The following is a 72,089-nucleotide window of genomic DNA, read 5'->3' on the forward strand; positions in this document are numbered from 1 at the left end:
TGGTGTTGGTATAAAATGCTGTAGAAATAGGTCTGACGTTTCCCAGTGGTTGGCCTATTCCATTGTTGCCCAAAGTTTTGGTTCAGCGTCCCCAATATTTTCCAGGAGTTTGGGGGTAATAGTCACTACCTTCTTGTGGTGCCTCCTGTGAGTAGCCATAAAGTAAAACTAAAAGTCACTACCAAACCAATTGGATTTTCAGTTTTTCCAATGAAGGGCTAATGTATGATATGCCTCTTGAAGTTGAATTCTACTTTGCTCGAAGAAACTACACAGCTCTTCCATGCATTTATGGGAAACACATAGATGCCTCCAAAGATGTATCCTTACTTATGCAGGAAGCATGAGGCCTTCCATTAATTCATATGGGGAATTGTAAATTCTGCTTAGATACTTCTATCCTTTCAAAATCCTACTTCCCCTTCACCACAGAAAGCATACTTATTTAGTAGGACGCCTGAGCTGAAAAACTAGACATCCTCAGGGACTGCAGCATATATAATCCCTCTTTCTCCAACATAAATAGCCTTTTTTACCCCATGGGAGACCTGAATTCTAGGTCTAGATCAGCTTCAGGTGAGTTGAATGTCTCAGAAGGGTACCCTGATTACCAAGCTTTCAGGCAGATATGGTTGTAAGTGTCTTCTATCACCCTGGAGTTGTGTTGGTCCCCTGGGCAGCAAACAAGGAAAGAGTCACGAAGCTAAAAAGATCTAAAGTCAGAAGGCAGCTAGCACTGTGGCTCAGGGAGGAAGGCCCTGCCGTGAAGGAGGGGGAACCTTGGGGTATGATTCCTGCTCCCAAAGCTGTTTGGCCATTAGACCAATACATCACGCACCCTGGGTGTGTCTACACATGCGCCCGATTATGCAGTTGTTGCTCTGCAGTCATTTAGTACTTGCTAAATGACTTGCTAAAGCAAGTACTAAATGACTGTGCAGTAACAGCTGTTACTGTGCAGTCCCAGAGGCACATGGGTTGTTTCTACCCCCACTGTGCAGTAGTGTCGGCGTCATGGTTGTGCCCACCAATGCTATGCTGATGTAGCGTCTTGTGTAGATGTGCCCCCTGTATATAACTGGGGTCACGCCATTATAAGTCTTGGTGCTGTTCTCTCTCTCTCTCTCTTTTATACAAACACACCCACACATGCACACACACCCGCGTGTGTGTGTGTATATCTATATCTGTGTCTATATTCCAGTCTCAGAGGGTAGGATTTTACCCAATAGAGTTGCATCAATGTAAGTGGGATGCAGGCTCTGGCCCATAGTACACAGGTGATGTGAAAACAGGTGGATGAGACATCCTCCATATGCTTCCTCCACCCACTGAAAATGTGGTGAGGGAAGATTTCCAAAGCAAGTTGACAGTGGAGAGACTTGGCCAGTATCCAATAAAGTAGGGCTGGCTATAACCCATGGAATTTATCTGAGAACAGTGTCTGTAAAACAGTTTTCATATACCTCAAGTAGTCACAGGGAATTTAAAACGCTGTCTGAAAGATCAAACAGACCCATTTATTTCCTGGATTATACACTTTATGCACAATTTTGAGAGATTATATTAATTTCACATAAATTTGTCAACTGAATTAGAAATGTAACAAGCTGTGTCAGTTTGAAGTGTACTGGAATGATCTGTTATAACCCAATGATGGCAGAGAAGAGATCAGCTGTTACCTTAGATCCAGTGATTTTAAGGTCACCAAGGACTATTATAATCACCTAGTCTGACCTTCATTATACAACACAGGAGCTACATTATCTGACCACCACTAATCTGGGCAGGCTACCTTAATTGGCACTAGAGCTATAGTCTTAGTATAAGCTTCAGCCTGGGAGTGTTTTGACCCTCCTGGTATGAGCAATTTTGTTAGGACCTACATGTATCACTTGGCACAGAGATTAATAATACTCTATTACTTTTGGGATTGGTATCTAAACAAGCCTGCTCCCTTCCCAAATAATTACATAGAGCTTAAAGGCATTGTTGGTTTATATATGATAGTATCAACCTGATAATTAGAGTAATTTGATATTAATCCACCTTCTTATAATTTGAGTTCTGATTTTGCTTATTTATATAGTTTAATTAATAAAATATATAAAGGTGGAAGCTTGTGGCCTGGCTGTCTCCTCCTGAGGATTCTCTGGAATAATGAAGGGAAAATGTTATACCCTTTTTATTTGTCATTCATAGAGCTGCCTTAGCCATCTCTCCATAATGGCTCTCTGAACTGAAACTCAGATAGTCTTTTACAGAAAGCTGATTTATGTATTGAGCAGGTTCCATTTAATCATTTAACCCACAATGGGGTTTCATTGGATAAAATAGAAAGTGGTGGGTACCTTCTGCCCATTGGCAAGGGATCTAGAACCTGGATTTCCCATTCCCTGGACACTCCCTTTTCTAGCCTCTCAGGCTGCTGGATTAAAAATTTGGATTGCATCAAATTATTTTTGTTCATGGGGTTTTTTTTTTCTTTTTACTGTTTCAGGGATTTATGATGGGCATGGTTTTTATGAGCCTTTGTGGGCGGAATAGGATTGCAGCGTAAGTGGGCAAAGCAGAATGCTACGAAACATGGTCAGATGTGTTGCATAAGGTGTAAAGGACCTACAGTTCATGTAAGTGGTTTTCAATGTCACTTATGCAGCCATGTTTAGCCCTGAGAGTAGTACTTACCTATCTAGAGGATAAACAGGGTCATTGTTTGGGCAACTGTATCCTCCTGTCCCTGATGCCTTGATCTGTACTTCAGTATTCTCATTTCTGTTTGCTTTTTGCTTTTTCCTGTCTGCATGATACCAATTGTGAATCTTGCTCTGCTTTGTTATTCAGCTTTTTAAATTCTGCTCTGTCGTCTTAGTGATTCTGCTCTATATATTATGATGGGATTATTATGATAATATTTTAGTACTTACACTTTGTCTTTGTCCTCTTATTTGCTTCCTTGGGTTTTTTTTTTCCTTTTGTGCATATTTTGCCTTTCTGTATCTCTCTTCTTTATAGTTTTCTACTATAATTATTCAGTACTATTATTTGGCATTTTAATGACCTCTATGGTGAGTTTTTACAGTTATAGACTCATTCATGTTATGACTATAATGTATCAAACTTCCAAGATAATCCAATTATTGTATGTATTACATTTGTATATACTTAGGCACTGTGTTATGACTGGTATTTTACTACTATCAAAGGCTTTTTTTTTTAAAGATCTTTATAATGCTGTTCACTACTAGCATTTTAGCTTCTATTCTTCTATTTGACTCATTTTCCTGGTTCATATTAGCATATGACAGTTTGTCCAAGTAGACACACACTACTCATTAAGGGATTCTGTTGCTTTACTACATAGTCTGATCTCTTACTTTTCTACTTTGCATTAAACATGACTTTGGTCATCTGCATATTCATCCTGATCCCACTTCCCTCAGCTTTGTATTCAGCTCTCTGATCATTATTTCAATAGTTCCATAACGATAACAATAGTGAAACTGGCAAGGAAAAAAAATCTCATTATCTCCACAAATTACAAATGTTCTACAAACCGTATGAAAACTTCTTTGCCAGATCCACCATTTTCTACATTTTATCTCCTGCAAAAAATCCATTTTGAGCAGGAACCCCGCATTTCTTTGTATTACCTGGGCAGCCCTAGTCATGGACCAACAGAGAACCAAAAGATGGTCCCTGTCCCAAGGATCTCATAATTTAACTATAGAGCAGATGGATAGGGGCAGACAAATGGGAGAGGTCTAGGAAACGATGAATATTGTTTAACATTATAACAGCTCACTGTCTATAGTTGTAGGTAGTCTGTAAGCGGACGTAATGTAAGCATCATGTCACAGGAAAATCTTAGAGGAGGAAATGAGTTGTCTTTATGGAACTGTATGATGAATCCCCCTCAAGCATGAGGGACAGCACCAGAGAAAGCCTAATTCCTGTTTAAAATCAAGAAGTGCCTGATCAAGGTTGACATGATAGGCTGATTGGGGACAGGAGTCAATAGCTGTGTAGGGAATGAAAGATGATGGGTAAAAAAAGTAATGAGCTGTCAATAGCCTTGAGATCAAAGATCAGATGGTTGATGTGATAGAGAAGGAGGAGCCAGTGCCGGGATGCAAAGACAAATCCAAAATGATGTGCTAGGAAAACAATCCTTGCAGCAGCACCCTGGATGGATAGTAGTGGAAGAAGACTGCATTTATCAAAGTCAGAGAGAAGGATGCTGCAGTAATCAAGAGAGCCCGATGGAGTATTTGCGCTGTAGACACTTACTAGATTCTCCAGTTAGCTATCTGAGTTACAGATGAATATGTAAAATCATCTCTACAGCAGGCAGACATTCATCTACTGAATACACTCTGAGGATGTGTGTGTGTGTGTCTTTTTCAACAAGTATTGAAGCTGAGTGAAATCTTATGATCTGCTTATGCAGCGGTCAAGTTAAAAGAATAGCATTTTCCCTATTGGCAATAAAATCCACTAAACACAAAAATATATAGGTGTATTTTTCATATATATAATACATTTTGTCTTAACCCTCTGCATACAACTACCTTGTGAAACCCCCACATCTACAGCTTAGTTCTGGTTAGACCAAGGAATCTGATGGTCTCAGGTAGCCTCAACTTTATCTTTAAATGACTTACTTCTGAACATATTGCCTATAGGTTGTTCAGCAAAGCAAGGAAGCATGCCAGGCCTCACCATGCCTGTCACCAAGTATGGTATGGCATTGACCTACGCGAGACTTTTCCTGGCACCACACGTTTTTTCTTAAGTAGCATCCATGTTGCAATTACTAGGTGGAAAATGCAAGGTAGAGAATATGTTCTTAGGAGAAATGTTACAGGTAAGCAACCACTGCTCTTATCAAGTGTTGTTACAAGTGGGTGTCAAGTGCATTCATGTTAGTGGTGTGTTCAGATAGCACCAAGACCAGACCTAGGATTTTGAAAAAGGGGCTGAGGCGGGAAGTTCACTGGTGTGACCAGGTGAGACCGGAGTTCTTGGTGACGGAGAGCTCACTGCATGTGCTCTACACAGTCAAAGAGGAGTGTATCCACACCCCGGCACTCTCCCCACAAGCCAGATCCTCTCCTAGACAACACATAGGTATCTTAACAGCAATTATTATGTAATGATAACAATTATTAGCATTATCATATGATTTTTGACCTTTAATCCAAGCAAATGGATTAAAATATATATAATATATAATATATAATATATACATATATATTATATACATACATAAATACATATACATATTTATTTATTTATTTATTTATTTTCTCCTAGAGATGCAGCATGGGTAATAGTCAGAATTTAACAGCTATTCAAAGTATACATCAATTCATTTTGTTCATTTTGTAAGGTGAGTTAAAAACATTTTTGACTGCCTTAGTATACTATGCAAAAATAATTGAATTAAAATTGCTTCTAAAATAACTGAGGAGGCATGCAGCATTCTCTAATATGAACCTGCCTTAGTGAAGTGAAAGGCATGTCATAGCTATAAAGCTAGATTTTGATGTGTCACTGACAGATATGCTACATGATACTGAAACCTCTTTTTCTACATATATATTTGTTAGAAAAAGAGATTTTTTAAAAAAAAATTCACTTAACTGCTTCTTTTGGCACTATTTCTTATTTACATTGGTTCAGGCTATTCTTGTGCTATATCCAATTGTGTTTGTAATAGTTTATATAAAGTTGAGTGAATAAATTAGTACCTATATTTTGCTGCTTTTGAATTGTTTTCATGCACCATTACAAAGCTATTTAGCAAATAGTTTCTACAAAATAGTTTGCGCTAAAGATTATTTCCACGCAGTTTGTCACGAATGCCCTGTATATGAGATATAATAAGGGTTTTAATTAGGCACATATGGTATTGTTTCTGATCTTTGATGGGATGAAGCTTAGTCTTCAAAGATTTCTGATGAAAAGTGCCCAGTGGAAAGTAAGTTTCATCAAATATTCTTCATTGGCAACTGTTTCCATGAACATTTCTGACACTAGACTTGTGGCTTATCTACATTGATAAAAGAGAGTTTAAACAGGATTGAGGCCTCCAAGTTACATATGATGATTCAGATCACCCCCAGTCCAGCCTCCACAAAACTCATTAGGCATTTGGTGCTGATATAGGCTCTCATGCATTCACAGATCTCCTTACTACTGATATGAATGGGCAAACTGTCACCAGATTCTCTTATGAGCTGAACAAGGGGCAAATCAGTAACTAAATCCTGCCTAGGTCACCAGAAGGACCCAGTCTGCAGGTAGAGTCTGAGCACATCTTCATATCTAGATATCTAGCTTATCTAGACATAGACTCTAGGCTCACGTCCTCCCCAAAGATTGGTCCCTAGCCTATTACAACAGCTACTTAATCCTGTGGCCACGTACTGGCCAAAACTAAAAGTACCTTCCTTTGCAGCCTAGGCCACAGGGCAGCCGAGAAGGAAAGCAGCCTAGTAATAGAAAGAGAGCAAAGAAGAGGGAGCCTAGCCCAGGAAGGAAATGAGCCCTTGCATGTGCTGTTCTGTAATGCAAAATACACAAGTAGTTATAGGTACAACTGCCTAAACAGAGCTAGGGGCAGAGACCGGAATTCCTCACAGGGTGCTCCACCACCAAGCAACTCTCTCAAGTAGGGCTAGAGTAGATGCCCATGCTGCACTGTTTGAAAAGCTTCTAGTGGCAGTCCTCGTTGCAACACTTCCTTTGGCAGGAAAGGCCTGTTAGAAGATGTGACCCAGAATCCCTAACAGCAAGGAGGGTGTTTGCAGAGTGTGTTTGCAGAGAGTAAAAGAAAGCCTAGTGGTTTTACAGGAGTAAGCTTCAAAGTCTTTGGCATTCCTTTAAAAAATAAAAGAAAGCCCTTGTATGCACAGTCGTCTGTCACTAGCCTACACCACCTTGCAGGGCACTTGCCCACTCTCTCCACTATCAAATCTCTCTTGAAATCAGACTTCTCTCACCACCCTTTCAGCAGACAGAGGGGTGGAGAGGGGGTGAAGGGCTGGTAACCCATTTGTTTCCAGATCACCTGAGCACTCATGCCTTTGTGCTGGGCAGATCCCACCCCCTGCTGCTAAAATTCAAGCTAGAACAAAGCTATGCCTTATAAGGAAATAACTCCTTCAGTTATATGGCAGTGAAAGTTATGCATTGGTCATGGAAAATTCATTGGTTAAAATGAACAAAGAATAGTGGGAGCAGCAGCCAGGACCCAGAGAAGCCTCCTTTGTCTGGTTAGTGGAATAGGATCTGATTCAAGATTTATATAATTTTTTCCACTTATACAATGGAAGGAGTACAGTGTTGATTGTCTCCATTTCCCACATCGCATTCCTGATGAGTTGTGCATCTTGAGCAGAAATTCTAAGTTGCACCCACATTTCAAGAAGCTTTATGTTAACTCTATTGTTCCACAATAGAAAGGCAAAAGTGGCAAAAATCATAACATTTAAAAATGCTTTTGAACTCAGTGGTAAGCATATTGATTTAATTCATCTCACTGGGGTACTACCATAACAGAACAAAAAGTGTTGGAAAGTTCAGAGGCATTAATCTTCTTATCTGTGCACTGAAACTCACTTTGAAAAGATAGATGGAGGAGGTCTGATGAATGCTGCTTCATTAGAAGAATTTTAAAATGCAATTTGTCTTCATGAGAACGAGGGATTGCACATATCCAGCTTTCTTTGGGACTTGTGGAAAATATTTTTGAAGCAATAACCTTTGATGCAGGCATAGCCTTCACAGAGGCACAATAAGTTATAATAGCAAAAAAAGGCATGGTTTCAGCCAGCCTATTTCTGAGAATAAGAGCAGTGGGAAAACTTATGACTGCAGTTTCAAGTATTCTAGATATGATTATGTGATATTAAAAGAAAAGATTTCCCTTAACCAGCTTGGTTCCACGCTCTATACACTGTTGGAAAGATGTTCCTAGCTCTCGAAGCTAATGGTGCTAAGAATTGCAGGTGATTAACTTAAACTTGATTGATCCTGTGCAAAACTTGAATATCCTTTTCCAGGCAGATTCCCTAGATATTATTATTATTCCCCACATCCTATCCATTGCCTGTCCTGTACTTTCCAAGAATGATATATGAGGACTGCTGTACTCACTGAACTACATTAAATAAGGTTGCGGGTTGCTGGAGATGGTAGAAGGGTGAAGATACGATATTTGGACATGAAAGACCAAACCCTGTTTCACCTTTCACTTGCATAGCATGGTGCAGTTTGGGGCATTTTTGTAGGGCTCGGAGGCTATTTCTACCTGCACACTTACCCTCACCCTGTTTTTCTCTTCTGAGCATACTCAGATGGCTCCACTGGTTGTGTAGGCTCCGGGGCAGAATACAAACTCCATGGCACATGTGTAACCTTGTGTAATTGCCTAAAAATTTAGTCAGAGAAAACCCATGATGAGCTAGTGTTTGGAGTCAGAAGAGGAAGTCCACCCCTCCCACCTCTTATCCTGAAAGCCTAATGTTTAGGGCATTTACAAAGGGAACGGGAAACCAAGTTTCTAGATCTCCTCCACCCAGGAGAGTTATGAACCTGCATCTTTGACACTAATGCTCTAATGATTATGCCACAGGCTGGGCATTACCCAGAATATGCTTTAGCCCTTGTCTTGAAGCTGGCTCTTGGGGCAGCCACGGGAGGAAGAAATGTGGGAGTGTGGCTCAGCAAGATCTATGCTGCCTTGGAAAGGGCAGTGCCCTGGCTGGCTCCTGGCCCAAGTGGGGCAAAAACTATTCCACTGTTGTTTATTCAGTGAATATTAAACCCCACTGGGAGCAATTCTGTGGGCAAGTGCCTTAACCACTAGGTTAGTGGGCTAAAGTTAAAGGCAGGCCCTCACCCCCTCCTCCATTTCACTTTTGGGCATTTATGCATGTGCCTGGGTGACCCCATTCCATCACAGATTAAAATAATGCTTGAAAGGCACATAACCGCCTAAAATTGCACTTATGGCACTACATAAATGCCTCTCAGTTTGTAATGGTGAAATCAGTTTTGGTTCAGGGGGTGAAAGCCCGACTGAAAACCCCGTTGTTCTGGGAAATGGAATTTTCTGAACATACCACTTCCAGGGTGCTCTGTCGCTGCCTGAGAACGTGCCATCCACACACATTCAGAGCCATATCCAAAGCCCAGTGAAATCAATGGAGCTCCCATTAAATCAAGTGGATGCTACATCAAACTCCCAAGGCTTAGTGCAAAGTTTCAGAGCAAGAGCACTCCCTACAGTTGACACTAAAAATGTCCCCCTTTAAGAGGAGTACCCCAAATCTACTCTGCCTACCCAAGAAAGAACCTTTCAGGATTCCTTTCACCAGCCCCGTTGGGCCTTTATGCTTCTGTCCTAGAAGGGAGGTGATATAAAGTTGTATAACCCCAACACCAGCTGAGTGAGGTACTGGGTTTTTGGTAGATATAGTGCTTCCAAGGGCCCAGTAGGGTTTGGCTTGAGTGCTGCCTTTCAGCAAAATGTAGTGTGTACTTACTCCACGGAGTGCAGCCAAATCTTCTTGGCAACATAACAATGAAGGTACCTGCACATATTCTTCACCTCATATTGAAAAATCAAAAGTGCTACCTTCCTGCCTACAGCCCAACCTTGGGTGTTACTAGTGTACATTGTACATATAGAATACTGATGCAGCATACCCAGAGTCTGATCCAAAGCCTAAAGATATCAGCTGGAATGGGATGCCAAAAGGTGCTAGTAGGTCATGAAGGGTCAGCGATATATCAGCACCTAGACCCTTCAGCAAGGACAGGCCTGAGCACACCCCAGTACCCATAGGGATATTCCCAAATCTGAGCACACCCCAGTACCCATAGGTATATTCCCAACTCAGAAGTCAGATATGACCCTTTGAGGTTACTCAGGAACCCGGAGTCTCCACCATTCTTGAAAGCGGTTGCTGCTGACAAGTCTACTATATATCTGTAGTGAGCACAGGTGAGCAGGGTATGGGCAGGGTCTGCTTAGGCCCATCCCAACCAGGGCCTGTATGTTTAGGCAAGCATACAGAGAGCAGAAACATATATTCCTGAGGACAGGGCAGCTATCCCTCATCTGAAGTTTCTGCAAAAGAGAACAGTTTGTTACCATTTTTGTTTCAAGACACAGGATTTGTGCATATTTTGTGAACAAACAGGAATTGAGAAAGTTCCTCAACTTGTACTCCAAATGGGCTCAAAATGTGCTATGTCTTGAAAAAGGGCAACAGAGGGTTTTTTTTCCCATTTAACTTCAGGGGGGTTTTGGGTCAAACTATTAAAAAAGACTGCTAATGATATTGGAGAAATGACTCTGGTGTCGTGTTCAGTGTCTTACACAGCTCTTCCTCTTTGGTAGTTCCCTCTCTCCCTACTCCGCCCCTTGCAACACTTAAACATAGGCAGGTTGAGAGGTAGGTGGAAAAATATTGAGAAAATGAATTTAAAATGTTATATATGGGAAATGGAGTGTAGTATTGAATTGAGAAAAGTGATTCTGGGCATAGGCAGAAAGAATCTGAGAACAAGACATAAGCAGCCATGCATAAAATGTCTGAAACCACAGAGGAAATAGCCGACAAGATGAGTGGTAACAAGGTGAGCAACATATCAAAGAGGAAAAAAAAATCCCTCTAGAGAAGACAAGATGGATGAAGGAAGCAAGTTACTGTATGTGTGAGAGTGTGTTTAATATACTCAGCTGTGTAAGACCCTCGGGGAAAAGATCACAGAAGCTATCAGAAAATACACTGTCATTATGGACTAATGCTACTATCAGACAAAGGAGACCAGTGGAATTACGGGTGTATCTGCTCCCTATCTGCACAGTCCATAAAGTTTCCCTGTGATACTCATCAGTTGAATCCCTGTGGTGCTGGAGTTCATCCAGTGCTTTAATGATAATTTTGAAAGTGCGGGAGCTTGAGACCCACCTACTGAAATATTTTAAATAGTAGCTGGAACTGATTGGTGGCCACCTGGGTTTCCACTGGCATGGAGGTAGAGGATAGGCAGGCAATGGCTGCTGATTCAGAACAGAATAGAGCAGGTGGGAGAAGAGAGAGGCAAGAGGCTCTGGGAAAGTGTTCCCAAATAGCTTTTATTCCGTGGGTCAGTCCTGGATTTTAAGGCAGGTATAGTAGTGAATCAGTGGGTGCGCCTACACGTGCAAACGCTCTGGGGCGGGTTTACTCTCTAGAGGATTTCAGAGTAGATTCACCCAGTGATTCTTTTCAGGATGCTGTATAATACTAGTATGTTTAGGTGTGAAAATACCAAGATGTGATTCATAAGAGATTTCAAATAGAAATCCACAGAGTAAAAAACATGCTGACCTGTTGTGGTCTTTACAACAGAAGAATTATTCTGTCATTTTTTTGTAGTTAAAAAACAAGTGAAAGCTAAGAGCTGACATTTTCTGAGTACCTTGAGACTAAAAAAGGTTGAAGACCACTGTAGTAAAGTAAAGACTCTTGTGGAGATTGTCTAAAGTGGCAACTACTCATTGTACCTCTGTACTGCCTGCATCCAGAGAACGTCTTTCCATCAGGATGGTTTGTTTCATCAAGTGAAACCAATGTCGAAGGTACCAACCTTGGCAGGGACATAGAGTGTAAAACATCATGCAGGGTTTCTTTTTTTAAAAAAACTGAATTCTTTAAAATTGATCTAGAGAAGCAAGTCTGCATCCAAAGCTGGAATTTTTCTGGAGTCTGTGTCTTTTTTCATCTCGGGCTTTGAACTGGGTTGGCCTCATCAGACCAAACATGCATCTTGCTTTTTCTCTCTCTCATAGCGATATCTGCTTAGTGCAGGTTTGAGGTTACACTCGTACATCAAGAAATACCATAGTTAGGCTTGAACACACATTGATGGCCCTCAGTGTTTATGTTTACAGATTATTTTTTCACTAATATGGAAATCTAGAGTATGATATTTTTCTATGACTTTTCATGTAGATATGTCTAGTATTGTTGATATGCCATGAAAGTCATTATTGAATGCTTAACATCCCAGCCTCAATTTCCTTATCTATATAATGGGAATCCTATTGATGGCTGTACCTTCCCAAGGGGGTATAGCAAGCTTTAATTAGTTAATTATTGCTGACAAATGATAAAACAGTAAGTTTAGAACTCATTTTAGCTATAGACATAAAGTGGATGTGAAAAGCCTCTTAGTGGGGATATTATGATAGGACAAAATTAGGGGAGTAGGTAGATCGCAGAGCAGATATAACCACAATTTAATATAGACAAATATATGAATATGAATATAATTGAATTGAAAAGTAATGTAGCTATCATAAACCTGGAGAAAGCACATCTGGAGGTTTTTAAAAATGATTTGGAAGCAAAATTCTCTCATTGAATTAGAGAGTAAAAATTCAGTTAGGGACCTTGCAGCATAGCAAAGCCTGGTAGAGCTGCTACAGTTAAGGGCCTGTCAGCATTTCTATTACAAACCAGTATTTTCTGGGGATTACATCTCATCTAGAGAAGTTTGCTTTTGGATGAAACTTGGCCTAAAAAGTCTCAAATACTGAATGATCTCATTTTAACACTTTTTATAATACAAATACGTTTGCATTTGGTTTCTATCTTGTGAGTATAAGAAACCATGTTTTATAAGAAGACAGAAAATTGGTCAGGAAAGATCCTCCAAGGTCAGTGACAGACTTGTGCTATGTCAGTCCACCCCATCCTTCCACAAACTTACCAAGCTCCATTTTGAAATCAAGAAACTTTGTCCCCAGTACTCCCTGCTGAAAACTTTTACAAAGCTTTGTTTCTCTGATGGTTAGAAACCTCTTACTAATATATAGCCTAAATTTATTTGTCTCTAGTCTATATATAATCCATTTGTTTTTTGTCCCAACATTGTCTTTCAGCTTAAATAGCTCTTCTCCCTATTTGGTATTTACCCGCATCATATTGGCGGTATTGATAAGAGAGTATTTCTGTCCCCTGAGTCATCAAATTGTTAGGCTATACAAGCCAAGTTCTTTCACGCTCCTCTGCTAATATAGGCTTTCCATGACCTGAATAGCTTTGTAGCTGTGCTTGGTCCCTGTTTTTCAGATTGTTTGGATTTAATGAATATATTATGAGAAATATCGAAAAGTGAATATTGTGTCACACTGCAAGCCCCAGCCTCATATTGTTGATGAGGCAGTTCACAAGTTGTGTCATAGTGGTGTCTAAAGATTAACCTCTGAAGCTGGATTTTCTGGAAACTCAAGGAGGACTCAGTTTTAATGCAGTGCTGCTATAGCACAGTCAGGGTTCCTTTGGAAAGACTCAAGCTTCCCGCTTTCTCCTTTGAAGCACAGTCTGAAGTTACAGGGTATGTGACCCTGGCTTTCAGAGTTACTGGTTACAATAAAGGCATTTAATTTATTAGCATGTGTTTTCTGTCCAGAAACACACAACTGATAGCTGTTACACCAGAGCAGCAACCAGCCCCTTAGAGATTTTAGCTTCAGTGGCTGAGTGACTTGGCCACTCACATGAAAAGCAGGAGACCCACCTTCAACTCCCTTCCCCACAACTCAAAACAGGCATACTTGAACCTGTGCCTATCTGATGCCCCAGTATAGTTTGGTAACCCTCATGTCACAGGTCAGGCATTACCCAGAGCCCTCTCCAGCTCTCCTTTTGAAGCTATGTCATGTCCTTTGCATTTAATAGTCATCGGATAAAATGGATGGGAAGAAGTAGGGTAGTTTCTGCTCTCTCAGGTTCAAGGCGTCAAGCTAGAACCCAGGGCCCCAAACCCTTCTAGAAATACAGTCAGCTCATTGAACTACGCGTCCTCTTTCTAATGGGTTTTCTCCTGGTTTCACATAGCTCCCTCCCTTGGCTGTCTAGTGGAGCAGCTTTAAAAGGGGTATTGAAGGTGATCACTTGAGTACTGAAGGATAACACAAGTAGTCTAACCACCGAGCACAGGTATACCACAACATAGCTGTGTTTGTCATGCAGTAGGGTGTAGCCTGCTGCTCATGCTCAATTTACACGTGTGCTGATACTTCTGTGGTACAGAGGACAGGCCAAAAATGGCCAGGTATGTAACTAGAAACCTGCCATTTAGGAGCAGTATATAGTGCTTTTGCAATGTGACCACCTCTGTGGTGGAAGGTGGCAATTTGCTGGCCCGCATGATAGTGAACAGAAGGCGATCTTTGCTATTTAAAGTTTTTCTTGCAGGTATGCTACAAACCTATGCATAGTGAACTGCATGGGATTTCATTCAAGATAATGCTTTCAGTGTGTCCAGGTTTCCCGCTGTGGAGTTCAATTCATTTACCTCAGGTGAAATACCAGACCTTAAAAAATGGATGAAAAGAGGTGGGGAAGTGGGGAACCACTAATCCATTCTTGGCTGGGTTAGCCATATTAATTGTCCCTGCGTGTTTTCCTTCAGCAAAGTCTTCACTTCGGAACCATGCATAAATATTGCTGGCTAATCAAATATACATTTTGAGTTTTCCCATCTAGAAAACAGCTGGTAATCAAGGTCAGTGCAATTTTTTACAGTGAACTGCATAAAAAAGGGAACAACATTCAATTTCACATGAAATAATAGAATCAATAACCTAGAGACGACAGTCTCTGGAGCCCTCGTAGCTTCTCTGAGGTTGACAAAGTAGCAGTAATCCAGAGTACATCACCCATGAGATAGTCTCATCTCTGACTTCACTTCTCATCAGCCTCACATCCCTGGTTCTTAACAAATTCTTCATCCATGATTGATGTCATCAAGCTCTTGGCTTGCATAGGATCTCTGGAAATATACAGCTTTCCCTGCTAACAAATCTGCAATTTTTCCTAGCCAGATAACAATACCAGTGCCCCTCCCACCCTCCAACCCCTGGAGGTCTTGCTCAGGATTTTTGCTTTCAAGAACACTGTGTTAGGGACCTGCATGTGGCCTGGGAAAGAGGGTTTGAATCAAGAAAAGTCAATATTCTTTTTATTGTAAAGAACCCCTTGCTATTTACAGGTTGCTGACTAAAATGGCTTGAATCGGGGGGGGGGGGGGGGAGGGGGGGAAGGTGTTGGGTCCCTCAGTGGCAACTTGCAACAGCCTTTCAACACAAACAGAATAATAGTTCAGATTTAAAGACAAGGCCCCAGCCAAAGAGTTCTGCCGGTTGTCTATCCATGTTTCAAATGCTTTGCTCCCCACTTTCGTCATTCCAATTTGGATGTTTGCCTTTAAAAATAAACACAGGATTTAACAGCCAGACCCTGATCGGTCCTATTTGCACCTTAATGGGACTTTGGCAGAATTTAGGCACCTCTGTCACAAAAGGAGATTGGGGTCAACAGATTTTCAGCAGCCACAACATCCCTTAGTCACCTACATTCATGAGACTTCTCCCTTTTGGACTAAAATGCTCCCTGGGTTCCTGGAGTTAGGCTTCATTGTTCATGTACGCGCAGATCTGATCCTGTTTGAGCCGTTCGGTGACCAATTCCCACACAAGCTCCATTGAGATCCAGATCAAAACGGGGAGATGCTTACTGTTTGGCCAAGTCGCTGATTTATTAGGTGTTCACAGCAGAAGCTCAACTCAGACTGGTAGCACTAAGTTCAGTTCAAAGCACAGCGACCACAGTGACTCTTGCTTGACAATGATGAAAGTGTTGGTGACTGCCACTTTTTTACCACTTTTTAATGGTATGAGTATTTGTCAAGGAATGGGAGGCCTTGGTTTTAGGCCATCCTCATCCTAAAGGATGTTTTTCACTTACCAGGCCAGTGCCTAATCCTCAGAATACCATAGGTTGGAAGGCCCATTGAGATTGTGCAGACACAAACGGTGTGTCCAGACAAGCACACACATGCAGGGTCATGTGTTTGCCATGACAAAAATAGCAGTGGCACATATTTTCGCTGCTGCGTTTTGCTGCTGCAAAAAGTCCTGCTTCAGGGAAAGGCTGTTTCCCTGCTCCTTCTGGCTCCTGGCATGCTGGAGGAGCATGGGGACAACTAAAGGAGAGAGAGGCTGTGGCCAACATGCAGAGCATCTCCCTGGAGGACAGAGCCTTCATGCCTGCCAGTGCATGCTCCAGGAACGTGCACCACACCTCATCTTTTTGCAATGGTTTTTTTTTTACATCAGGATCTCCCTGGTGTCAAATTTTGGCATTGCATTGCTAATTAACAGAGTCACAAACTTTTGCTCATGCACCATGTGCAGTTTGTGGCACCTCCAACAGCTTTGAGGCACTACAGACTGCTGATACACGCTCATCCAGATGCACCCAAACAGAGCAAGACAGAGGGAGACTGCCTCTGGTGCCCAGGAATGAGAGCATTCCTGTGGAGAGGGAGAATACCAGAGCCCAGCCCCTGCTGAAAGAGTGACTTCTGTTGTCATGTGATGTCTAATTTTAAGTGCACATGTTTCTGAGAAAAGAAAGTAATGTCCAGGTCTCTACCTCTCCTAGCTGAGAAGCCTACTCCCTAAGCAACTTCCCTCCTGCTTTTTTTCCTTCCTTTCCCAAAAACAGAAGAGAACAGAACTGTAAAATGTGCCGCTTGAGTCAGGTGTTCAAGTTCTGAGTGGGGAAAGGAGTTTGGGCACATTTCTGGGCCTAATTGCTGTGTTGGCTAGCTCTCAGTGCCTCTGTAGAACAAGCAAGGTACTTGCCTTCATAACTTCACAGAAGAGTCTCAATTGACTGGACAGATTTTTGGTACAATGATCCTAGACACCTGAATCACTCTTCTGAGTCCAAGATGAACATGAGTCGTCAGTGTGATGAAATCATCAGCAAAGCTAACCGCACTTTATCGTGCATCAGCAGATGCATGACAATTAGATCCAAGGAGGTGATACTTCCCGTCTATGTGGCACTGGTCAGATCGCAGTTGGAGTACTGCGTCCAGTTTTGGGTGCCATACTTTAAGAAGGATGTGGATAACCTCGAGAGGGTCCAGAGGAGGGCCACTCCTATGGTTAGGGGTTTACAGGACAAGCCCTATGAGAGAAGGCTGAGAAGTGATCTTGCGGCCACCTGCAAATTCATCAGGGGGGCGCAGCAAGGTATTGGAGATGCTCTGTTCACCAGGGCACCTCTTGGGGTAACAAGGAACAATGATCACAAACTGACAGAGAGCAGATTTAGGCTGGACATCAGGAAAAACTTCTTCATGGTGAGGGTGGCCAAAATTTGGAATGGGCTTCCAAGGGAGGTGGTGCTCTCCCCTACCTTGGGGGTCTTTAAGAGAAGGCTGGATAGGCATCTGGCTGGGGTCATCTGACCCCAGCACTCTCCTTCCCAGGCAGGGGATCGAGCTCGATGATCTCTTGAGGTCCCTTCCGACCCTAGCATCTATGAATCTATGATGCAAGGCAGTAAAATTATAGGCACTGCAACACTTAAGTGGAGGTGCCTATGAAAATCATTTGGCTTTGGCTCTAAATACCTATGTGGTGAATAAAAACGTGATAGTAGAGAGAACTTTGGTTTAGCAGAGTTATTACAAGAGCTACTAAATGAAGGTAGAAAATTCAAATGAGAAATAAGATGCATATTATCTGCAGTGAAGTTAATCAACCATTAGAACAATTTACTAAGTTGTGGTGGACTTTTCGTCTGTGGCATTTTCTGCCTTTAGTTGAATGTTTTTCTAAAAAGGATTCTCCAGTTCAAACATGAATTCAATCAAGGAAGTTATATGGGTTGTGTTATATTGGAAGCTGGGTTAGATGATAATTGAATTATAGAAACATAGGAAGTTAGAGTTGGAAGGGACCTCAGGAGGTCATCTAGTCCACACCCTACTCAAAGCAAGACCATCCCCAACTAGATCATCCCAGCCAAGTCTTTGTCTAGCTGGGTGTTAAAAACCTCCAAGGATTGAGAGTCCACAACCTCCGTTGATAAGCTGTTCCAGTATCTTACCAACATCCTAGTGAGAAAATGCTTCCTAATATCTAACCTAAACTTCCCTAGCTGCAATTTGGGACCATTGCTTCTTGTTCCATCATCTGTCACCATCCTCCATCCTCTTTTCAAACCCCCTTCAGGTAGTTGAAGGCTGCTATTAAATACCCTCTCAGTCTTCTCTTCCCTAGACTAAATAAGCCCATTTCCCTCATCTCCTCAGAAGTCATGGTCCCTTCACCATTTTCATTGCTCTCTGCTGGACTCTTTCCAATTTGTCCACATCCTTTCTGTAGTGTGGGGCCTAAAAATGGACACAGTACACCAGATGTAGTGTCACCAGTATCAAATAGAGGGGAATATTCACTTCCTTTGCCGTGCTGGCAATGCTCTTACTGGTGAAGTCCAGTATGCTATTAGCCTTCCTGGCAAAAGGGCACACTGCTGGCTCATATTCAGCTTGTTGTCCACTGTAACCCCCAGGTCCTTTTCTGCAGAGCTGCTGCCCAGCCAGTCAGCCCCCAGCCTGTACTGATGCATGGGATTGTTCTGTTCTAAGTGCAGGACTTCGAGCTTGTCCTTGTTGAACTGCATGAAATTTCTTTTGGTCCAATCCTACAATTTGTCTAGGTCACTCTGAATCCTAACCCTACTCTCCAGCATATCTATTGCTCCCCCCAGCTTGGTACCATCTGCAAACTTGCTGAGGGTGTACTCCATCTCATCCTCCAGGTTGCTGATGAAGATATTGAATAAAACTGGCCCTGTGACTGACCCCTGGGGGACTCCACTTGATACCAGCTGCAACTAGACATGAAACCATTGACTACTACCCTCTGAGCCCATTGGTCTACCCGCCTTACATATTTCTACCCACCTTACAGTCTATTCACCCAACCTGTGCTTCCTTAGTTTACTCATGAGAATGGTGTGGAAGACCATATCAAAAGCCTTCCTAAAATCAAGGTACACCACATCTACTGGTCTCCTTGCATCCACAGAGCCAGCCATTTCATAATAGAAGGCAATTAGGTTGGTCAGGCATGACTTGCCCTTGATGAATCCATGCTGACTGTTCCTAATCACCTTCTTCTCCTCCAAGTGCTTAGAAATTGATTCCTTGAGGACCTGCTTCATGATTTTTTCAGGGATTGAGGAAAGGCTGACTGGTCCCTGGATCCTTCTTTTTCCCTTTCTTAAATATGGGCACTATGGTTGCCATTTTCCAATCATCCAGGACCTCTCCTGATCACCATGAGTTTTCAAAGATGATGGCCAATGGCTCTGCAATCATTTCAGCCAACTCCCTTAGCACCTTCAGATGCATCACATCTGGCCCAATGGACTTGTACACATCCAGTTTTTCTAAACAGTCCCTAACCTGTTCTTTTGCCACTATTGGCTGCTCAGCTTCTCCACAAACTATGCTGCCAGGTGCAGTAGTCTGGGAGCTGACTTTGCCTTGGAAGACTGAGGTGAAAAAGGCATTGAGTACTTCAGCCTTTTCTTCATCCTCTGTCACTATGCTGCCTCCCCCATTCAGTAAGGGACCCACACTTTCTCCGATCTTCCTCTTGTTACTGGCATATTTGTAGAAGCCTTTCATATTACCTTTCACATTCCTTGCTAGCTGCAACTCCAGGTGTTCTTTGGCCTTCCTGTCTTCATCCCTGCATGCCCCAGCAATACTCTTATACTCCTCTTTAGTTGTTTATGCAAGTTTCCACTTCATCCTTTTTGTGATTTAGTTTACTGAAGAGTTCCCCTGATAAGCCAAGCTGTTCTTCTTCCATACTTGCTAGTCTTCTTGCACATTGGGATGGCTTGTTCCTGCAGGCTTCTTTGAAGTACAGCCAGCTCTCCTGGACTTCTCTCCCCCACAGACTGGCTTCCAAGGGGATCCTGCCCATGAGTTCACTGAGTAAGTTGAAGTCTGCTTTTCTAATGTCCAGGGTCCTTACTCTGCTTCTTTTCATCCTTCCTTTCCTCAGTATCTTGCACTCCATCATCTCATGGTTGCTGCTGCCCGTGATGACATCTCCTACTACATTCCCCACTGATTCTTCCTTGTTTGTGAGCAGTAGGTTAAGAAGAGCACAACCCCTAGTTGGCCATTCTAGTACTTGCCCCCAGAAGTTGTCCCCAAAACCCCACCAAAACCTCCTGTATTGGTATTGCCTGTGCACTGCTGTATCGGTCTCCCAGCAGATGTCAGGGTGATTGAAGTCCCCCATAAGAATCAGGGCCTGTGACTGGGAAACTTCTTCTAGCTGTACGAAGAAAGCCTCATTTACCACTTCCTCCTGGCCTGGTGGTCTATATGATCACAATGTATCATTTTGGCCTTATAGCCTATGAAGCTATGAAAAAGACTTTTTCCAGAAACAGAAGAGGGGCCTCTTCCAACAATCCTGGTGATGCATTAAAAAGCGAAGGTTAAAGTGAGGAAGGTCAGTGAAAGCACATCTGTCTCTTCGCTGCCAAAACCAAGAGAAAGAATCCCACTTCTGCCTGTGATGTGGGTAAGAAGTCTGCCTGTAATCCATTCTATGTGGTCCTCATCCCTTTGCTCTGCTGCCCTGCATCTCCCCACCCTTTGACAGTGGCACACCCACACCAGCCGTTATCTGTAGACCATCTACTGCTAGCAGTAAAACAGATCACCACAGTAAGTGCGTTTGGATTACACATCCCACACCACCTCTTTGATTACATGAGAGTTCTCCATTTTGTTCAGACCTAATTATGGCATACAGAGGTGGTCAGAGGATCTGTTAGGGAGTAGTGAGAGGATAATTTGTTTTACAGCATCAGTGGTCACATCTACACGTGCTTTTAATGCTATTTAGGCTTACTGTGCAGAAAGCCATCCCTGAGACCATGTCTACATGTGCACCAAGTTGGGAGCAGATTTGCTAATTATAGGTATAGGCAGATACAGGTCTGCTCCTGCTCTTCTCTGTCCCCCTACAGCAGCCAGTGCAGCTGCAGGCTCAAACTGCAGTTATCTGGGTGCCATGGGGCTCTTGGCAGGGGGCAAATTTAGTCTGGCAGGGGACTCCAGGTTCAGCCTGGCAGGAGTTTCTAGGAGGAGCAGTGTCAGCCTGGTAGGGGTCTCCAGAGGGGCAGTCTTGGGTTAGCAGGGGTCTTTAGGTGGACAGTCTCAACCTGGCAGGAGATACTGTCCCAGAGACTCGTGGCTAGATGCTAGTGTGCCATGGATGCTCCCCGCCCTCCCACCCAGAAGTTGTGGACATGGCACCATGTCTCCAAGGTACTCACAGACCATCTCCTCCCCCACTTCTTGCAGTAGGGTGCCTGGGTGGTTGCCCACAGACCCTAGGCCCATAGCACACCCCCAAAACCACTGTGGACAGTTCCCACTCAGAAATCTTTATTTCCCTCCAGCACAACACACTTCCTCCTACCCTTCCTTCCCAACAGCACTCCCCCTCCCCCCCCCCAACATCCACCACCAATAAAACACCTTCTTCCCCACTTCTGGAGCTGCCTACAGAGCAGAGCATAGGGAGAGGTGCTTGGCATCCCAGCCTCTGGTGGCAACATCACAGGTGTGGATGCTGCAACAAAGCCAACAGACTGGGGATTGGCCAGGGGCATGGGAAGACACTGTCCTTCTCCAGGGGTTTAGGGCTGTGAGTGGAGCTGCCTCAGCAGCTGGCATCTCCTGCTCAGGGTGGGCAGGTGAGCAATTAGTGGCAGCATGGTGGGTAGCCAGGCTGCTGGGGGTCCTATATCAGAAGCAGGGGCAAAGGGCACTGGCTTCCCCTTCCACGGCCCACTGTGGGGCTTGGTGTGGGGCCATGAGTGGCTGCCAGGGAGCAGGTTCCTGCCAAAGCTGGCCTGAGGGGCCCTTCTTTGGAGAGTCCTCATCAGGGCTGGCCCATGGCATGTGCTCCAGCTTACCACTTGTGATGAAGCACACATATTACCTGTGACGTGGGTCCCTGGGAGCCAGGATGCTGTCCAGCTCCCACATGAAGGACATGGTTCTGTGGGTAACCCCGGACTGGTGGTTATGGTCCATGATGCAGACCCACTGAGCCTACAGGGCTTTCATCTTCATGTGGCACTGCTACCTGGACTGATTGTGGCAGTGCTCCTGCATGTCAGCCACCATTTGCTCAAAAATATGGATGTTTGTCTGGGTGGCCTGGCCAAACTGTCTCTGGACTTCAGCCTCAGCCCAGATGGTTATAAGGCTGGTAGTCTCATCTGCTGCACAGTTTGGGCCCTGGGCAGCTCTCCCTGGAGTCAGGGATGCTTCCATCACAGGTGCTGGATCTGGCAGGGACTCTAGGGGCCTTCAGATCCTGGCATGTGCCCACAGCAGAGGGGCATGGTGGATGGAGGCCACAGCTGCAGGCACAGGCCCTGGGCATCAGGCCAAGGGTTAGGAGGCCAGCCAGAGACTGCTGAAGAGCCATCCCTGCCACGTGGCTGGAGTGAGTCCCAGCCACGTTGCTCTGCCCCAGGCAGGAGGCTGCTTCCTGTTAGCATTTTCCAAATCCGCTGCCGGTCAGCATCTACATGACTACTGAAAAGTATCTAATGCACTGTAAACCTACTACTTGTATTTGCAGGTAGTAGAAACAACATTAGTCTGTTTTCCCGTGCAGTACCTGCTGCACATGGCTACACAGTGATGCTTTACTGTGCATTACATTAGTCTACGATGCAGTAAAGCATCTTCTGTAGATGCAACCAGTATGTAGTAAGCAGAGGAGAAAAAGAAAAGGAACTAGAAACAGATGGGGTGTGTGAAAAACCTATATTCACTGTCAAAATAATGAAAAAAATTGCTGATCTACTGAGGCCCCCAGCAAACTATACAGTGGTGGAATGAGTAAGGAATTCACATATACCCACCAACATCTCTGTGAAAAAGTCAATAGAGCCACTTTTAGCCTCCCAAATACAGAAGCAGCAAGCACCCAGAGCAGTAGTTAAAATAAAACACCCCTTGACACAACAGAGACTTGATCTTGAAGGTGTTGCTAGGATTTCTGCTTCCTTTTATAAAACTCTGTATAGTGATATCTTAGATTACAATTATCTAGAGAGATATTCAGAACTTTATAGATGGTAAAGCCAATATAGTTTTATTCACTGCATAGCAGAAGCAAATATTTAAAGAAGCCATTTCCCAGGAAGAAATAGAAGATATGATTATATCTCCTAAAAGGCAATAAAGTGCCAGGCCTGGTTTAGTGTATCATGGACGGTTATGAGGGCATTAGCGAAGAATTACTACCCCCTGTGGATAACACTATTGGGTGTATATTAACTAGAAAGAAGCTAACTAAAGACAATCACGTTTTGCCTAATTTAAAACCCACCTGTATATTCCATATCTAAATAGAGCTGTTGGAAGTTTTCTTTTTAAACTATTTTCGACAGAAAATTAGGTTTTTGATAAAACAAAATATTTTCCCCCAAAGTGTGGCTAATTCAAACACAAATTAAATAAGCAATATCTGAGTCCTGAAGAAGACTGGATCCTTTCCTAATCTCCTGAGCATTGTCACATCCTTCCACATTGATATGCATGGAATGGTGCAGTTTGATGGATCACGTTCAGAAGAATTTGAAATCAAGAGTGGTGTCAAACAGGGTTGAGTCCTAGCTCATGCTTTTTGGGATTTTCTTTGCTGTCCTATTCAAATATGCATTTGGTGACCCTTCAGAAGGAGTATACCCTTGGACCAGATCCACTGGGAAACTCTTTAACTTCGTCCATCTGAAAGCAAAAACGAAAACACGAAAAGTTCTTGTCCGTGAAATGCTCTTCGCTGATGACACAGCAATTGTTAGTCATTCAGAACCAGGACTGCAAAGTCTCATGGATCACATTTCTCATGCTTGTGATGATTTCGGTCTGACCATTAGTTTAAAGAAGACAGTAGTTATGGGTCAACAAGTTGACCACCCTCCTGAAGTTAGAATAAATGATGACAGCCTGGAAGTGGTTCAAAAATTCACTTACTTGGGCTCTACCATCTCTCAAAATCATGGCTTGAAAGCTGAAATTAATGCTCACATTAGAAAGGCAAGCAACGTCATGGCTAAACTTCAAAAGAGAGTTAGGAAAAACAGCTCATACTCTGTCTGTCTGCAATACATATGTACTTAGCTCTATCATACACCAGAAAAACATGAACTCCTTATGCCAAGGAAGAAAGAAAACTGAACAGTTTCCATCTTCGATGTCTCTGCCATATTCTGGGCATAATATGGAATGGTAAAATATCCAACTTTGCTGCTCTGGAATGGGCCAAGACACCAGTATGTTTGTGCTCCTGAGACAGAGACAATTCCATTGGTTAGGACATGTGAATCGTATGAGTGATATCTGAATCCCCAAGGACATACTCTACGGTGAACTTCCCATTGGGAAGTGTCAAGTCAGACAGTCCAAACTCTGTTTTGTTGATGTCTGCAAAAAAACCTTCAAAAGCTGGACATAGATGGCCAATACTGAGACTCAGTTGCTTTGGATTGCTGTGAGTGGAAAGCTGCCATGAAGCAGGGCCTACGTCACATTAAGATGGAGACGGTCAATGACGAGATAGAGAAGAGGTTTCAGAGGCAGGCAAGACAAGATGGTATTTGGCATGCCAGTATAAGCTCCACTGAGTTTGCATGTGTAACTTGCTGGAGGACCTGCTTGTTGCGCATCAGACTCCTCAGCTACTCAAGAAGCTGTGGTGGCTCCAAGTAACCCACCAAAGGCACAATCTCCATGGTCTCCCAAGACTGATGGCTGCCAATGATACTATTATCACCTGCGTTATAAAGCTGGATCATTATAAGGACCTCATCTGGCTTAATAATCTGTGAATTTATTAGGTTTTATCTGAAAAAAAATGTATATTGATAAAACTAGTTTGCAGGAAAATATTTCTTCCCCTGTCAAATACAATTTTTTATGTATAAACTTCAAAATATTTCAGGTGTTGTAAAACGTGGCCATTTTTTCAATATTTGATTTTACAAGAAATTAAAATTTCCACAGGAAAACAGATTTTTGTTCCCCATCATCGTTCTCAATGGGAAAATGATTCTTTTTTCAGCTAGCTCTAGTCCCAAATTTTGATGTGAATGCATAGAGTAGAAGACATATAAAAAAATGTGGATGTCATAAAAAGGTGTGAAATTTGGAGGAGAGAGAGAATGGCAATGTAGAATGAGGCTGTGAAGACAGAGATGAACAACAGAGCTAAAATCCTGTGAACACCTTTGCCATAAACAAGACACTAATGTGTCACCTTGACTTTGGGATATGTTGAATCTTTGGGCTCAGTGCTGAGTATAGGGCAGCTTGTAACTCCTCCACTTGACAGCAGTCCTCAGAAGGGCTTCTAAATTAGAGAGAAAGTGTCTTCTGGTGCCATTTGCAGCAGCACTCATGGGTAGATCTAGGACGTTGAAAAATGTGGGTGCAGATGAGGTGGCGCATCATCACATACCACACCGTATATTTTTGTCAAATTAAAAAGAAACTGGAAACTTTACTAATATGCTCGGGGCCTAGGATTATGTTATCCTGTTAAATTTCCGAGCAAAAAACAAATATAACTGAATTGGAGGTGGGGTCGACTGGCAGCTCTAGGGAGGGCCAGGCAGCTAGTAAAAGGGGGATATAACTGTTACCCCCCCAGCCTGGCCGCAGATATAACTGCTCCCTACACCTCAACAAATGTGTCTCACCATGGCTCCAAAGTGCCCTTCAACTGTCCTTTATGCATTGACCCTGCCCCTTCAGATGCCCCTGGCTCTACTCTGTTCCCCATTATCCCACATATCGCCCATGCTCATGCCCCTATTAGATCCCATCATCTGCCTCATGCCCACCCTGCCCCTTACTGCCTCCATGAACCCACTATACTTTATACAGACCCATCCCCATCAAACCCCAGTCCCATGATCTCTCCCCACCCGAACATACTCCACAAAGCCCTCCCCTGCCCCACTGAGCACCCAGACTTCACTGCTGTTCTCCACCCATGGCCCTTCACCCACAATCCCTCTTGTTCCCAACCCATCCCATTTTACCATGTCAGCCCCCACCTTCTTCAGCCCCAAATCCCATCTGCCCCTAATACACCTCACCCCCATAAACACGAGCCCATCCTCACCTTCTGCTCCACAGATCCTCCTCTTCCCAGAAGCTCTTTGGTACCCATTACATCCCATTCATCTCCTTCCAGCCCCCAGGATACCTTTTTCCTTTGTATTACTCCCAAACAGTACCCCCACCTCTCATGTCCCTGACAATGGGGCAGATGGGGGCAAGGCTATAAATGCCCTCATTCCCTCCACTACCCTCCTCCCTTCAGTATGCCCTCAATGTCCACTGGCCTACACTGCCCTCCACACTCAACCTACAGAAAAAAGAATTGAAATTTGGGGAGGACACATTTCACCTGCCTGTAGCACCTCAGCTTGTAGAGACCAACCCTCAGCATCCATCCATGCCTGGCTTTAAGCCACCCTGATTAAGCCAGTGGTTCAGACTTCTGCAGCCTCCATCATCTGCTGCAATGAATTTCACAGGAAAGAGGAATGTACCTCTTCACCTCACCTTTTCAGGAATGCACCTCTTCACCTCACCTTTGCAATTCACTCCTGCCTCTGACTTCTGCACCACTACACAGCTCAGCCTATCTTCAGATGAGCCCTTCCCCTTCCTGTCTCTGATTTGTTGTGGGTTTGAATGCCCTAAGAATAAAGCCACCCAGTAAAGGTTCTTCGGTAGTGATACTTCTTTATTGGACATACTGAGGGATGAGCAGAGAGGCATTACCAGGAGTACATAACAGGTCAGATAATTGTAGAAGTCTAGTTTGGTTAATGGAAGACCAAGGATTGTTAACACCTATGGAGTGAAGAAATGAGCAGAAATCTGGGTAGGAAGAAACTTCACCATAACTATACGATGGGTGGTGGTCCACTGGCTGACACTAAGGCATTAAAGGGAGCACTAAAGAGACCTGGGAGGTGACAATCGACCAGAAGATGAAGATAAGCCAAAAGTGTGATGAAGTTGCCAACAGGGCAAATAGAGCGTTGGCATGTAACAGCCAATGTGTTGTGAACAGATCCAGAGAGGCACTTCTCCCCTCTACTCGGCATTGGTGAGGCCACAGCTGGAGTACTGTGTCCAGTTCTGAGCACCGCACTTCAGGAAGAACGTGGATAAGCTTGAAAGTGTACAGAGAAGGGTCACCTGCATGACTAGGGGCCGGGAGGACAAGGCCCTATGAGGAGAGACTCTGGAAACTGGGTCTGTTCAGTTTGAGTAAGAGAAGACTGAGAGGTGACTTGATAGCCACCTACAAAAACAGGCAGTCCTCAACTTACTATGTTTCACACTTACAACGTTTCTAAATTGACCTCCTTTTTCAAATTTCTGATGCCAGTTTCGACTTTATAATGCTGGATCCAATGCGACATCATGCCGACATCAACCCCTGGAATCTGACAGTGAAGTTGCTCTGTGTGTGTCCCTGCACAGCTGCTCTCAAGCATGTTACAGACAAATATCTTGAGAGTAGATGAATCGGGCATCTGCAGAGCTCTGTTACTACTTCATTGCTGGGTTTGGTATGTACAAGAAAGAGCAAGTGGGCAGGGCTTGCTCAAGATTTGTCCTGCCCACGAATGCTGCAGAAGTGGGGCCAGATCCTATTCTATCTCTTAGGAACCTATGTGCAATTCTATTCTATCTTATGCAAGTCCCTAAAAAAAATGTTTTGCCTACTTTGGCAACAAGTTGGGCCTTAAAACTAAATCTCCCAACATCATGAGCAGGAACAGGACCCATAGACCTTTTTGCACTTAGGCTAGGGACAGACATTACACATAAACCAGTTTAAGAGATCAGAAATTGGTTTCAACCTGTAACAGAACATAAGTTCAGTGCATATAAACCAGTTTCAAGTGGCCAAAACTGATTTGAGATAAACCTGGTTGAATGTAGTATCAGACTTAACTGACTGAGCTCAAACTGGTTTATGCAATGTCTGTCCCAGACCTCTTCCTGGTTAAAGTTAAACCAGGGTCCCCCAGCATCCCAACATGCTCTCTGGGCTGGGTTCTCTGCTCCAGTTGAGCCGGGCTGGCCCCACCCCTCTGCTCCCTAGCTGGAGCAGGGACTGGTTTATTCCCCCTCTCTTCCTCCCTTGTCCCACCAGTGTGAACCTGCATGTCTCCGCTGCCTGCTCCAGTGGTATGGTTGTGGCCAGCCCCAGCAGTAGCTCAAAGGGAACTGGCCAGGGACAGGGTTGAATTCTGCCCGCCCTGTCCCACCTACACAAATCCTGTTCACATGGCACTCCCCACTCACTGCTGCAGTGGCGGGGCTGGGGGTGCAGCAAAACACGGGCCGGCATGGCCCCTGAGGCAGAAAGGGAAGGGAAGGCGGGTTATTTTCCCTCCACCCCCTCTGCCCCTGAGAGACCACAGTAGTGTCTGCCAACCCTGACTGTTACTGCTGCTGCTCGCTCTGTGCCAGGAGCAAGTGGCAGGATAAACCTTCTCCGGCCCACTCTGCCAGATGCAGGAGGGAGGGGTATAACCCCCCCTTCCTGGCTCCTCGTCTCAGGGTTCCTGCTGGCTGGCCTGTGGCTGGGCCCCCGAACCTGCCGCTGGAGCAGGAAGGGGGCATGGCCCTGACTGCAGCCCCTGTCCTGTTGTCTGGGGAGCGCAAACCTCTTCCCAGTGGAAGACAGGGCTGTGAGCAGAGGTCAGCACTGACAGACTGTGCAGGGTGGCACTGGGGCTCGGAGGGGGCCATCGCCCTTTAGTGGTTTTCAGGGACTTGAGCAGGATTGAGTAGGATCCTACTTAGGTGTCTAAACCCACTTAAGTGTCTAAGTGGTAGAAAAGGATCTGGCCCATGGTGTAGACATATGATGTTTTCTGGCTTCTGGATTTAACTAGAAAGCAGTGGCTGTGCTCAGCAAGAGATTTGAGCCAAGGAAGACCCAGCTGGCTGAACAAAGCCAATGGGATGTTTTTGAACCAAAGGGGCAATCATGCATGTTTGTATAACTCTCTTGTCCTCGTGGCACACACTTCACCTCCCTTTTGCAATTAAAACAATTTTCATTGTCCCCCACACCTCCAACCTTGCCCCCTCTCCTCTGGTGTAGTGGGTTATGTTTTCGGGAAAATAAGTAAAGATGTTCTCAGGTTAAAATAAGTTTTGCAAAAACAGCCAAAAATATTCATGGTGCTTTACTGCTAAACCACTCCATTTCTATACTTAACTACTGGATGAGGCAATCGTCAGAACGCTGCTCTTTTGAAAGAAAGAAAAAAGAAAGGACCCACTCTGTGTGGGGCATACTAAGCATTATCTTTATTAAATATTGATTTTAAAATCTTTAAGTCACTAAAAGCTTGGAGTCAGTGATTAATCTAGTGTTAATCTAGAACAAACCCATTCTGTTGTAAACAGAATCAGCTCAAATAATCTCAGGAGGCTTCTTTACATTATGGGTAAACAAAAAAGCAACCTACTTTTAGCCTTGAATATTGGGAAAGCTCTTGATCTGGTAAACATACAATATTTGTAGAAAGCCTCTCATCTCTTATGTATTTCCCATCTGAATTTATCTCATAAATTAAAACCATTTGTGCTAGTCTAGCTTCTTCTCTGAGGGTTAAATAAAGTAGAGTTTAATTCAGAGGCAAAACTCCTGTTACACAAAATAAAACAATGCTCCCATTGCCTTTAGTAGGTACGGTCCTAAGACCCACAGGTCTATGTGCAGAGCTGCTAGTTACAGAGGATGCAGTTACAATTAGTTAACAGTGTGTAGTTAACAGGAGTATAAGTAGGTTACAAGTAGACTGTGAGGCTCAAAGGGCATGTCCCCGCTAGCAGGACATGCCCTTGTGTGTTTTCCCATGGACAAACAGTAGCAGCACACATTGCTCGTATTGTGTGCTGCAATAAGTAGCAGCTAGGGATGTGCGAAGCTTCGGTTGGTGATTCAATTCAGAGGAGATTCGGCCCAATTCGGTGGCCAAATCACTGAATCCAAATTGAATCAGGGGACCAATTTAAAGGTCTGAATTGATTCAAAGCTCTCTGAATCTTTGGAAAAGATTTGGAGAGTTTTGATGATTTGGGTAGTCCCCAGTGGCTGCAGCAAGGAGCTACAGCTGACTCTGAGCTGGTAAGGATTAGGGGCTGGGGGAGGAGACCATGTGGGGAACCCTGCCAGCCCCCCCATACCTCCCCAGTCCCCCAGCCCCGCCGACCCCTGCCCATTTCCCCAGCGCCCCCCCCCCCCAGCTGCCTCACCTGCCCCAGCTTTAAAAAAAAACCCTGATGCTCACTGGGTTCTGCCGGGTGGGGGGGAGATCCCCTCTGTCTCCCACCCCCCCACGCTTCATGGGGGGCTCTGCATGAGCCCCCAACCCCCCCACCTCATTCCCCCAGCCCCCACATTGGTGTCCTGCCCGGGCCAGCTCCGGCCCTTTTAGAAAAAAAAAAGGTGAGAAAAGCCCCAGGGCTCACCGCTCCTACATTGGCCTCAGGACTTGGGGGCTTGTGCAAAGTCCCCCACATGGCACAGGGCAATGGGGAACAGTGGGGATCATCCCCTGCTGGCAGGAGTGGTGAGTCCAGCGTTTTTTACACTTTTTTTTTTAAAGTTCTGGAGCTGGCCCGGGTGGGGCACCCATGGCAGGGTTGGGGGAGCAAGGAGGGGGAGTTGGGGAGCTTGTGCAGAGCCCCCCATGCAGCGTGGGGCAGTGGGGATCACCCCCCCCAATCCGGCAGCACCCGCTGAGTCAGGGCTTTTTTTTCCCAAGTGCCTGGACGGGGCAGCCTTTGAATGGCTAGGAGAGTGGATTCAGCCAAATCAAATTGGGACAGCGATTCGAATTACTAAATCGAATCACTGTCCCCCGAATCGGCCGAATCTGAATCAGAAGCAAATACTAGCCACTTTGCACTGGCCTAGTAGCAGCAGATATTGCTAGTATTATGTGCTGCAATATGCTCCCAAGGTTCTTTGGGTGAATCTGATATCTTTTATTAGACCAACTTAAATAGTTGGAAAACAATTATTAAGCAAGCTTTCAGGTTCAAAAACCCTTCATCAGGCTGAGGAAGTTTCAGCAGTTGGTGTGTGCTCTTCCTGGATGGAATGAAAAGTAAAGAAGCCAGTGGCTGGGCTGGTATGCATATAAGACAGGTAGTCAGTGAAAATGTAGATTGAGGAGTCAATGGGTGAGAGACAGGCGGTGGGGGGGGAGGGGGAAGAGAGAGAAGGGGCATGAATAGTGGAGAGATACCTGGGGAGTCAGATGTCAGGCAGGTTATAATGTGTCATAAATCCAATGTCTATATTTCAACTATTTAAGTTGGTTTAATAAAAGATATCAGATTTACCCAAAGAACCTCGTCTGCCTATGTCCTTAGACCAACACTGCTACAACCTACACCCCTGTAATATGCTCCTGCACTCATGCTTTGGCACATATCAGATTGCCCCAGGTGGGGTAGGGGAGGCTGGGGTCAGCACCTGGGCTGGCCCCAGCAGTCTTACCTGGGGTCCTGAGGGCCTCCTGGGGCAGCAGCAGTGGCAATCCATGCATTCAGAGCCTGGCCAGCAGCTGGAATGTGGCTCTGGCCAGCCAGGCTCTGGTTTCTGGTGGTGCCATGTGCATCACTCCACCTTTTTCTGCTGCAATTTTTTAGATGTCAGGATTTACTACACTGCAACTGCACAGTGTGGGGAACCAATTTGCATGCACCAGGTGCATTTTGTGGCACCACAAAAGACTTTGAAGGGCTGCGAGCTACATGTTCCTCCTCGTGGAGACGTGGCCAAAGGTGCTACGTACCTCAGCATCTTATGCACTTAACTAGTATGCAGATAGCTAATGCTTCTTCCAATGTAAGCAGCAGACAACACATCTGAATGAGCATTGTTATGCAGTTAAGTGAATTATAGACTTCTCTAGTATGCATATACATGTGCTGTGTACACTGTACTATTTCAGCTGCAACTGCTACTCTTAATAGGCTGAGTTCTTACAGCTGGGAGAAGTGTCACTGCACTGCTGTGACACAGAAGCTTCTGTATCACTTGTGAGAGAGAGTTAGATTGCAGAATATATTTCTCTATACAGTTCTATAAAAAGAAACTCAAAATCATACGGGATTTGCGTGCAAATGTAATTGCGTTTTTCATATATACAACTGGAGCTGCTAGAAAATGCTTTTCCTTCAGTGAAAAAGAGAAAGGGAACTTAAACATTTATTGAACAAACCAGTTGGCTAAAAGCCTATTTTATATTTGTGCATGTGATTAGTCCTCCCTAAATGCAGCACTTTGTACTTCTTATTATTGAATGTCATCCTTTTTATTTTAGACAGTTTGTTTTCCAATTTAGCAAGGTCATTTTGAAACCTAATTCTGTTCTCTAACATGTCAACTGCTTCACCAGCTTGGTGTTACCCACAAATTCACTCAGGCCAAAATCCTATGGAAATTCACAAGCCCAAACAGCCGTTACCCAGCTGTATAACTGCCATTTTTGGCACTTGCACAATGCTTGCAGTTCTACTTCAAGTGCAGTGTGGATGTGTAAGCATCCACAGCATTGCTGAGCCTGTGAATACAGTAAACTGCACTCTGACTGAGCAGGTATGTATCCCCATATCACACACATGAGCATAAGTCCTGAATTGTATCTAGCAAAAACAAGGGCAGTTCTTCCATGCTTCAGCCACATAGTTACTAGGGCTAAGTACAGGCATTTAGGTAGGTTAAATCAGGTTCAGAATGGCCATCCAGTTTAAATTTACGTACTATCAAATTTATTCGATTTAGGTCAAACCGATACATGGAACTTCTGTACGCTTTCCCTGCACAGTCCCAGGGCTGGGAAAATCCAGCCACTGGCCCCAGTCCTGGGTGGGGCTGATGCAGAGGGTTCGGGATTGAGAGTATGGTCAGAGGTAGGAAGGTAAGAAAGGTTTATTGACTTAACAAAAACACAACTACACATAATAACAAGACAAACAATGACAAACAAGAACAATTCATGTTGGCAACTTATCGGCAGTCCCCTCTGATGCCTGATGTACAACAAGTGTTTCTTTCCTCAAGGTTCAGCGAAGTCAGGTGTCCCCGATCAGCGCTGTCTGAGAGGTACTGGGAAGGACCCTGGAATTCAGTCCTTGGGCTCCTCGAGATCCATGGGCCCACTGATCCAAGCCAACAGTTAACTAATCCTTTTCACAGAGCTGTATCGTCCTTCAGAATGATTTCCGAATATTCCAGCCAATTTATAGCTTCTGAATGGTACTGATAGCATACAACCACTCAGATTCTTTTTACTTCAACTGACCTTAGACTGACCAATAGCAGTACAAGCCTTGCATTCCTTTGATAAGGTTAATTTTAACTATGCCACAGGGCCTTACTACTTCAAGGCTTTGCTAAATTTACTAGGCCTTACTTTATACAAGGCCTTACTACATCTTAAACTTTAATTAGGCTCTTAGCAACAACATATAGCTTAATATCTAAACAAATGCAGAAAAAACACTTGGTCTAATCTTCATAGAGCCTTTAGCAACCACCTTTATCACCCAGACATAGTTTTCAGCTGTCACAGATACACTATTTTTTGTACCCCGCCAGCCCTTGATACTCCCCCCCGCAACCAGCCAGCCCTCTCAACCCCCATCCCACAAGTTGCTCACAATGTAGCTGTTTTTACTGTGTTTGCCACTGCTGGAGCTGAGCAAGTGAGTCATGGTGGCGGGTGGGGCAGGTGGGATGGGTTGTAGGTCACTACCCCAACCATGAATCATTCCTGCCCCCTACCCCATTCATGGGTTAAACCTGCCCCCTCATCCCACCCATGGATTGTGCCTGCCTCCCACCCCTTGTGGGCTGCACCTGCCCCTCCACCTCACCTGCGGGTCATGCCGCCCTCCCTCCCTCACCACCCATGGGTCATGCTGGCCCTGTCCACCCCACCTGCAAGTCATGCCTTCTCCATCTACCCCATCTATGGGTGATACCTGCTCCAAACCCCACTCACGAATCATGCCTTCCCCCCCCACACCTCATGGGTCATGCCTTTCCCACGTCCCCTGGTGGACTCCCTGCTAGTCCCCCCATCCTGACTTACCTGATATTGGGCAGCCATTTTGCATTGATTTAACCTCCCCATAATGTCCCTGAGTGTCTGTAGTTAGCAGGAGACCCAGATTCTCAATTCCCCCCAATTCACACATGAGGGGTGTGCAACTATCTAACTTAGCATATGCACCCGTCACCAAGCCACAGGTTTCTGCCTTGCCCACTCCTTTCTCTAGTCCTCCTCTTAATGCTGTGACACTGCCCTTTCCATTTAATATTATTTGGATTAAAATGGGCAGGAAGCAGCAGGGAAGCTTCTGGTCCACTGTGGAGAAAGGTCCAAGCTAGAATGGAGAAGCCACTTTGTTCTAGAGCAGAGGTCATTTCACAGACATACACATGCTCTAATTTGCCATATTTCTCTTGGTTCCAGCTGCTCAGGGAGCCAACTTCACAGAGGAGGGGCTTGGTAGAGCCTGACCAATAGGCTGTTGGTTAGGGCACTGTATTGGAAAAGCAAATTTCCCTCTTAATGAGTGAGGACTAGAACTCCCTGGCTCCTGAGAGAAAGCCTTAGCAACTAGTCCATTTGGCTAAAGCAGAGGTAGGTGTCTACTTATGGGGTTTTATTCAGCTATATTTTCATGACTTGGGCTCACCCAGGGTAGATATATACAGAGCCATGCACCTGCTTATCCACAATGCAGCCTGCAGACTGAAGTGTCCACACTGCACAAGGACTAGGAACACAAACTGTGTGTAAGTACTAAAAATGGTAGTTATGTAGCTGGGAAACTTTTATTTGGGCAGGTAAAGTGAAATAGGATTCTGTCCTAAGCTCACATGCAATTCCTTCTTGCAAGTTATCACTAAAGAGAGAGAATAAGCACATGTGCAGATCTGCATGCATCGAAGCATACTCAATTAAGCGAGTCTGGTGGAGCGTGTTAATTAACATGCTCCAGCTGCCTCTGCGTCACATTTATTCAGTGTCCCTGCACTTCAAAATGGTGGTGCGGGTGCTTGAACTAAAACTCATTGAATGAGCTTTAGTTCAAGTGTCCCCACCACCATTTTGAAGCACAGGATGCTGAATACACATGACACTGCAGGCGCTTTAATTAGAGTGGGTTTCAGAGCTGCTCTAATTAAAACACCCCCCTTCCACTTCCCCCCTGGAACATGTGTATAGCTATCCCAAAGTACTAGACCCCGGTAGACCATACTTAATAGCTTCTTAGTTTGACAGAGAGCCACTGTTAACTATTCTCTATACATGTCATGTGGGCAGCTGGGAACCCACGGGATTAAAGTTTCAAGCAGGCTGTAATTCCTGAGAACAAATGAAAATAAAGTTATCAAAACTGTAAGCTATTATGAAAAATGGACAAACATCATCAGTTAAACATCACAACTGGTCATGCCTTATATTTGGAATGAAACAAGCTTCAAACACTGGGGATACATAGAAATACTGAAATGAAAGATTTAAAAAGAGGCAGCTGTGAAAAGTATTATCCAGTACTCATAATGATTTTGCTAAGTAGGGAATTTTGCATGTATCACTATTAGTTTGAATGGAAACAATTAAAATAAACATGTTGTCCCTAGGATTTTCATTATTTTTATCAATTTCTTTTTCAAACGGTTTCACATGCTGGCTAAGTGTATTTTTCATTCCAGTCATATGGATCTAAATTGACAACGATCTATATTTAGCTTCAAATCCTTAATAAACACGTGGAATCAAAAAATCAAACATAGGTGCCAAAAGTTAGGCTCCTCAATCCTTACTTGAGTACCTCAATAGAAGAAAAGCACTCTGCATCTCCAACTCCCATTGATTATAGCAGGAGCTGGAATTGGCTTTGAAAATCAAAATACTTCTTTGTAGGGCTCATCTTAAACATGGTGACCTAAACTGTTAGAAGCCAAGACACCGTGACATCCACGTGTGTGTGTATGGGGAGGAGTGTTGGTAGACATGGTTCTTTGGGTAGATGTGATATCTTTTAACAGACCAACTAAACAGTTGACAAAATTGTTTTTTACAAGCTTTTGGGCACAAACACCCTTTTCAGACATAGGGAGAGTCTGCTGGTGTTTGCGTACTCTCTGCGGTGGAATAGGGTTTTGGGGGGGTTACACTTGCCTATCCAGATCATGATACTTAATTTTAGTTATAGACCTTAACTTGATATGCAGGTTTAATATCATTGAGAGCCTTAATCACATAGGTATATTTGTTTGCCTATTTTTTAAAAAATCTGGATGAAAAACATGTTTTTTTATTGAGGGTGGTAATTCACTAGTGGAACAATTCACCAAGGAACTTTCTACAATACCTATACTGACGATTATATAGTACCTATACTGCCAATCTTATTCTGCCTCTAAGACACCTTAGAGCCAGATTCTGTTTCACCCATCAGGTGTCTAAGGGTGGAAACAGACATTGCCTTTGTGCTATCATCACATTTTTTTATGGTGCAAAAAGGCCAAGGAAACAGACGTCCATATCCCTTTTGCAACACACATGTCCAAAATTTGTGGCGGGACATGGTGGTATCAATTTCTGTGGTTTTATTGTGGCAAATATCTTTTGGACTTATGGCAGAGGAACATAGTCAGCTAGGAGCATGCTCTCCCAGGCATCCTGGGCAGCATTCCTAGGATTGAGCATCCCAGTCCTGCATGCCCCAGGAATTCTCATTCAGGATTAGACCCCTCCAGCTCTGGAAGTGCCTATCTGGCTTGCCTTTCTTACAGAGATAAACCCCAGGGAATCTCTGAGGCACGTCTCAGTGTGTGCAGCTATGTGTGCAATTAGCATGCAGAAATAAACTCCAGTGCAGTTCTTTTTGGAATTAACAGCCTCCAAGCACAGCATATACACGTGTGCCTAGGATTGCAGCTGCAGAGCAGCCCTGGGCTGACAGGAGATCCGATGGTCAGCCCTGGGCTCCAAGTGTCAGCATCAGGCAGTGGAGGGACTGGCTGGGGCATGAGAGTGCTACAGTGTAGGACTAGCCAGCAGGCAACCCCCACACTGTAGCACCCTTGTGCCCCAGCCAGCACTGTTCACTGTCTACACGTGCGCTTTGGTGTGCACTAAATGACTCTGCTGTAGGATAGTACTTGTCTTGGACAGTACTATCCTACAGTGGAGTTAATTAATTTCCTGCTCCCTAATGTGGATGTATGTGTAGACAGTGGGCACATCTACATGAGACCTCTAAATGTGTAGTAGTCTGTTCTACTGTGAATTAGCACATGATAGCAAAAACCTTGCAAATGCACAATAGAATTAGTCTTTTGCATGTTAAGTGTCACAAAAAAAGTTTGCCTTTGCTACTGCACATTAGCGCAGCTACTGCACCTTTATATAGTACTTCATATTACAGGTGATAAACTTAACATGCAGTGGCAAAGGCACACTAATGAATATGTATATGCACTTAGCAATGCTTAAAGTGCATGTGTAGATGCACCCTCTAAGTGGGAAATGTGATGCCTGTTGTCCCACAGGGCAAGGCCTGTGTCCAGTGTGGGACAATGGGCAACGTGGTTTGCCGAATGAAGCAGATTTGGTGAGACAGGACACATCCCACCACAGCTGATCCACTGCGTTTGGTGACATGTGTTTATATTCGAAGTGGACTTAGACTGAGAAATGAGATCCTATTCCATCCATTCAGGCTTCTGAAAACCCATTAATGAATCTGCTTTTGTAACACACCACCGTTTGGATCTTAAGACTGAGTCATAAAAAAAGCAGTAAGGAGGAGGACCCACTCATCTTTTGTAGGATCTGTTTTTCCGAGACTTCAGCAGAGTGGAGTGAAATCTCACTTCGGTACCTAAGTCCACATATGTGTGCAACAGATAGCAAAAAATCTGACTTCAAGTCTAAGTGAGATTCTCTTTCTCTCTGCTTCAGTACCTGGAAAACCATTAATTCATCTTCATGTATGTTATGCATTCATCTTCAACATCAAGCTCGCTCCCATACAATTCATGGCAGTGAATCTGCCATTGGGGGTGGTGTATTTATGTTTTAAGGACAGGGGTGAGAAAAGGAGCTGTGGACCGTGTATAACCAATATATGACCAATGTATTACCCTTGTTCTCTTAGCTCTAATATTATAAGAAAACTGTGTCCAAGTAGAACTTCATAGTTGTCACTACAGGGTATACTGGGCCCAATGGGAATACTCAGTTTTGACCTATCTAGTAGTGTTGGGGACATATATAAGGTTGATGAGCCTGCTACAGACATGGCTAGCAGAACTGGTTGTTCCAACTTGGGCGGTAGAGATTCTTGTTTTAAGATCTAGAAGTCCCAGTTTGACACTGATGAACCAGCCAGAGCACAACGTTATGATACCAAGTTGACAGCTCAGCTCCTCATGCTCCCAAAGTGCAGAATCTTATCGTTTGAACTACAGGAGAATTACTGCTAGGTATCAGGCACCTAAGTTGTTATTAAAAAAAGTCAGGTCGCTCTGCATGCTCATTAGGTATCTTCCCCCTAACACTCTGCTTGGCTACTGCATTAGCTGATACTAACAAAGTTCTTAATTAGATTGTAAATTATCTGCAGTAAAGCCCACAGACCAGATTTTCAATGGATATAAATCAGTGTAACCCCAGTAACATCAATAGATCTATCCTGACTTCTACAGCGTTACCAACTTTCCCGGCCTCATGCATCAGGAAGGTGTGTACAATAGCAGTGCTGTAATCTGTAAATGAAACAATATCAAATTTAATGTCAAAGGCCTTTAGGATGCTTGAAATGAAAGAAGCCATCCCACTCTTTCAAAAATTACATTACTACAAATGCTGAGGTATACCCCAAAAACTCTCTGTGGAAGGAAATGGACTCGGTCGGCCACTCAGCAATCACCATGTTCTGTACACATACCATGACTCAGGGCCAAATTTATAATAATACTTGCAGAGTAATCAGTGAGAAGCACAAAATATCTGTTTCTTTAGTTACCTTGCAGATGAATAAGACAAGTGTACCTTATTCACACCACGGCAGACATACAGAGAAGCAAGATCCAATAGCTTTTCCCCTATCTTTTCCTGGAGCACGAGGTTGCTATTCTAGTGACACATGCTGTAATGTGTTCTTTGAGGATGAAGACTGGAGGGTGGCATATTTGACTGCAGTGTCTGAGAGCATCTACTCATCTGTGTGAAGTGAGATATATTGAACTTTAGAGCCATAAACAAGTGGAAGGAAGACAAGGAGTTGTCTATTGGAATAAAAGCTGAATTTTTCATTCTGTCACCCTTGACAGAGCTCTCTCTCACTCACCTGAGGGGACAGGTGTCCCTGCTGTGTCTGCCTTAATAAGGGTGACTAGAGGAAGAAGCCTGGTCTTGCTGCACTGAGAGAAAAACCCAGTTGCTACATTTTAGCTATAAAGTGTATTTAAAAAGAAAAAGTAACAAACTCATAAAAACTTGTTGTTGCCTTGAGTGGAGAAGTGAGGGACCGAAACATGGCAATTACATTAAATCAGTTTTCATTTGAAACTCCTTTATAATCTCATAGGAGAGAGACAGAGAGTTTTATATTAAGTTCTGTAAACTGGGAGCCCGAAACAAAAGACTTTTAAACACAGTCAGGCTTAATGATACCGACAACAACGTGCCAAGAATAAGATAAAAGATCAGCATTGTTATTCCCAGCTCAGCTCTCAGTAAATGGTGCACAAAGTATCCCTCAAACTGTTACAAATACATGAAAAGTAGAGCTCATTGAAAAAATCAGAAAGCAAACAAACACAAAAGCAAGTCTTTAACAGGAAACAGGTCTTCAACAAACTTGATTTTTTTTCCATTACAGTTATATTTTCTCCCCATTTTTTCACAGAAAGACGACGTACCTGAAAATAGAATCTATTTTTAATGAAAAAAATGCTGAAAGATTTGTCAAATACAAAAAAAAATAAATAAAAAATGGCACCAATTTTGACAGGGAAATAATTTCTTGATCAGCTCATGTGAAAACTAGGTATTGTATAGTAGTGGTACCACCATCCTGGCTTTAGAGGTATGGTCTCATACAGTGGAGCTCTGCTGACTTCAGTGGAGCATGACTTGAAGAAAAGTGGACTCCAAATATTCATGATGTATGCTGTTTTTGAATCTCACCAAAATCTCAGAGAAGGCAATGGAAATTTTTCGACTAAATTTTGATTGATCTTGTTCAAATTTTATATACAGTTTTTTCACTGCAGTAGTATCTGTGAGCTTCAACCTAGACTGGGGCTAAACTGGGTGATTTGTTTAGTAAGAAACAGTTCTTGCCTTAGTAGCTTACAGAGTAAATTGATAACAGGGACATTTGGGGAGAAAAGTGGCTAGTCAATATGAGTCCCAGAGAGAGAGAGAGAAAAATTGGGCACTTATCTTTCACTGAGTTCATAGAGGATGAGCAGGGATCCTGGTTTTCTCTGATTTAAAAAAACAACAACACAATTTTCTGTGATTAATGTGTGGATTTGGGGTTACTTTTAACCTGAAACTTTAATCTGACTTTAATCTAACTTTAATCTGAAAATTGGGGATTTTTTAAAATCAGGGAGAACCAGGATCCCTGGTGATAAGCATCCAAATCATTTTAGAAATCTGGGCCTAAGGTACAAAGGTCCAGATCCTATTCTACCAACTGGGCATCTAAGGGGATTTAGGCACCTAGGTGAGATTCTAGTCCAGCCTGCTCAAGTCCCAGAAAATCCATTCAGGCAGCTACTTTTGTAAGACACTGTCTTCCAACCCTTGAAGCGAATAGACAAAAATGCAGCCAGGAGGAGAACACACCTGCCTTTTGCATTAATGGCTTTTCATGGACTCAGTGAAGTAGAATTACACTTAGGCACCTACTTCCACTTACATGCTTAAAAGTTGGAATAGAATCTGGTCCTTGACACTTACTGCAAATATCACAAAATATTTATGAACAGGTAGGAATAAAGATAATGAATTCAGCTTGATGGCCTTACTACATTTGTGTTTTAGGGACAATTATATGAGGAAAATGAAAAATGTTCCAGGAAAGGAAATTGTCCATGAGAAATATGCCTGCAATACAGAGGGATGCCTTAGACTGAGAAAAAAAAAAGGTATGAAAATAAAGTTCCTTGAACATAATCCTCCACCTTCAGAAAAACAACAGCATTCCAGTTAATCCAATGAAAGAGAGGCAAATTTCCTGCAACAAAGCTAATAGTATTTATGAGGCTAGGGGGCTAGCACCTGACATCCATCTTCAGCCTACATGCACATTGAGCTAACATGCTTACACCAGTTTGTGTAGCAGTCAGCATGGAAGACAGCATTGGGGCTCAAATCTCATCTTGCTACATTTGCTTTTTTCCTAGCCTGAAGGGCCAGGACTCCACTTCCAATATGGCTTATTGGGGACAGCCTCAGAACAAGTCTAGAATGAGGCATAAACTCCCACTTTTGGATCTGAAGCAAGATGCCATAACCACTCCACCACCCCCTGCAGAGCAAGGGAGATGAGTTACAACATATTTCAAAATGTTTCACGGCCTTTTTATTTCTGTCACACATTATGACCAGACAATATTGTACGGGTATTCTCTGTAAGCGTACGAGAAAAAAAAATCTTGTTCAGTGCATGAATGACTTGTTGTCTGCAAAGTTCATTTCTACAGAGCTATGTATGCTGTACTTCAGTGAAATGTGTTGTTATGAATATCTACCAAATAGACAATTCTTGCAAAACAACAAACATGCCACTCTGTTAAAGGTCTCAAGAGCTGTATAATTCACTGACGTAAATCAGCAGATAGCACAGTGGAAGCGGCGTACGTCACCTTGTGACATGGTTAGAGTATGTGCTGAATAGAAGTACTGCAATGTTTTTGAAAAGCTAATTTACCCAGACATGGCATGCTACAAACCAATAGCACACTACTTAAAATAAAGCGGTAATCAGTACATGGATTCAAGACTGGGACCAGACTCATGATACCATTCTGCATGACTCACAGCTGATGAATTGCCAAGGCTTCTCCAGTCACCTTCTTCAACTTCAAGGTTTTTCTCATTCAAAGGTCCCATATCTTGTACTTCCACTGTTTCCCTCAGCATTGGAGATAACTTCTTTTTATTAAAAGATCCGAGCTTTCAAAAAGCTTCCACTTTACATATTATAAAGTAATAAGTAATACTTGTTTCATATAATAAGATTCTGAGCCTGAATAACCTCTGATCTGGTAGGCTATTGCACTAACTGTGTAGGAAAAGAGCGCTGTAATTCCCACATGAATACAGAATATTAGTGTTTCCAGTTCTGTAATTTTAGTCACTGCCACTGTAGTCTAATTTAGACCTTTATAAACATGTCATTATATTTTTCTGTGTACCTACTTATCCTAGAAATGCTCCTTCGTATACCTTTCAGGAGGTGAGTTTCCCCACCATAGTCTTTTGGCCTACAGTGAGTTTCCCTTGAATTTTATTGTGGTTACAGATATCAGGTTCCTTTATAGCCGCCATGGCTGTGATACTTGTCATTACAGTCCCTCTCCCTTCTGTCAGATGAAAGGGTGTCTAAGTTCATGTCTACACCATGATAGCAGTAGTTCCTAGCCACAGTATTCGTGAACATGTCCTGCTCCTGAATTCATGCTCCAAACCCAGATGTATGTTGTGAAGATGCTTCAGCATTGCCCCAGCATCTACGCCCAGCCATGTCAGATACAGAGGTTTCAAAAGTTGCCATGGAGGGACAGAGCTAAGTGTCCTCACAAGCTTATTTCCAGGTTCAAAGCATGTCAGTAGGCAGGGTTGTCCATAAGGTACGGTGAATCGGGGCAATCACCCTGGTTTGCAGGGCCCTGCTTCAACATGAGAGTTGTGGCAGAGGTGCTGCCTAGTGCCCGCTCCGCAGTACAGCTTAGCCTAGAGGCCCTGTCAAGCTGCTGGGCACCAGGCACCGTGGCTTGGCTCAGCTTGGGACCTCCTGACACAGTGGTGTCCTCGACCCAGCTCGGCCTGTATGGCGCAGCCCTCATCTCAGCTGCCCTGCACTGACGGTGGTCCCCAGGGGCAGGCTGCACCGGTGCCAGGGCTAGAGCTGCCACCTCCATCCCATTCTGCAGCCTGCACTGCCTGGCTCTCTTAAGGGGGTCCTGTACAGGCTGATTTGCTCTGGGCCCTGTACACCTCTAGGGTTGGCCCTGTCAGTAGGACCAGTTGGATGGGCTGTGCTTGGGGACTACTAAATATTGCCACCATGTGATAAACATGCCCCTAAAGCAACATCACCAGATCAGAGAGGATGATAGGATCATAAATAAGTAGGGCTGGAATGGCCCACATGAGTTCATCTAGTTCAGCCCCTGCTCAAGGCAGGATCAACCCCACTAAACCCTCCCAGCCAAGTGACTGTCCAACCTGCTTTTGAACATTTCCAGGGATGGTGATTCCACAGATTCTCAAGGTGGTCTGTCCCAATGGTGGTTCACCCTCATAGTCAGGAAGTCCCTCTTAATCTCTGACCTAAATTCCTCTGCTGAAACTTGAGGCTATTTCTTCTAGCCCTATCCTTTATGGCCACAGAGAAAACCCACCTATAGCCTCTGTATACTTGCCCTTCAGGTATTATTTGAAGGCTATTATTACTCCCCCAATCATCTCTTCTTCAGACTAAAAGCTCTAGCTCTTTCAGCCTTTCCTCATGAGCCTGACTTCTCAGGTTCCTAATGATTTTTGTTGCACTACATTGGATTAGCTCCAATCTGTCTACATCCTCCTTGAACTGTGGGGACCAAAAGTGGACACAGTACTCCAGGTAGGGCCTCACCAGTCCTAAATAGAGTGAAAGAATCATTTTCCCTTGATTTGCAAGTGACACTACTGTTGATACAACCTAATATACTCGTTGGATTTTTTTCAACAAGATCATGGACCATTTTTCCAAGTCATGGAACATTTTTACAGGTCATTCATTTATCTAGGTCATTCTGGATCCTAGCTCTGCTCTCAAGAGTGTCTGGAACTCCAAACAACTTGGTGTTATCTGCAAACTTGCTAAGCATGCACTTAATCCCACCTTCCAAATCAAAATAAAGACGTGGAACAATACTGGTCTTAGAACAGACCCCAGGGGAACTCCAGTTGATGCCTCCTCTCAATTAGATATTGAGCCATTGATGACTACTGAACATGTTGATTGAGCCAGTTATCTATCCACTGTGATAGGGTTTGCAAAAGAGAAGGAACTTAACTGCAGGGGGTGACTAGGGAGTGAGGATGGGATGCTGCTGTCTGCTGTGCAACAAGCAATCCAGAGGAAAAACAACAATAACGAACACCCCTGGGTGTGCCTAAGCTCACCTAATGAGCTCCAGCTGCCAGGAAGGGTTTTTTCTGGGAACAAATAGGGACAGGAAATAAGAGTGGCTGCTGAACACAAAGGAAAAGAGAGAGAGAGGAGAAGGGAGCTGAGGGACAAGAGCCATGCCCAGGCTGCTACATCCTAGGGTCCATAGGAAAAGGACCTCATCTGACTGAAGATAGAGGGGACTGATCCGGGAGCACAGCGGCTGAGAAAGGAACCTTCCTTCCCTCTTAGGGTCTAAAGACTGAGGGGAACCGGGAAGTGGGACCCTTACATGTTTGTTTACTTATGGGAAATAGATATATTTGTGGCCCTGAAGGCAGAAGTTAAACCAAAAGAAAACAGAAAAGTGGGAAAGAGAGACAAGGACTCCATATTGTTCACTTGGACCCTACCAGTAGTCCACTGAAGAGAGTGGGTCACAGCTACATGAAAAAGACCTGAGGTAGCCTCCTAGTTCCAAGAATATTACACCAAGTTGTGGTGGGGGAGGATTGGAGGGTGCCTAAGGGCAGTGGCTGTCTAGTGCAGGGTTGCTGGCATGGGTGCGCCAGGGTAACTCATGAACATCCACTTACAGTACTTCCATTTGGTCTGTATTTCCTTAGCTTGGTAATGAAAATGTTGTGGGTGACAGTGTCAAAAGCCTTGCGGAACTCAAGCTATGTCACATCCACCACTCACCCACTTCCACAGAGTCTGTCATCTTATGATAGGAGGAAATCATGTTGGTCAGGCCTGATTTTCTCTTGATGAATCCATGCTGGCTATTCCTGATCACCTTATTCTTAAGGTGTTTCACAACAGATTCCTTGAGGACCTGCTCCTTGATCCTTTTATATATTAAGGGAAGACCGACTGGTCTGTAATTCCCCAGATCTACTTTCTTCCTTTTTTAAAGATGGGAACTTCCTTTTTCCAATCATCCAGGACCTCACCTGACCTCCATGAGTTCTTAAATAAGATAGTCAATTCCTTAGAAATTATCTCAGCCAATTCCTTCACTATGCTAGGGTGCAACCCAGTCTGGCCCTGTCAACTAGGTTTTTCAAGTAATCTCTAACCTGTTCTGCCAGGTTCTAGTTCTGCCAGGTTCATTATTCTAGTCTGTTTGACTCACTATTTTTGCTACCAAGTGCAGTCATCATTTGGTAGATACCCCTATATTTAAGATTAAAGTAAAAAATGCATTAAATACTTCAGCATGCTCTGCATCATCCATACCTAGGTTGCCTTCCACATTCTGTAAGGGACCTATAGGTTCTCTGGTCTTTTCTGAAGTCTGGTGTCTTTATTTTGATGTTCTTCTTTCCTGCCCTTAGGATCTTGAACTCTATCATTTCATGCTCACAGTTACCCAAGTTACCTTCCACCTTCACAGTCTCAACAAATTCCTCCCTGTTTGAGAGGAGCAAGTCAAGAAGAGATTCCTTGCTAGAAGACCTGTCTACCATCTGTATCAGAATGCTATACCCAACATACTCCAATAACTTGTTGGACTGTTTGTGCACTGCTGTGTTTCCCTCCCAGCAGGTGGTATAATTAAAGCCCTTCATAAGAACCAAGTCCTGTGATTTGGATGCTTTCTTCAATTGTTTAAAGAAAGTCTTGTCCACTTCCTCCTCCTGATTTAGTGGCCTATATTAAACACCCACCATAACATCTCCCCTGCTCCTCTCCCCTCTTACCTTTATCTAAGGGCTTTCAGCAGGCCTGCCTTCTACTTTGTACTGCACTTCAAAACATGCTTACATCACCTTTATATGTAATGCAAAACCCATGCCCGGATCTAGGATTTTGAAAAGAGGGGTGCATAGGATGAGGTGCTTGCCTGTAACATAACATATATTTTTTTTCCAGGTAAAAACAAACTAGAAGCTTTCCTAATATGCTAGGGGCCTAGGACTATATTATTAAGTTTCAGATTGATGCTAAAACAAATATAACTTTATTAGAATGAGTTTAAAACAGTCTGCAGGGGTGTAAAATAGTAGCTACATTACCAGAATCAGCTAACAGCAGAAATACGGAAGAATACAGGTAGGGGAGTGTATACCTAGGGGCAACCAACATGGGTTCATCAGAGGCAGATCCTGACAGACCAACCTGGTGGCCTTCTATGATCAGGTCACTAAATCCTTGGATGCAGGCGTTGCAGTGCACATAGTCTTTCTGGACTTTAGAAAAGCCTTCAACACTGTCTCTCACCGCATTCTCATTAAAAAATTAGGTGACTGTGGTGTTGATCCCTATACGGTCAGATGGGTCACCGATTAGCTGGAGGGTTGTACCCAGAGAAGGTGGTGGACGGGTCTTTTTCAACCTGGAAGGATGTGGGCAGTGGGGTCCTCGGGGTTTCAAGGCTTGGTCCTCGGGCCTGCACTGTTCAACATCTTCATCAGTGACTTGGGTAAGGGGGTGAATAACACCTTATTCAAATTTGCAAATGACACTAAGATGTGGGAGGAGGTGAGCATGCTAGAGGGGAGGGACAAGCTGCAATCAGATCTGGACAGGTTACAGAGGTGGGCAGATAAGGATAGGATGGGTTTGAACACTGACAAGCACAAGGTACTGTACCTGGAGAGGAAGAAACAGCAGCACACCTATAGGTTGGGGAACTCCTCTCTCACCAGCACAGAGGCAGAAAAGGATCTGGGAGTCATTATTGACTCAAAGATGAACATGGGCTGCCAGTTTGGGGATGCAGTCAGAAAAGCTAACTGCACCTTGTCATGCATCCACAGATGCATCATAAGCAGGTCCAAGGAGGTGATCCTCCCCCTCTGTGAGGCACTGGTAGTAAGAGGGGATCTGGTGGCTATCTATAAACTGGCCAAGAGAGACCAGCAGGCAATGGGAGAGTCCCTGTTCCCCTGAGCACTACCGGGAAAACAAGGAACAACGGCCATAAGCTGACAGAGAGCAGATTCAGGCTGGATATCAGGAGGCGCTACTTCACAGTCATTGTGACTAGGATCTGGAACCAACTTCCAAGCGAAGTGGTCCTTGCTCCTACCCTGCGAGTCTTTAAGAGGAGGCTGGATAGACACCTTGCCGGGGTCATCTGACCCCAGCATTCTTTCCTGCCTGTGGCAGGGACTCGGACTTGATGATTTGCTCAGGTCCCTTCCGACCCTACTAACTATAAAACTATGAAACTATAAAGAAAGACTAACTCGATTAGTAAAACATCAAGACCATTTATAAGGAGTGAGGCTGTCATTAACACCTGTGGAATGAAGAGATTAGAAGGAATCAGGTAGATATTATTTAACCATGAAGTCATTTGACTCCCCCACTACCTGAATACAAATACTGCTGCCATTGCCAGGAGGCTGGTTTTAAAACTTGGGTGTACCAGGAATCAAAGAGCTGTGGTGGGGTGCAGCTGCAACGCTGCACCCCTTCTGGATCTGCCCCTGGCAACACCTTCTCCTTTTTTCCAATCATGGCCTTCCTGACAAAGCTATACAGACATGACCATATTCTCGTCTTAAAAACTATTTTATCATGTCTCTATAATCCCAACTACATCATAATTCTGTCATTGTATTAGGACCTCCAGTTCTTACTGCTTGTTCCCCACGCTTCTTGCTTTAGTATATAAACATTCCAGGTATGTAACTGATTGGCCAAACTTTTTGCTTACAACATTACTAATATTTCCAATATTTCTTCCCCTTACTACATTTTTATCCAAGTGTTGGGCCCAGTGGAGACTTTGACAGAGGCAAGGAGGGTTGGGCAAGCAACAGCTCTGTCAAGGCAAGAAAACATGGCAGAGAGGTGAGTGGAGCTGTCAGCACAGTCTTTGATCAACCCCTGACCCACCAGCCCCTAGCTCTGAATAATACGGCAGGCCCTGCCCCCAAATTCACAGGACAAATGAGATGACTCACGGTTCAAATCCTGTCTACAGGCCATACAACCGATGCCTCCACTACAGAATATTTCCAGAAGGCTTCCATAAATCCAGGGAGATATGAATTAGATTAGGGCCCAGCCCTCTCTGAGCATGTCCACGTTCGGTAGGGCACAAAGAAAATCTTAAGCCACTGCCCTGTTCCTTGTGCTCCTGACCTACATAGTCTCCCGCCCCACCCTGGTGCCTCTCACTCCCAAACCACAGGCCCCACAGCATCCCTCACTTCTGTCCCACAGCCACCGGGCCATCTCAGTCCTGCTGGTGCCCCTCACTCCCAACCCGCAGCCCCTACTCCCCCAGCCCTGCAAGAGTCTCCTGGCTGTCCTGCCCCTGTGAGCACAGGCACCAGGACGGCCCCGTCATGCGGCTCCCTACTGCCCTCCCCCACCCCCTTCCCCTGCTGAAGGAGCAGGTGCCTCTCCCACCTTGCTGCAGCCCAGTGCAGAGGAAAATGTCAAAGCTGAGCAGAGCAAAATCTAAGATCCCGGGCATTTGTTGATATTTCAAGAAAATCCACCCAGATGGAAATGGGAGGATGCAAAAAGAGGACATGTCTGGGAAAACCTGGATGTAGGGTAAGCCTACCTAAAAGGCACAGCACAGAATCCCCATATCATTCCTGCTTTAGCATGACTATTCTTGCCTGGGTATTAAAAGGCTTGCACTAACCTTTCTGGATTTTGTTGCTGTCCTGTGGCTTTTTAGGCTTTAGCTGGGGCTTCCATTGTTTGTATTGTACTGGCAGAGATATGCTTCAGGTTTACTTTTTTGTGTTTTGAAAGGGAGAGTTTTGGTTGCTTTGATGCAGGAGGGGAGGGCAGGAGCAGGTTCTCTTTGTTTACTTTTTTGCTTATGATTTAGGGGCTTTTGTCATTAAACAAAAAATCTCCTATTTTCAGCTAATTTGCACCTTAGTGTAGCACCCTTGATATTATTTTCTCTCAGCTTTCTTTTAATTTGTGCAGGCTCCCTTTGATTGCATTAGATCTACACACTCATGGCAGGATAAAAGAATATCCATGCTGTGTTAAGGTTTGCTGTGGGATTTTCCTCTAGAAAATCATAAGATGTCCTTGTAGTTGCGGTTTGGTGTGCAGAAGACCAAGCTCTGGAGTGTATTCTCGGGGTTTATTTTTCCGGAGGTGTGTGGGCGGGAAGTCCTGGTAATGAAAGCTCACATTTGAATGCTGGAAACAAGCAGACCTGCCAGGCTAGTATCATTTCTAAATGTTCTGACTCGTCTAGTTTATCTTTCAATTTGTTTAAGTGTTGTGTCTGGGGAGTGTGGATTTTATGCTTTGTCCTTAAAGTTCATCTCAAGGGTCAGGCAACATTCCTGACCTACCGTTGTGACAAGGTCCATTTAGAGCTGAAATCGCTAAGGTTTTTTTTGGTTTTATTTTTTCCTCTGAAGTCCAATTTCACATCACCACCATGTTCTTAAATAATACTTGGAGTCTCCAGCACTGAGGTCTGCAGTCTGGATTGCCCTGATGCTATTCCTTGAAGAACGTCTGTCTCTTGTGTTAAAAATGGCCACCCTAGGGGTGGAAATGGACGTTGTCTTTGGTCTGCCATAAATATTTGGTTGATATTTATCCAGACCCCTCATTGTGATACAAAGCTGGCTGTGACAAAGGTGGTATCAATTTGTGCCACTATTTAGCAGTAGATGTCTGTTTTACTTATGGCACACAAGTGTAGGCAGCCTGAAGTAGCCTGTATTTTCCGGCCCCCCAGACAGGTGCTCCATGGGCTTGAGGCAGCCAATCCTGTGCACCCAGGAAATTCCTATGCAGGATCAGACCCCTCAGACCCTAGGAGCTCCTGCCTGGCTTTTCCTCTTGACAGAGACATGTTAAAAGGGCAAAGCTGGAGTTTTCCTGCTTACTGAAACATGTCCCTTGGATCTCCAGACTGCACCTCCTTAAGGGGTCATGTCAAGGAACCATGTTTTTCCTTGGTCACTCATGGCTAATTCCTGTTAATTGCATTTGTTCCAGGGATATGCTACATGTGAAAAGGGCCATGCTGCCCACTATAACTCAGATCAATCAGAACCACCTCCATTGTGATGTCTGTTTTTACCTCTGGAGTCTAGATATTGAGAGAAGAGAGAAATGCTGCCAGGACTCGTGTCTTTATGGCCAGTTTTAATTTTCCAGATATAAATGACGGAACAAATGTTACTAATAATGGTAACACCCAGATGCTCCTAGATGTATTAACTGACAGATTTCATCACCAAATTGCCATTGAATCAACAAGAAGTGATGTTTTATTAGACTTGCTTTTGGAGAGTAGAGGGGACACTATGTAAGAACCAGTCATAAAAATAACCTTAGAGCACACGATCATAAGTTGATTACATTTAGATTAAATGAAAGGATAAACAAAAGCAGATCTGTACCCGAGGATTTTTATTTTGGAAGGGCAAACTTTGATTAACTAAGGGAACTAGTTAGCAAAAATAACTAGGCTAAATAGCTTCAGGAATTCAATGTGGTTTTTTTTAAAAGTCTAAATGGCTAAAGGTAATGGGAATCAATATACCAAGGGAAAAGGAGAGAAAAGTTTGGAGGAATCAACTCCACATCTAACATGATATACAACCCTCAAAAGAAGAAGAGAAATAAGCAGAAAAAAAGGGGAGGGATGGGGGGAGAACTGATCAGTAAAGTAAGCTTTGCTTCAGAGTTTTGAAAAGGTAAGGTTAAAATTGACAAAGAATAAATTGTGTTACTTTCCAAAATATATTAAAATTTATAACAAAAGATTCCTCAGCCACAGAAGTAAGAAGTGACCAAAGAAAGAAGTAGGGTCTTTATGTAATGAAGATAAAGTAGAGATAATCAAGGTATGTCCCCAAAATTAGATTCAAACTTTGTCTCTGTTTAAAAAAAAAAAAAAATCGCGATATCCCACAGCCCAGCTAGAGCACACTGCTGGGAGATGGGTGCCATGAGTTTGAAACCACTCAAGAAAGGAATGGAATTAAATCCATGCTGTCCATATAACAAGCTATACAGGGGACAGTACTGCCATTACCTACTGGTTCTGGGCAGAGGTGTACTTTCAAAATGTCTACTGGACATGGCCTTGGTGGTAAAATAGTTTACCTAATTGCCACTTCCATAGTCAAAGTCTAAATGAGAGTGAATTCAGTAGTCCCAGGATTCAAACCCACAATTGCAACCTTGGTCCATTCATTATTTATTTTATTTTATGCATTTATTTATTGGCAAAATAAGTTTACATGATTTGATTTTAAAAACCAGCCAAACAAAAAGATGACAGAGCAATCAGGTCAGAATGGATTAGTATACTTGTGCTTCCTTGGGGAATAGAAACAAACTAATCATAAAATACCTTTGATAATTATTATATTAGATAAAGGGCAAATAAAAGCCAAACTCCATTATCATTATAGTAGCTCCATCTCAGAAAATAAAAGGTAATCAATACAATTCATTAGCAATGATTTAGAGCCATCTATCTAAGGAACTTATATGGTCCCCATTACCACAGTAGTAAAGTACTTATCAACGTTCAGTATTTTTATTCTCACAATATTGCTGCGTGGAAGTAAAGTACTCTTAACTAGCTCCGGGACAGAACCTGTTTCCTTGTCCTGCTTGTTGCTGCCACAGGCAACTGGTAGTAGGGGCGGGGTGGGGTGAGGCATGTGTCTCCCCTGAGATTGGTCCCCAAAAGTGCTGGGGGGGGGGCATTAATGCACCCCAGCTCTGCTCCGCTTGGGGTGGGATCCAGGCATGGAGTGGATCCCTGCAGGCCCAATTGTACGGCTGGGGACCACGCTCTGCTTCTCTACCCAGCCCTGCCCTCCCTAACAGCACCCTGGAGGCCAGACCGGCCAACCAGAGCGCTGTCCCACTTCCCTCCCCTGTGTGGCCCCTCCCTCTCCCTCTCCCTCTCCCTCTCCCTCTCCCTCTCCCTCTCCCTCTCCCTCCTCACCTGTAAAAAGCATGCTCCAATTCCCCAGCAGAGGAGCTGTTTCTGCTGCTGGCAGAAAGGTAAGCCTGGGGCTCTTGAAGGGGGGTGGCCCAGGGAGGGGCGGGGGTGGTAGTGGTGTACCTCCTCCCCCCTGTTCACCAGCCCAGCCCTGAAGCAGTGGATATGGGGCTTTTGGCCCTGCCCTGGGCCTGCCCACAAACTGGGTCCCCCCCAGACTCAGGAGGTGCCAGTCACCCATGCAGTCACCAACTTGCTGCAGTTAGAGGGGTTGTTGTTACACGGAGCACCATGAGCCATGTAAGGAACAGAATATATTTAAGCCTCAAGAAAACAATGTAACTGGGATCAGACAAGGGGGAGAGTAGAAATACAGACTGCCTAATATTCATGTTATGGGACTTATGCAGACATTTGCTGGAGAGATATGGAAGAGGCAGGAGTACCTTTTCCCAGGTTGGTAGATACTCATCATACTGGGGTTTCCTATGTGAAGATTTATTATTCTGGGAAGCATTGGGCATGAACTTATTTCACTGTATGCTCTAATAGCAATTATGCACTTAAATAGTATGCAGGCATCTCCACACTTACAGAGAGCTCTCTGCTCCCAGCTATATGCATTCTACCCTCATCCAGTTACCTGGCAAAACCAGGCAGCCTGGCAAAACCCTATGACTAGTGAGTGTTTGCTGGAGGACAAGGGAAAGCTCTTTCATGTTTTAAGCTTTGTGGTCAGGGCACTTGCCTAGGGAGCAGGAGAGCCCAGTTCTAGACTTCCGTTACATAGAAAAGGTTTTAATTGTCAACTTCTGCTTCCTAGTTAAATTATCTAACCACCATGCTACCAGTTAGATAGAAACTGGGCCCCATTCCAGCCTTCTTTTAATTTGAGGGATGTAGACAGCCAAGCAAGAGAAATAAACTGGCACTGGAGGAAGAAAGTAAATTTGAGGGTGTGTGGCTGGGAGAGGGCCCAGGGCTCTAGCCTGGATGGTAGCACCCAGTAAGACAAACACATCACTGATTCTGTGTTCATTTTATGCATTGAAAATAAAATGCTAGGTTCAGTGGGTCAAAGAGATCTGGGCAATGCCATAAAAATGGCTTCTATCCAAGGAGAGACTGAAAAGAAAAGGTCTCATTAACCTGGTAAACTGAGGTGTGTATAATAGAGGTGTACAAAATTGTAAGTGGTATATAGATAAAGTGAATAGGGAATGATTGTATCATAGAAAAGCAGAGCTGGAAGGGACTTCAAGAAGTCATCTAGTTCAGTGCAAGCTCAAGGCAAGGTCATCCCTGTGTAAAGTGTCTTAGATAAGTGTCTGTCTAACCTGCCCTTAAAACCTTCCAAGAATGGAGATTCCACAATCTATTCTAGTGTTTACACACCCTCACAGTGAGAAAGCTCTTCCTAATATCCAGCGTAAATGTTCCTTGCCGCAATTTAAGACCATAATTTCCCCTATTACACACAAGAACTATAGGGTATCCCAAGACATTATCAGGTGGTAGGTTTAAGCCAAGTAAAAGGAAGTACTTGTTACACAATGTATAATTATCTTGTTGAACTCAACACAAGGGATAACTACGGTTTTAAAGAAATTGCCCCAGGTTGTCTTGGAGGTCAAAAGCATAACCTAGTTCAAAAGGGAGTAGATAAATATAGGTCCATTCAAGGCTATTCAACACAACAGTCAGGAATGTAACCTCAGGGATATACCTAACTCTAGGACTGCTATTTACTGCAAAGTTATGATGGGGGATGAATTGCTCTGTGTGAGCCTTGTTGTTATACTTTTCCTATAAAATAACCATCACTTGCCATTGCCAGAGACAGATACTAAGTTAGACAGACCTAGGCTCTGACCCAGTATTTCATTTCTTATGTACTTATTTTCTTATGTTTTAAGGAGCTTTATTTCTGACAAGAAGTGGCTGTAAAGCACTTGGCATGTTCAGTACTTTTCAGTTAACTCAGAGGTGGCTAACTGAAACTACAGTTCAGAAATCTGAGGAGTGCTGAAAGCTGCATAACTCCCCGCCACCCCTCGAAACATATGAGTGGGATGGGTTTAAACAGAGAGTACAAAAAGAAGGTGAAATGTAGAGATTCTGATTGATGGGAGGCTGAAGAAACAATCTTACTGTTTTGGAGAACTGAGTCCTTGATAAGAGACTAGATCATCATTGGGATCTGAGATGAAACACTTGAAGAGAGACTACTGCATCCAGTTTTGGGCCCCACAATTCGAAAAGGATGTGGAGAAGCTTGAGAGAGTCCAGAGAAGAGCCACGCACATGGTCAGAAGTCAGGAAAACAGACCTTATGATGACAGGCTGAGAGCTATGGGGCCATTTAACCTGGAAAAGCGCAGGCTCAGGGGTGACCTGATGGCCACCTACAAGTTTATCAGGGGTGACCAACAGTATCTGGGGGAACGTTTGTTCACCAGAGCACCCCAAGGGATGACAAGGTCGAACAGTTAGAAACTACTGCAAGACTGTTTCAGGCTGGACATAAAGAAGAACTTCTTTACTGTCCGAGCCCCCAAGGTCTGGTACAGCCTGCCATCGGAGGTGGTTCAACCACCTACAATACACACCTTCAAGAGCAAATTGGATGCTTATCTTGCTGGGATCCTATGACCCCAGCTGACTTCCTGCCCTTTGGGCTGGGGGCTGTACTCGATGATCTTCCGAGGTCCCTTCCAGCCCTAATGTCTATGAATCTATGAATCTACTGGAAGGCCCAGAATTAACCTTTGGCAAAGCAATTAGGATTTACCCCAGCCCAGACAGAAACTTAGACAGAATTTTCTTTTTTTTTCCCCTTTAACTCTATGGACATCAGAGAAAAAACAAAATACTACAAGAAAAATACCTGAAGCGGGAAGATGCACAGAGCTCAGAGTGGGAATCCATGAAAAACAGGACTCAGAGCTGCACACACTACTTATTTCTTTATTAGAAGTATAAGCCACCTTTGCAAAAAGGCTTCAGGAGGCTTACAGTAAGACCAAAATAGCATGTCATGTAAAAGCTATTAAACAAAAATAGAATACAAAAACTCCCTAAATAGGATTTCAGCTTAGCCTTGTTTGCTAAATACCTGCCTAATTAGGAACGTCTTCCAGTGTTTCCAAAAGAGCTCTGGTCTCAAGGTCTGTAAGGTCTCAAGATACACGGCATTGGTCTAATACCCCGGATGTCTCTTTAAGCCTTATAGGATGCCGTCTCATGTTTAATGGTGATGTAGTTTCACCATAACACCCACCCCCCTCACTTCTGACTGTGTGCTGCTAACCACTCAGGGTTCATCTGACTTTTCAACTTGTCCACTGTGTGAAAAATGTCTTCATGCTTACAGAATGATGACTTATGTTTGCCATGTCTACAATTGGCTTTGGGCTTTGTTATATTTTATAGGGGCACTAGAGTAGTCCCACCAAATTATCTCAGACTAATTTGATAGATTTGCCTCCTTGGATCACAGTTAACCTTCCTACCTTCATAGACGCAGGCTGTTCAGTGGTAGGTGGTACTGCCCTGAGGAACATCACCAGAAACCAAGACCTAAGCCCCTAGTGAACACAGAAGTAAGTAATATAAACAATGAGAAAATTGTGAACCTGGAAATAAGGCTGGTTCATTTCCATATTTGCTACTGAAGAGTATGATATGTTGTGTCGCTTCAGATTAGAAATATTTGCAAATATGTGATTTAGTGATGATTTCTTTCTTATTTATGTTGTACAGAAAATAAGTGTTTTAACTTTAAAATTAGGCACCAGGATGCAAACAGATGGGGCTTGAAATTAGTTACCATAAAGGTAACTTTCAGCATGGCATGGCTGCATGTCAACACTGTAACTTTTTAGGATAATTGTCATAATAAGAATGGCATTCTTAAATATGCATTCTCAGTGCATCATAGCTTTCTGTTTGGTATCTGTAATGTAAGCTTTGTGGATCAGGCATTGTGTTGGTGCCTGTGTACTCAGTAATGTAAAAAAGTTGTTGCTATTTAATACATAATGCTAATATTTTTTCCTTTTTTTTTGTTTACTAGCATTATTCTGAATATTGATAGAGATTAGGGCGTAAGACCATATCCAACTTCGGGTTTATAAAATAATCTTTTAATTCAATATCTGAAATACCTAGGACTCTTTAAACCACGCTGAACACGCATAACAAAGGGGTCTGCATCAATACTATGATTGGTTTGCAAGTACTGGAACCAATCCCATCAAGGTCACTTTGGATACATTTCAATTTCTGTCCCACAAAATAACCAAGCAGGCATTCAGATCTAATCATAAAAGTCCCATTTGGCATTTTTACACATGCTCTGGGGTTGCGGGGAGGACACTTTAATTAAAGCAGCTTCAAGAGCCCTTCTAATTAAAACATCCATGGCATCTCATGTATCAGTGTCTCTGCACTTCAAAACGGTGATGGGGGGCACTTTATCTAAAGCTCGTTGACCAGACTTTAGTTAAAGCACCCCCCCACCATTTTAAAGCACAGGGACACCGATACACAAGACGCAGAGGCTGGCTGGAGCGTGCTAATTACCACAGTCCAGCAGACTCGATTAATCAAGTCTGCTCCGACGCGCTGTAATTACAGGCACCTATTGTTCCATTATTCCCAGAATGTCTTTCTGATTTGTTAGCTTTTGTCAACCAACAAATGTCTAGACGATTTGTCAGCTTCCCAAACCATGCAGATATTCTTGGTTGGTGTTTGGGCTTGTGTTAAGTGTGGGCTGTGATGCACAAATGTATCAAGGCTCACTTCAAAAGGGCTTGAGGCTTGATGCAACTATCACACCTCTTTCACACCTGAATTTTCCTCCAAATAAAAACAGAGAAGAAAACAGATTATTTCTTAAAACCGTATTTTGGTCTCCTGGAGAGGACTGGAGGATGATTTTTGGATAGTTCCTGACAATTGCAACAACAAAAGCCTTTGAGGAATCCAATAGTATTACCACATGTAACACAAATACCATACAAGTCACAAAATCCTTTAATAAAGATACAGTTCATGGACAAAGGAAGCAAAACAATAAGCCCCCAAAATATGACTGCTATGAAAACAAGCTCCTTCACCAGTTTGGAAAGAAGATATTTTTGAAGAGGTATAACAAATGCAAGTAACAGATCAAAACAAGTATTTTTGAAGGAGAGCAACATTCTAAAGGAAATATCCCTAGTGCTAAATCAAAGTAAAAAGCTGCCTGAGTAGTCTGTAGGATGCTGCACATACAGTAGTTTGTTTGAAAGGCTTCACAGCTGGATCCATGGCGTGGAAATCATCAGAAGGCAGAATACTCATGGGTACTTGCAGGACAATAGACTATTTCTCTTTGAAAATATTGTATAAGAACCTCAGATTCTAATCAAAAGAAGATTTCAATATTTCTGAGCTTCTTATGTAAGAAGTGAGCCAAACTATCAGCTGTCATTTTAGTTGGGCTAAATTACAAGCTACATTTATTTGATAAATGTCAGAGCCTACCTTTGCCCCATGACTTCATTGGGGTTAGGGTTACCATATTTCCAGTGTCAAGAAAGAGAACATCTTTGGGTGGGGATAATATGATTGTAGGGGTCCTATGCCCATGCCCTGCCCCTCACTCCCAAGCCACAGACAGCTTAGGCACCCACCAGCCTCCCACACCCATCCTCTGTCACACACACACACACACACACACACACACACACACACACACACACACACACACACACACACACACGCACACAATTTCCAGCCCTGGCCCTGCAACACTGGCCCCCAGAGACTTTGCTTTCTGTACCTGCCAGGGCCCCACAAAGACCCATGTGATGCTCCTGCCTCCAATCCTCTCCCCAGTGTAGAGGGACTGTGGGTGTGGGGGGACTGTGTGGGAGGGGTCTGCTCAGGGGCGGTGGGTCTCCTGCACCCACAGAATGCAGCCCCCAAAAGGGCACATTGATTGCCCCCCCCAGGTCCCCAGCTCCCCCCTGCAGGGCCACTGCCCCCCATAGGGCCCCAGCCCCCCTCCGTGGGGCCCACATCTCACCCTCTCAGCAGCAGCCATGGGGCACTCAGAGCCCACTGCTGCCAGCCGTTGCACCCATGGTACAGCCCAGCCCTGCTTGTCTCAGAGCCAGGACCACCTATGTCACTTGGCACAGGTGCAGCCCAGCTTGGCGCAATGCCACATGGTGCTGTGCACCTTTCTGCGGCCCTGGGCTGCTTGGACTGTCACCTGGGGGCTGGCACCTTTTGCAGGGACCGCATGTCATGCTGGGCCAGGTCCTGTGTGCACAAGTCCCGTGCACCATTAGGCCAGGCCAGTTCCATGGAGGCAGGACCCAGCCCAGTACATCATGCGGTTCCCACAAGCAGTGCCAGCCCCCAAGTGACAGCCCAAGCAACCTTGGGTTGCAGAAAGGCACATGGCCTCACCTGCGACAAGCGGCAGAGGTGGCACCAGCTCTGAGGTGATCGAGGCTGCACTGCACCATGCCATGATGCACCATGGGGGGAGGGCTGGCAGCAGTGGATTCTGAGTGTCCCATGGCCACTGCTGAACCCTGCTGGAGACCCACACCTCCTGACCACCCCACACCACACAAAACGCCTCCCCACAGTCCCCTCACACAAGCACAGCCCCCCCACACACACACAACCCCCCACCACACTTACCCCCAACAGCACCTGGGTCCTAGTCATGCCAGATCCTTGCTGGATATCCAGGTATCAAATTGTGAGCCCACGCAGCAAATATGCAGTGTGGGGAACATTTTTTTGTTTGCAGTGTGCCTCGTGCAGCATCTTAAACTGGGTTGGGATACTGTAAGAGGCACATGCATGCTCGTCTGAATGTGCCCATAGAGTGCACTGTTCTGGCACTGTTCCGTTTTACCTTGAGTTTCAATGGTTTGAGGGAACAGCGTTTTGTCTTGAATTTCATTTTGAGTTGAAACAGCTGTTCCACTCTGTTCCATCGAAACAGAAAGGCTGTTTTGACACTGTTTTGAGTTTTGCTGGGGGTGGGAAGTCAGCCCAGCTGCCTCCCAGCCCCAGCGCGATCTCATGCGGTGCACCAGGGAAGCAGCCCAGATGGGCTGCCTCCCACCTCTGGTGCGATGTAGCATGGGGCACCGGGAGGCATCCCAACTGGGCTGCCTCCCACCCCCTGCATTTCAAAATGTTTTGACCAGCCTCGTTTTGTTTTGAGGCTATTTTGACGGCCTTTGTTTCATTCCAATTTTGCTGTTTCAACCTCGAAATTGGTTGAAACGGTGTCAGAACGAAACAGCTGGTGAAATTTAGCACAGCCCTAGTTTTTTGTTTTTAACTCTGGGATCTCCCAGTGTAAAAACAAAATGTCAGAAAAAAAGAAGGTAACACACATGGTGGCAGCATGCGCCACCCAAAATCAGAGCCTGCCCAGCCAGAGCCACGCTCTGGCTATCAGCCAGGCTCCATGCACCCAGATCACTGCTACTGCAGCCCCAAAAGGCCCCTGGGCAAGGACCCTAGGTAAGGCTGCTTCAGCCAGCCCAGGTGCTGGCCCCAGCCTCCCCTGTCCAACCTGGGGTAACTTGCCACACACCAGAGCATGGTGCAGAGGCCTTTCCCAGGGATAAGTAGCAGCAGCACAAATACGTGCTACTGCTATTTGTCCTCAGGGAAACTTGTATTCACAGTCATGGGGACATGCCCATATCGGGTATATCTATGTACATGTTTACACACACATTTGGGAGAATGTCTGCCTTAGGGATGGAAGTGGAGGTAAGTATGAGAAGGCTGGCTGAAACTAGTTTGTTTTCAAGCTGGAAGGGGAGAACAAAATTGCATGGCATTGGGCAGGAGACAATCTGAGGAAAATCATGGAGCTTTTGTTGGGAATGGAAACAAACAGATTGCCCGGGTGCACTGAACCGGCCATGTATAGAGTACTAGTGTCTGAGATGGAGACATACAGATCCTTTGCACTGAAAGTGAGCATTTGCTATGTGAAACAGAACAAGATATGCCATCAATAAAGAATCTCAATACCAGCAGAGTGCTTGCATTGTCATGCTGGCCAACCGGATCTGCGCACTTCACATGTCCCTTATCTGTTCAAATTACTCTCTTTAAGAAAAAAAAAAAAATCACCTATTACAGTAGCAAATCTCTGACTATATAGCCAGAATAGATAATACATGCAAATATGGAACAAATGTGCCTGTTGGAAGGAATGCATTATGGCCACAGAACCAATTGAATCATCATCATGCCCTTCACAATCACATTTTCCCCTTGCTCTGCAGCATCTTTGTAATTCACAAGATTATGATGTTGCAAATAATCTATTTGAAACATAGCACATTGTAACCTGCTCTTGTTTTAAATGTGATTCTTCTTATCAATGCAGAAACCAAGAAATATACAGTAAGATAAACAAGGGGAGACAGGGCAGATTTTTTTTTGTTCTGTTTTAAAAAGTGCTTTGTCAGATCTCAAATCAGCCTTTCCACAGGCTACAGCAGAAGCAAACTTTAGGCGAAGTAGAAAAAAAAGTCCCTGAACAAAAGAAGACATGGTGCAGGTGAATTAATGCAGCACTATAGTTGGAACTGGTCCAAATATGATCAACTTTTTTTTTTTGTGGGAGTTGAAAAATGCCATTTCATGGAACTATATTGTCGTCTTTGATTTTGTTGGGAACATTTCATAGTCTATGATGAATTCTTCCAAGGGAGAGCAAACATCTGATAAAGACTTTTCATAATGGTGACCAAATGCTGAAAGAACGTGGGAGCCCAAACTCCAGTCCTTTTTCGTCCAGATCTCTTCATTTTGTGCAAAAATCTCAAAGGTGTGGAACACAAACAGATTTCAAAAGCTCTAATGTTTCAGAATTGGAATTGTTGTTTTCTATCCAACTCTATAATTACAACCACTCCATGACTACTGCTATTAACACTGAATAATAATAAAATCTAGCGTTTTTACTGTTTTGCATGCTCAAAGAACTGAAAAGACATAAACTAATTAATGTTCAAAACACCTTATTGAGGAAGATGGTTTAATATTATTACACTCATTTTACAGCTGGGAAGACCAGCACAGAGAACATTGGAAGCCAATGCTTAGACCTAGGATAGTATTATCTCTTACTATGGACATGTAAAGCAGGCCTTGATTTAATTTGGGACCACTAAGCACAACAGCAGCAGTGGCAACAATACTAATCATCATTTGATGTTGACTATGATATAAAAAAAAAAGTGTCTAGCAGGAAAAAGCAACATGTTCCAATAACTCGGGCCACACACAGGCATTACAGGCATGGTTCTACCAGGAGAATTATCACTCTCTCAGTAGAAACTAGGAGCATACAAGTGTTCATTCTCCTTCTGGAAGAAGAAATATACCACCTTTGGGAGCAAGATTTTCCTGGTTGATGCCTAAAAAATCTCCTTTGCAAGACAGTTTCTTTTAAAATAATTAATGCTGCTCTGCTCCACTCTTCTGTGATCCAGAGGAGTCCAGCAGCAACTTCCCCTGTGCCTTCCCTAGACCGGAGAACTCTGATTTGAGGAAGATGCAGGGGCATTGCCCCACTGCTCTACCTCCCTGCCCCCCACCTCTTAGCCTAGTGTACAGGAGGGGAGTGTCTCTCCCTGCTTCTCCACTCCCTACCCGGGAACAGGAGGAATGGAGCAGCCACTGCTCACCATGCCTTCCCCCACCAGAATCACTCCAGTCTGGGGAAAGTGCAGGGATCAGGGGAGAGGGGGCAGGTGCAGGCTGGATGCCTGTGTTGCTCCCTCTCCCAGAAGGATTTCTAAAGGTAGAAATGTCTCAGAAATTTCCACTGCTAGAAATGAATGCCCATTCATAACCCCAATTAGTGTTATGTCCAGGTTTTCCCAGACATGTCCTCTTTTTGGGTCCTCCCATGACCATCCAAGTGTTTTTTTTTTATATCTAGAAATGTCCAGGGTTTTGCTCTGCCTCTGCTCAGCAGTTTTTCTCCCAGAACTTCCCAGCCTGCTCCAGCAAGGAGCTGCTTGGGGTTGGGAGAATTTGGGGGTATTTGAAAGACTGAATTTGGGATTTTTTTTTATCAGAGTATTTGCAGTTTTTAAATAGGGAACACCAGCATTCTTGCTAGTGAAGCAGGTTGCAGGACCCAGGTAGAGGAGCCTGCCCAGGACTGGCACCTGGGACCCAGCTGGAGGTGGCTGACTTCCTGGCCACTTGGGGCCAAGAGGACACACTTTAACAGCTCAAAGCGGGCCACCACACAGAACATCTTCCTGGCCATAGCTGCCCAGATGTCAGGGTGGTGGTACACATGGCAGTAGTGCCACACAGAGGCCAGCTCTGCAGCCACAGCCCACTGGCATCTGGGCCAGAGTTGCAGATGCCTCTGCTGGGACTGTGCAGTACCCAGCTGGGTCTGGCAGGTGCGCAGCCTTGGGGCCACATGCAGTCGCAGGCGGCAGCAGGTCAAAGCCAGGCAGCAGCCCCCACTGCCAAACTGCTGCAGTGGGCAGAGGGTGCAGGAAACTCTCAGTTACAGCTGCTTCAGCAGTCCAGCTGGCACAAGGAGTAGTGTTCCCAGATAGCATTTGACCAGGCCCCAGAAGCTCCTGAGAGCGAATAGCCCTGAGCTGTTTGCCAGGGCAGCTTTTTATACTGCTGGGGCCAGCACAGGTGCTGGCCCCAGGCTCTAGCTCCCCTTGGTTGAAGATCCAGGAGGAGCTGGGCAGCGTTATTTTGCCCCAAATGGCACAACTTGTCCCACACCAAGGTACATGTCCAGGCACATGTACTGAGGCAAAAATCCCAGCTCAGATTATGCCTCTCCTATTTGAGCTTCCTGCAAGCGCACATGCCTATATGTGTGGACACATCCTATGGGGCACACTATAAAAGCAATATTCCCTGTTCTAAACACAGGAGACATTTACGTTTGTGATAAACTTTTTAATGGTCCCACTGCATGTATAAAAATCACTCTTGATAAATAGCTTTAAAAAGTAAAAATAAACTAACTTAAATATGACAATATACGTATCTAATTATTTTCTTACTATTGAGCCCATTATTTTTGCCGCGTCTGCTCCCCACCATTTTCAAACTGCCATTCCTTGCAGAAGGAGGCTGTAAAATGTAATTTTTTTATTCCTTATATAACACTCTGTGTGTGGGTGGTGTGATGCTTGTGTTAATACATAAATTAAACACGGGCAAAGACTCCATATGCATCTTACTGTGTAGATTGTACAGTGACGTGTAGTAGTAATATGTTACTTATAATGGGGTCACCATTAAAAAGCCACCATCAGTAAGCAAGAGTTGCTAAACAGTAGTCTCTGAGATATTGTTTTCCCTTCTATTTAAAAGAAAAGACCTAGTAGCTTGGTGGCATTAGAGAGGGACTGTCATTACAACAAAGTTTGTTATAATGAACATTTCAAAGCAAGATAAATATTTCCAGGCCCATTGTAACATAGCTAAGTGCATCTTGTTACAACAAAATTTGTCATTAGAAAAATTCAGTACAATATTTTTTTTCTTCTCTATAGTGTCATATTACAATAAAAAAATATTGAATGCCAACATTTTAAAAACAAATCTTAAAAAAAAAAAAATCTACCATGTGACTTGTTAGGGCAAGGAAAAATGTAATGCGTGCAGGAAGACAATGTAAAAGTGGTGGAGACAGCAGATTCTAGCTAGGAAATGGGAGATGACCAAAAAAAAAAAAAGGTATGACTCTAATCTTAATGAACTAAATCTTGAGATGTTTTCAGTATAATGAAATTTCAGTACAATAACTCTGGAAGTTCACTGTAAAGTTATTCCATCTGTAGTTAATAAAAGGTGACCATTATGACTGCTGGTCTTTTTTATATTAGCACTATTTATTAGGGTCTGTAAAAGCCATTTGTTAAGATCTCATTGGATTATTATGCAGGTTAGCTTACTGGCATATTTTGCCAGAGATTCACCATTCAGGTCAATTATTTTAGCCTTACCTTATCTGTAGTGTGCCCTTACTTAAATTTAAAGTGTATGATAGATGCAGCTAGGATGAAAACGAGGTTAGCTTCTCAAGTTGTTAAATATTTCTATTTAATGTGTTTGGATGCAGGTGTAGGCTTAGGATAGTTACTGTGTGCCTGCCGCATAGATGAAGTACATGTAAAATAAAATCAAGTTTTATTCAACTTGATGGGGATTGTCAGTCAGCAAAAATAAGATAGATCCAAAATAGGCACATGAATATGCTTTTGCTACAGTGACCTCAGAAGTTGGGACAGTTTCTACTTGTCAAAAAAGATGTATATATTTCCAAACGGGGTATGTGCTCAAACAGAGTCATTCAATAAAACAGGCAGCCTGAATTTCATCTTGTTATATTGTGTTATGTCAGATCTTAAGATGTGATGGAAATTGAAGTGGTGCAATGCAAATGCCACATGGCATCATCCTCTTAAAGAAACTTTGCTCTTTTTATGGCAGCTTGAAGGTATGGTGGAGAATTTGGCATGCCCTTCCTCACAATAAGGAGATTTCTCATTCAAATCTAGTCAATATTCGTTATTATAATTCATACCCTGGCTAAGCATGTGCAATATATAATTTATGACATTTTCCAACATCTTTTATCAAGCTTGAAAGGCCAGTACTGGAGGCTTTCTCTCCAGTGTGGTAAGGTTGAATGAAACTCCCACTAGAGCCAATGCACATGTTTCTGTATGTAAGCCAGAGTGGGAAGTCAGAGAGAAAAGGATGCAGGACAGACCTCCAGCTTTCAACTGATAATCTCTTCTAACCTAAATTATTAGATAGAGAATCAAATGCCATTGATTATCCCGTCTTAGTATTACAGGCCTCTGGAACATATGCGCCATTGCACAATAAAAATCTGCTGTGGAAATCGGTTCCCTGCTCTTTGCAATAGGTGAAAATATGAATGTTGAATTGGAGCATGGTGTTATTTATGCACTAATATCAAAATTACAGCTATGTGCAGTGCGTGTCACTTCACAGTCAGAAATCAAATTATACTCCTGCCGGCATATTGGCACATTGGTATCAACTACGGCAGCTGCTTTACCTTCTCTGACTTCTCTTACTGTTGCTGCTAATGAAAAGGAGGCTGCTGCCACTACTCTTAACAGCACTGTTTTTCTCCTCACTTGAAAGTGAACAGACAGTCTGAGTCTGCTCGTGGCACAAAAGGAAAGGAACATTTAATTGCTGCTGAAGTGCTTGTACAAAAGGTCACTAAACAATAGAAGTTCTTATTTGGCGCTGAACTTTGAAGCTAAGAATTATGGATGGTAGAAGAGGATCCAGCAGTCTGTTGATGTACCAGACATCTGATATATAGAAAATAAGAAGAAAGTAGGATAAACTTGATGGGAGGTTCTTAGGAGGTCAGAAACAAGCTAACCAGGCATCTATAAAGTAGGTGCTCATGAAACGACTTGAAAGAAATTGTTACTTTTTTTTTATCTGTGGCCTACTAAATTCACAGAAGGAAGTGCTGAGCTTTTGAATACCTAGTGTTCGCGGCTCCACATTCAGCAGAGTTCTTGGGAGTGACCCAGATCCTCAAAGACATTTAGGTGCCTAACTCTGAAGCACCCAAGGATTTTTCTCACTCTGGGCCAATTATCCCTCTCCCCCACAACTTCGTCCAATAAAAACCTTGGAGTGTCTTGCTGTCTCAAGTATAATCTACAAGTCTTGCAGTGAATGACTGATTAGAAATGAGACCTAGGTCCATGATGGGAAGATTAACATATCATATATGACAAGGGATAAAACTGAATGTATTTGCAAATAGGCTGTTTTAAATAATGTTGAATGAACAGCTTTGCCTGCTGCCTTAGGGGTTTATATTGCCTCCCACACATGTAAAATCAATAGCAATAGGGAGATCCCAAATGTGCTTCAAGAAGGTTTCTGGCTGTCCTCTCTTTGGTGGCAAATCCCCTACTCCATCTGGGACAATTTGCCCCACACCAACCCCAGGTGCAGGGGCATGCACAGCAGCCAAAAACAGCGGCACAAGTTTGGGCTGCTGCTATTTTTGTCACAGCAAACTCACACCCCTAAACGTGGGGACGCGCCCAGAGGCTCTCACAATGGAAGTTTGGACTATTTTTGTGCCTGCTGATTTCTTTTTGTTTAAGTTGGTTGATTTATTATGTCAGTATTGCAAAGACAAAGATCTTGCATTATTTCCTAAGAAAGATTGTGCCCTAGCATTTTTTCCAACAAGAATACTTTGTCTCTACCTCCTCATGCACTAGGCCTTAGGTTTCATGATCTGCCTTATATTCTGTGTTTGCCACTCACCCAGAGAACCAAATGCTCACTTTTAATTTAGCTGACTTTATCTTAAAATCAGAAGAGGAACAACAGAGGAGGAGGGGAAAAACAGTGCCAGGTGCTGAATGGGTATAAAATAGCAAAACTCTGTTAAAATCAATGGAAGCATGCCAGCTTTTCCCAGTTAAGGAGTCAGACTATTATTTCAGAGAGAGAAAGTGAGATATAACACCTTTTTAAAAACGCCACTAGCTATGTCTACCAACAGACACATAGCCATGGTTCTTACAGTTAAAGGTATAATACAGTCTACTCTAAGGCAGAGGTTACCAATTGTGGATTACTGAAATTAATGCAAAGTGCTAATTCTTGTGGACTGTCACCCACAGGTGCAAGATCGGGAAGTTTGTTTCTTTAGCTCAAACTGTAGCATTTCCTGCTCTTAAGCCAGTATGTGCAAATTCATCTCCTTGATGTGATCAAATCGATGTTTCATACTAGCAAGTGCAGGGAATGGGCAGGGAGGAGAGCTCCTCCCACTACTGTTTATGCATTTTACTGTAGACATTCATTGGTGGAAAAAGCAGGAATAATCTTAGAAATTGGGATTAGAAGCCAAGACTCTTGTCCAGGGCAGTTCAAAATAACTAGATGCCTGGCTGTCCAGAAGCTCAATGTCAGGTGGAAAGTAGAGTGCCCTCACCTAATCTATGCTATAGCCTACTGCTTAAGATGCTTCCTGGAAAGTGGAAGACGGGTTTAAGGTATGGGTGAGAAAGATCTAGAGCCCTCATCTCCTAATTCCTAGGCTAGTGCTATAACCACTGGCCAATGGAGCAAAAAGTGGGCATGATATAGCTAAGTTCAATACTGTCTATGTGACTTAAGTGGTGTTTAAGTGCCTTCCAGGGGTACTTTGAATCACAATGGAGCTTATGTGGGAATAGGGTGCCACCAAGTGCTTGAAAACTCCCTGGGAATCCCTTCTACGCATGTTCAGAAGTCTCCACATGTTCTGAATCCTATCTCCAGCAGCGTGCCAAATGGCAGTGTAAGCAGCCATGTAATTACAGGATTTGGCACTTAAACACCCTGTATGGAAACTTGGATGCTGGCACACAAAGCCTCTTGAGCCAGTTTATAGACTCCATGAACCTGGGAAGGATTACAGTTATGTTGGAGAATGTGAGTGCAATTCAGAAGGATTTCAACAGATTTGGCAAATCGGGTTAGAGCCAACAGGATGAAGTTCAAGGCGGACAAATGCAAGGTGCTACATCTTGGAAGGAATAATGAAAAACACACATATAAAAATGGGGGGCACCTGGCTGGTGGCAGCACCATGGAAAAGGACTTCGGAGTCTTGGTAGATCACAGACCCAATGAGCCTGCAGTTATTGCAACTGCACAAAAGGTGAATGCGGTTTTGAGCTGCAGCAATAGACGCATTAGGTGCAAGAAACGGGAGGTGATAGAGCCTCTCTACTTGGCACTTGTTAGGCCTCATGTGGCGTAGTGTGTATAGTTCTGGGTTTCAAATTTTGAAAAGGACATGGAGGAGGTAGAGAAGATCCAGAGGCAGGCAACAAAGATTATAAAGGACTTGGAAAGCAAATCATAAGAAGAGAGCCTGAAGGAGCTAGGCATGTTCAGCTTGCAGAAAAGGTGCTTAAGAGGGGACATGATAACAGTTTTCAAATACTTGAAGGGCTGCCATAAAGCAGAGGGATAACACCTTTTCTCTCTTGCTGTAGAGAGGAGGATGCAGACCAGTGGCTTGAAGCTGCAGCAAAGTAAGTTTAGATTGGATATCTGGAAAAACTTTTTCCCTGTTAGATCAGCGAGGCAGTGGAATAGACGCCTAGGGAAGTTGTGGACTCTCCATCACCGGAGGTGTTCAAGAAGAGGTTGGACAGTCACTAGTTGGGGATGATCTAGGCATAGCTATGCCTATGCTCTAGTATGGATATTTCCCATCCTTCTAGGTTTTGCTGATTGCCCTTGCCACCTCACCTGCTCCCACTTTCTGCTACGTGTCAAGTTTTCTTAAGCCTTCCTCAGAGGCATTGGGTATTGGCTACAGCCAAGGCTGGGGACTTTGACTTCAGTGTGCCAATGCCCCTGCTGGGACCCAAGCTGAAGGTTTCTGACTAGGGGAGCCTTGCTCCTCTACCCAGGGTCTGACTGATTTCCAAATTTGACATCAAGAAGGAGTTTTACCCCATGTTTGAAGTGGTATGGACTGTGGGGGTTTTTGCCTTCCTCTGTAGCACGGGACTATTGGGCTAAAAGGTGGGAGAGCCCCTGTTTCCTCCTCCCATGATTGTTCTACAGCTAAAATGTTGTGACTAGGCCTGCATGTTCACTTGGGCAATCCTAATCCAATGTGCATGGTCAGTGGATGCATACATACTTGCATACCCTGAGCTGAATCAGAAACGTAGGTGAATACCAAATGCTGTTTTTTTACGTCTGAGTACATGCCATTTACCACCATAAAGGGAAATGGGATTTAAGCCCTACAATTTATCAGAGCTGTGTTTGCCCAAGGGAAAACTTTGACTCTGCCCCATAACAGCTACCTGCTTGCAAAGAAGCACTCAGAGGGTGTGTCCCCATGAGAACGCACATGCCGCTTGCAGCACCTCAAAGCAGTTTGACATGCATGCAGTGCATGTACAAGTGTTTGCCACACTGCTAATTTGCAGCAGAGCAGGGGGATTTTGACACTGGGATCTCCCAGTGTAAAAAAAGCCCAGTGTTAAAAGAAGTGGTGCAACACATGACAGCAGTGTGCAACACCAGAAAGGGAGCTTAGCTGGCCAGAACCATGCTCCAGTTGCCAGCCAGGCTGCGAGCACCCAGATCATCGCTGCTGCTGCCCTGGGAGGCCCCCAAGACCACAGGTAAGGTTGCCGGGGCCAGTACAGTTGCTGGCCCCTGCTCCACCTGGGACAATTTGCCCCACACCAACCCCATGTGCAGGGGCATGTACAGCAGCAAAAAAACATTGGCACAAGTTTGGGCTGCTGCTATTTTTGTCACAGCAAACTCACACCCCTGAATGTGGGGACGTGCCCAGTGGCTCTCACAATGGAAGTTAGGAGCCTAAATAACTTTAAGGATGAGCCTAAATACATTTATTTCAATACCCATAAAAATCCTCTCCTGTCTCTTCACCAGATTTCTGGATAAGTAGATCATTGCATTCCTTTTTTTTAGCAAGCACTTAAACCGTTGAAAGAAATTAGCCATCCTTAAAATAGAGTCCTCAAACATGGCAAGTCCCTGGAGGTAACCAAGCTAAACTCATCTAGTATTTCTCTCACCTGAGGTGAGTATTTACAGGGCTTTGGCTAGGAAAGGAGAGATTGTTTAGCAATAGACAGGAAAAATGTATTCAGATGAAATTCATTTCTACTTCAGCTTTGCATAAGACTTAAACAAATCTCAGGCTGTACTGTTAACAAAAATGTTTTTAACATCTCCTGAGTCCAGTAAGTTAACCCTGCTCACAGTCACACCGTCCTTCTGCTTTTCCCCATCCAGACAGAATGCAAATTCTTTTAAGTAGGAAATGTATATTAAAGGACCAGTTCCATAAGCAGCTTCATCAACACCTTTCTCCTCCCCCAGCAAGACTCAGTCTTTCCTGATTCTAGGTGCTAATGCTGCTAGGATGCATGTTGATTTCTTTAATGCTATTTAGCCTTTGATTAGGATCTCAGAGCCAAGATAACTTTTTTTTTTTAATTTTCCCACTGATTGATGAATTAATTAAAGAAACTTAGATGGAATTCTTTAATGCTGGAAATGCCCCATTTTGACTGGGTTTTTTTTAATGCCTATAGAAATATTTTTAGAAATAAGTATTAATCCAACACTTCAATCCATGATGACACCATCAGCATGCCATTAAACTGGTAGGTAGATGTCTATAAAGGTACATTCATTGGTCAAACATAGGGAGATCCGGTCATAGCTCATAAACGGGCTAGTAAGATCCCTAATAATGGCTTGATTTTTCAGAGGACTTTTAGCTCCCACTGAAAAAACTGCCATATTCTGGGTGCTTGCTTCTCTCTGACTCTGGCCATATGCATCTTGAAACTTAATAAGACATCTAGAATTATAGGGTTGGAAAAAAAAACTGAATATTACCTGGTCCAACCCACAAGTATATATGATCTTTCTGAAGCAGAACCTCTAGGACCACATAGCTAGCCTATGCAAATTATAATAGCTCTATTAAATTTAAAGAGGCTGTACTGATTTGTACCATCTGGGGAGCTTCCATTTATTGTTGCTTATAATTAATTTAGGAACACCCTTATTTTTTTTTTTTTTTTGGCTTCCTGACACTAGTAGTTCTTTTTCAATGTTCCCTTGGTGACAGGCTGACAAATGAGCCAATTGCACATAGGTGGGGGGGAAAGGATTTATAGATTGAAAGGAACCCATGGAGTTTACTTATTTTTGTTACCGGGTGATCCATGCCTGGGATAATTTCTTCCAGGGGAGCCAAAATAAAAGCTGCATAATGGCTTGGAAAATTAGGCCTGTAGTTTTAGCCATTTTACAGTAAAAAGATATATCAGCAGGTGCTAATCTTGTACCAATAACTGGTACCTTAACACGATAGGGTTGCTTTGACTACGGCATGGATGAACTGACATATCTAAATCGATCTTACAAAATTGAAGCCAACGGTAAACCATAGATGGAAACTTCATGGGATAACACCTTATTTAACAAGGATATGCTGCTGTGTTGTAAGGACTAATGTTTTCTGGGGTTGTTCAGATGGCTGCAACTTTTTGTTCTCTTAGTTTGACCATCTTCAACTGAGAAGTCCCTTAGTATCCAGTTTTCTACTTCCAGCAAAGGATGATTTATTAAACTGTGATACATTTGTAGGAGACATTGGAAACATATTGTACATATTCAAAGGAACTGTCTTACCAGCTTAGTGATATTTTCTAATGCCAGAATGAGTATATAGTATGGGAAATTACAACCAGTGGGGTAAAAAACTAGCTTTTTGAAGTCATCAAGAAGCTACTTAGCCCTTGATTGTGGATGGTGAGACTGATTCTCTGCTGCCTTTTAAACTTTCTATGACCACTCAAAGAAGAGCAAAGTAGAGTAGGTTTTTCAAAATGAAAAGTGAATATTTTTTTTTTTTAAGTCAGAAAAAATGGTTGGGCAATACCAAAACAAAATGCTACATTTTACAGAAATGAAGATAAATGCTGTGACATTTAAAAAATACCCCATTTTTTTTATTAAAACTAGTAATCAAATGTAGTTGAAATTAAAACATGCTCCTTGTCCTACCAGA

The sequence above is a fragment of the Alligator mississippiensis genome, chromosome 1 (genome assembly GCF_030867095.1).
Source record: "Alligator mississippiensis isolate rAllMis1 chromosome 1, rAllMis1, whole genome shotgun sequence".
Classification (NCBI taxonomy): domain Eukaryota; kingdom Metazoa; phylum Chordata; order Crocodylia; family Alligatoridae; genus Alligator; species Alligator mississippiensis.